At 38.2% G+C, this 72089-nt stretch overlaps 5 protein-coding genes across 8 annotated transcripts; 1 reads left to right on the top strand and 4 right to left on the bottom strand.

The window, feature by feature from the left end:
• Positions 1-4658: 4658 nt before the first annotated feature.
• On the bottom strand, positions 4659-13709 carry LOC106092452 (mitochondrial thiamine pyrophosphate carrier). The gene is made up of 3 exons (XM_013259322.2): positions 13072-13709; positions 7432-8633; positions 4659-5232 (listed from the first exon to the last, which is right to left on the bottom strand). The coding sequence occupies exons 2-3, from the start codon at positions 8127-8129 to the stop codon at positions 4911-4913; spliced, it is 1020 nt and encodes a 339-aa protein (XP_013114776.1). The 5' UTR covers positions 8130-8633; positions 13072-13709; the 3' UTR covers positions 4659-4910.
• Positions 13710-15438: 1729 nt separating this feature from the next.
• LOC106092453 (arrestin domain-containing protein 3) lies at positions 15439-33260 on the bottom strand. Its single transcript, XM_013259323.2, has 4 exons — positions 32722-33260; positions 19835-20202; positions 16964-17486; positions 15439-16000 (listed from the first exon to the last, which is right to left on the bottom strand). The coding sequence occupies exons 1-4, from the start codon at positions 32837-32839 to the stop codon at positions 15615-15617; spliced, it is 1395 nt and encodes a 464-aa protein (XP_013114777.2). The 5' UTR covers positions 32840-33260; the 3' UTR covers positions 15439-15614.
• Positions 33261-35967: 2707 nt separating this feature from the next.
• LOC106095333 (arrestin domain-containing protein 3) lies at positions 35968-67923 on the top strand. 2 transcript variants are annotated; one of them, XR_009396965.1, is made up of 4 exons: positions 35968-36526; positions 65160-66551; positions 66627-67240; positions 67307-67923. XR_009396965.1 is itself a non-coding variant. In XM_059362077.1 (3 exons), the coding sequence occupies exons 1-3, from the start codon at positions 36412-36414 to the stop codon at positions 66683-66685; spliced, it is 1566 nt and encodes a 521-aa protein (XP_059218060.1). In that variant the 5' UTR covers positions 35968-36411; the 3' UTR covers positions 66686-67923. The 2 variants fall into 2 exon arrangements, 1 of the variants encoding a protein (XP_059218060.1); XM_059362077.1 differs by having other exon boundaries at positions 66627-67923.
• On the bottom strand, positions 43808-52811 carry LOC106092447 (GTP:AMP phosphotransferase AK3, mitochondrial). Its single transcript, XM_059362078.1, has 2 exons — positions 52494-52811; positions 43808-44727 (listed from the first exon to the last, which is right to left on the bottom strand). Exon 2 carries the CDS (start codon positions 44617-44619, stop codon positions 43951-43953), a length of 669 nt encoding a protein of 222 aa, XP_059218061.1. The 5' UTR covers positions 44620-44727; positions 52494-52811; the 3' UTR covers positions 43808-43950.
• LOC106095334 (tetratricopeptide repeat protein 14 homolog) lies at positions 58379-61079 on the bottom strand. 3 transcript variants are annotated; one of them, XM_059362075.1, is made up of 7 exons: positions 60997-61079; positions 60410-60716; positions 59920-60131; positions 59539-59750; positions 59246-59455; positions 58758-59179; positions 58379-58706 (listed from the first exon to the last, which is right to left on the bottom strand). In XM_059362075.1, the coding sequence occupies exons 2-7, from the start codon at positions 60693-60695 to the stop codon at positions 58474-58476; spliced, it is 1575 nt and encodes a 524-aa protein (XP_059218058.1). In that variant the 5' UTR covers positions 60696-60716; positions 60997-61079; the 3' UTR covers positions 58379-58473. The 3 variants fall into 3 exon arrangements, with proteins under 3 accessions (XP_059218058.1, XP_059218057.1, XP_059218059.1); XM_059362074.1 differs by having other exon boundaries at positions 60410-61036; XM_059362076.1 differs by having other exon boundaries at positions 58444-58632; positions 60410-61036.
• Positions 67924-72089: the final 4166 nt, after the last annotated feature.

The raw sequence follows: 72089 nt of genomic DNA, 5'->3' as shown, positions 1-72089 counted from the left end.
TTGCTTTGTTTCTTTGCAACCGAAAGTTGGAATAAAGGAAAAACGAAATATCGTTAATAATTCAAATATGTTGCGTCTTTAAATTTTGTCACTCGTCATCCCGTATTGCCCTCTGACGCCAGCTCTTGTTCTTTCATACGCTCTTTGCTAACGCCAGCTCTTGTTCTTTCTTACGCTCTTTGGGTGGATGTTGGCGGTAATGAGCTTTATAATCAAACGCAAAGTGTTTATTAGATATTGTGATGAAATTCATGAAAAAAGCTTTCGCTCCAAATACTGCACAGTGATTTCGAACACCGAAAATCCTGACAAGAGAAAGAGATATTTATGAACGGAAGGAGATATTTTAAAAATGTCTTTTTCACTGCACGGTATGCACGTCAAACGAAATTTTCTTTGCTAAAAGAAATGCATAGATAAATAATATATGTTGGGTTGCCCAAAAAGTAATTGCGGATTTTTTAAAAGAAAGTAAATGCATTTTAAATAAAACTTAGAATGAACTTTAATCAAATATACTTTTTTTACACTTCTTTTCTAAAGCAAGCTAAAAGTAACAGCTGATAACTGACAGAAGAAAGAATGCAATTACAGAGTCACAAGCTGTGAAAAAATTTGTCAACGCCGACTATATGAAAAATCCGCAATTACTTTTTGGGCAACCCAATATAAATAAAGAATTGGAACTTCGCACATAGACTGGTTGGTGGCGTTTGTGAATATATTGGGTTGCCCAAAAAGTAATTGCGGATTTTTTAAAAGAAAATAAATGCATTTTTAATAAAACTTAGAATGAACTTTAATCAAATATACTTTTTTTACACTTTTTTCTAAAGCAAGCTAAAAGTTGCAGCTGATAACTGACAGAAGAAAGAATGCAATTACAGAGTCACAAGCTGTGAAAAAATTTGTCAACACCGACTATATGAAAAATCCGCAATTACTTTTTGGGCAACCCAATAGATCAATATAAAAAATATCAATATAAAAATATGTCCTTTTTTAGCCAAAAATGATTAAAAATCGGGAAACATTTTTAATCAATGTTTGTCACCATCTTGTAGAGTACGCAACTGTTTTCCACTGAAGACATAAATGTCTCGGCAGGAACTGAAAATTTTGCTAGAGCTTTAGTTCTAGGGTGAATGTAGAGTTGTGCTAGATTCTAGTTGGCCTAGGGCGATGAAAGTTGTTGTAACAGTTTGGTGTGTCTTCATGCTTCAATTAGCTTATTGGTTTCTGTTGCATATTTAAATTCAAGAATTTTGCAACTTTGATGGAGTGGTGACGTGATGAAACAGGTGGCGTATGTCCGTGAAACAAGCGGGACACTCATTACTCTAGTTTCCTGGGGGAGTTTTTGACGATATGCTATATGCATCGCTATTGACTCCCCTCCTTCCTTGTGGATGGGTTGGACGTTGTTTTCCTGAGGTAGCCCGATCTTCTGTATAAACGGTTTTGATGAGGGCACTGAGCCTAGAGTCTGCATGGATTTCCTTGGAATCAGAGAATTGTTAAAGATTCTGGACTGGTGCAGCATCTTTCAGGCGGAGGTCATTGCGACATCGTCTCGAGTGCGATCAGGATCGGAAGATGCAACTCGATCAGACAAACGTGGACAGCTAGGCGGTGCTGAGTATGTGTCGTCAAGCTTTTTGAAGTCGAGAACTTGAGAAGAGCTTCTTGACCTCACATGACACGCCGCAGCTGGTCACTTCCTCACCCTTCACGCAGAGTAAAGCGACAACCAACCAATCGAGGTTCTTAGCCGTAAGACCTCCAACCTAACTTAACCTAGCCTTGCGGGGTAGGTGAACATCTTTAGGTGCTATAGACGGGGATTGATCTCCATAAAAGACATTCACTCGGTAGATGTGCACCGCTGCCGCTTCGTATCCTCGTGAATGACATTTAGATCCGCCTGATAATCTGCTTAAGCTCCATTTTGCAGCGCTGAGCCTTTCGCTCTAGATCATGAATTTCCAAACCCATTAGATGCTGTCAAGAAAACATATAATAATGTAGTAACCTTTTCTTCTGATGCAGTCTGTCACCCTGAGTACAGAGTTCGTAGAGCAGCATTCTGGAAGGTCTTGATCATATTCCACTGCGTGTCACTTCCATACTTGCCGGCCAATTGCATTATATTTAGCCAGCAAGGCCGGCAAGACACTTAATGGTGCACTTCTGACTATCACAAATTGAAGTAGCATGATCATAAAGGCAGAAAGCTGTTACTTTAAGTATTTTGATATACTTGGTCATGGAAATCGTTACGCCATCGACTCACTCTGTTCTATAGTAAAAAATGTGGCTGGAGATTTGGCATTAGAATAAGCAACAAAATTGTTATGGTAGAGACAAAATTGTTATGAACACCACACAGGTTGGAACTTTGAGTTCTATGTGGTTTTCATAGTCATCATGCAGACTTACGCAGACTATTTAGTCCACTGTGATCCACAGTAGCGACAGACCAGGCATCGTTACCAACTCGGCTAACGTTACAATACAGAATGGTCTCTTTAGAGACCATACAGAATAACTCCGCGGATAATCAGGGGTATCAAGTAGAGAATCTCAATGAGTAGAGAATTTCAAGCAGGTTAAGTTCGAAGATTGGCTTTATCGGACTATATCTTGATATAGCCCCCATAGAGACCGAACCGCCTATTTAGGGTCTTAGGCCCATAAAAGCCACATTTATTATCCGATTTTGCTGGGACAGTGAGTTGTGTTAGGCCCTTCGACATCATTCCTCAATTTGGCCCAGATCGGTCCAGATTTGGATATAGCTGTCATATAGACCGATCCGCCGATTTAGGGTCTTGGCCCCATAAAAGCCACATTTATTATCCGATGTTGCTGCAATTTGAGACAGTGAGTTGTGTTAGGCCACTCGACATCCTCATTCAATTTGGCCCAGATCGGTCCAGACTTGGATATAGCTGCCATATAGACCGATCAGCCGATGTGGCTTTTTAGGGTCTTGACCCCATAAAAGCCGCATTTTTAATCCGATTTTGCTGAAATTGGAAACAGTGAGTTGTGTAAGGCCAGTCGACATATTCTTTCAATTTGGACCAGACCGGTCCAGATTTGGATATAGCTGCCATCTCTCGATTAAAGGTTTTGGACCTAAAAAAGGCGCATTTATTGTCCGATGTCGCTGAAATTTGGGACAGTGAGTTGTGTTAGGACCTTCGACATTCTTCTTCAATTTCGCTCAGATCGGTCCAGATTTGGATATAGCTGCAATATAGACCGATCTCTCGATTTAAGATTTTGAGGCCATTAAAGGCGCATTTATTGACCGATTTCGCCAAAATTTGGGACAGTGAGTTGTGTTAGGCTCTTCGAAATTTTTCTGAAACTTGGCCTAAATCGGTCCTGATTTGAATACAGCTGCCATAAAGACCGATATCTCGATTTAAAGTCTGGACCCCATAAAAGGCGCATTTATAATCCGATTTCACTGAAATTTGACACAGTGACTTATGTTAGACTTTTCGACATCCGTGTGGTATATGGTTCAGATCGGTTTATTTTTAGATATAGCTACTAAAAAGACCAATATTTTGTTATACACAACTGAACAATTAAAAATTAAATTAAAATTTTGTTTTTTTTTTGCCATCATAGACACATATTTGCTTGTGGGGCAGTGATCTATGGCCTGCTCCCTTTAGAGATCAAGGTCGTTCCGGTGCTTGAGGTTTGAGGCCCTCACGTTGCTTTTGTTGAAGTGAAAGAGTAACCACAGATTACCAATACGTGTGCTTAAATTACAGTGATTCATAAGTTCTATTTCTCATATTCGTTGACCACTCTATTGAATTCCAGATTCGGTTTCCCGATTTTGGATTGTAGCGATGAATACCATCGAGTTTGTGTGCGAGCTGTCATGAAAACCTATCTGGGGTCTTGACTTCTTAAGTGTCTAGAGGGCGCAATTCCTATCCGATTTGTCTGAAATTTTGCACAACGTGTTTTGATATGACTTCCAACAACTGTTCTAAGTATACCTTAAATCGGTCCATAACTTGATATAGATGATTTTGAATCTTGACTTCTTGAGCCACTAGAGGGCGCACATCTTATCCGATTTGGCTGAAATTTTGCATGAGGAGTTTTCTTATGACTTCTAACAACTGTGTCAAATATGTTTCAAATCGATCCATAACCTGATATATCTGCTATATAAACCGATCTGGATTCTTGACTTCTTGAGCCTCCAGAGGGCGTAATTATTGTTCGATTTGGCTTAAATTTTGTACAACGGCTTCTTCCATGACCTTCAACATACTTGTCGAATATGGTCCGAATCGGTCTATAGCCTGATACAGCTCCCATATAAACCGATATCTCTATTTTACTTCTTCAGCCACTAAAGGGCGCATTTCTTACTCGAATTGGCTGAAATTTTACCTAAATTTTTTTTGCCTAAAAAGAGATATCGGGAAAAGAACTCGACAAATGCGATCTATGGTGGAGGGTATATAAGATTCGGCCGGGCCGAACTTAGCACGATTTTACTTGTTACTTGTTCATTAGCAAAAAAAAATACTTTTTCGCTCATATATATCTCAGTGAGGGATAATAATTTTTATTTTTTGTTGTTCTTTTTGCAAAAAGTTTTTATATATATAAAGGTATATTAAGGAAAAATTGTATTTAAAAAAATATCAACCATTGATTCTTTGAGTTTCTTTTTAAAGAAAGGAAGTGCACTGTGTGTGGGAGTGAATATTTAGGTTTAACTTAAGCAAACTTAACTTAAAAGAAAAATAAAGAGTTGTATATAACATAAATATACACTAAAACAAATTAACTAATCGAAAATATCTAATATAACCATGCTATCAATTACAAACAATAACTTGTATATTAATTCTCTAAATGTATCGTTATGTTGTTGTTGCATCGGATGTCCAGCGTATTTGCTTTAGCTTATCGTAAATACTAAAATATAGAGCTGTCGTTAAACTGGATTTCAAGAGAGTAGGAGCAACACCTTTGTACAGCCCACGAACACCTTCCTGCTTGATGGTCTCAACCAGACAACTGTAGACACCAGTGCAGCGTATGTTTTGACCAAAAGTCTGACGATTCGATTCAAATCCTTGTATTTGCAAACGTTTTTTTATGAGGTCAAAAGGATAAACAATCGTTTTGGACAGCATACCAGATGAGGCACCCATTAAAAGCAGTGTCCAGGTGGGTAGTTTGCTGGAAAAAACGGAAATTTGAATGAAATGAAATGTAAGGAAGTTCAGAAACTTTTGTCAGAAAGTCAAGTTTCGACATAAGATCATTAAAAATTCAATTTGGACACAAGTGTTGATAAATTCAAATTTAAAATTTACAATTTTGGGAAAATTCTATCAACGTGTTTCTCAGTAGGGCGTTGGTTGGTAAATAAAATCTTATATATAAGGGAAGGGGGCAGAACCCCCCTTTTACCACAAAAACACCAACACAACGGAAAGTAGCAACATAGGGACAATATGGGATTCGAGTGAAAGGTATATATGAGTAGAATATGATATCAAATTAATATCCCAAAAATACTCCCTCCCTTATAAATTCCGAAAGGTATTCGGGAATAGAGTACAAATATGGTATCTAAGTTTGGGACCAAGGTCCGCCCGATCCCCAAAAAACCTCCTAGGCGCATCGAGACAATATGGGATATAAATTCAGGTTGAGGAGAAGGCTCACAGATATTGTGCACTATGTAGACTAAATCCGAGGATAGTTCACTGACTCTACAGACCGGTGATTGGAGTGGGCAAATTTGTTTGGAATTTAAAGGATCTGGCTCAAAAAAATCCGGCGACCATGCTGATGATGAATCGAAATCCTCGCTTTAACACCATACCAACTCACGCATTCTATGATTGTCTTGATCTCCGCCTGATAGACTTTGTTAAGGTCAGGAAATCGGAAACATATCTCAGTCCCAGTGTTTTTGATGTAGGCCCCAAGCCCACTCTGTGCTCTAGCTTTAATGCATCTGGGTAGCACGAACTTGTGCCGTTGGCAGCATTACCTCACACTCGACCTCAAATGTAGTCTCAGGTATTCGATTCAAAACCTGTTCCACATAGCCACAGTATTCAGTGGTCTAGTAGGCGTGATCATCTTCGTCCCGTCGGAATTTGTGGCTGGAACAATGTAACTTAGGCACCGGTTTAGGCAAGCTGTTGTCTACTTTTAAGTCACCCTCGAACCGCTGTAGACGGTATGACAGGACCTCAGTCACTTTTGGCGAAGTAACCGGGACTGATGCGCCAGGTTATTCAACCGAGAGTGACAGGGCAAGGAGGAGAGCCATTCGCCGTATTCGTGGTCTCCAAGCCGATGGACAGCCATCACAATTTGTCGTGAGCGAAGTTACGAATGTCATCCGTAGTATATACCGATCTCCCTTCTCTCACCAGTAGCAAAGGCGCTTGAGGCATTAATCTTTCCGAGCCTCGTAGGAGAATTTCCATTCGCCTAGCATCAACATGGATTTCGAAGACTGCATAACGCAACAACAGCTTTGCATACCATCACCGCACACATTTGCCGTGGCTTCAATCAGCCCAGGCCATGTGATAGGACGGTCCACGTAGGTCCACAATATGTGTCTTTCTTTTATTTCTTTTCTTTTTGTTGTAAATTTGATTTTTTTAATTTTTCGGTAGAGCTGCTTGCTTTGAAGAAAAATAAAATAATTAAAGACACCTATAAGCTTGACATTTGCTGTAAAATTTTGAGAGAAATTAAATTCCTCTATTATTTCTATGCTCTTAAGCTGAGTATTCTGTTCATCTTTTCAGGCGGAATGCTGTCAAACTCCATATAAAAAAAACGTCGGCGAAACGTTGCCTAAAAATAGGCGGAAAAGTAGTACTCTGCTTATAGCGAGGAAAATGGCAAAAACGACTATAGTGGCAACACTTTTGTTTTATTGGTTTCAGTGGTTCTTTTTTCTTTATTTATGTGAGAAAAAGTATATGAAATAGAGAGAACAATAAGTACAGATAAAGAAATGTGTTTTGAAATGGAAGCAAAAAAAACATTGGATTGCTGTCAAATTTCGCTCGCGAAACAATTGAAAATTTCAGCGGCTACTCCGAAAGCAGAATAGAATACCAACCCTTAGGCAATTACTACCCATGGTGGTGGGCACTCAAGATTCGGCTAGGTTGAAATCAGCCCGTTTTTCCTTGTTTTATTTGCAAATCTTATTCTGTGCATGCTTTGCCTAACTACGAGATCTTTGCAGTCTTTGTGCAACAGGTATCGTTTCACCACTTTTTCTCTCTTAACTTTCATTTCAGGATTAGTACATTTCCCCCAATACATAATCCAATTATTAATAATGAGTATGAAAATAATTGCAAAAATCATTGTGTTATAACACAAGCCGCTACTTACCTTCTCTCTTCCACATGAAAAGCTTTGCATGCCGATTGTGAAAACAATCGATAAAACATAAAATTTGAACCCATCAATGGGGTAATCTGTAGCAAGGCCGATGAGAGCCCTCTATACATGCCACGAGGTCCTTCGTTGCGTATAATCGATGAGACTGCACGTGTCGCATTTCGATATCCTTTGCTGGTGTCTTGTGCTATCAGACGTGTGCGTATAACATCGAGGGGAGTGGAGACAATAACGGCTGCACTTCCAGCTACAGCACCGCAAATGAAATTTGATAGATTTGGCTTATCCTTGAGGTAGGTGGTTTGCTTGGCGAATAGACTCAGCTGTTCGTAGGTCCAAAATTGAGAGATGCCATACATGACACTGAGCACTTGTGCCGGATTGTGACCCTTCCAAAAGGCCAGTAGACCCTCCTCCTTAAATATGGTCTTAACCGCCTGGGTAATGGAAATGTATTTGGACTTTTTTAAGCCACTTTTACCAATTGGTTCCACTTGTAGCTGAAAGCGTATCTTCAATACATCCAATGGCTGGCATGTGGATCTGGTAATGGCTGCAGCCAAACCGCCAGATATAATTTGATGTAATTGTTCGCGTTTACTGTGGGTACGTTTCTTGGCAGTGGGTTTTGTCTGCTCCACTGCCACTGCAGCTGCTGCTGATGAATTGCTGCCGACTTGTGGTGTCATCTTTTTGTTTTTTTTTTGTTGGTTGTTAGGTACAATACGAAAAAGATATCAATTTGTTTGCCAATAATAATATATGAGGAACATTGAGAAAGCTTTATTTAGCCTGTTTGTTGCTTGATGTTGTGGTCTGTTTTAAACGGAGTCAAGCGAGCGAGCGTTCGTTTAAAAGTTTGTGCGCTTTGTGCGAGCATTAACTCGCAACTGAAAACCAACCGAGTTTCACTTTTTTTCGTTTTCGTGTTTTTGGCCCTCTACTCTAAATCATGAATGAATGTTTTTGTTGTCCAACTATTATTTGCTTGATGCCGCCGTTATTGTTGTTGTTAAAAGCGTCATTTGCTGCTGTTGGTTTTGTTGTTGCGCTAAGGTATTTTTGGATGTAGTAGCTATGGTGAAGTAATAGCCCCAACGAACCAGTGCTAGAGGTTGTCTACGCAGATCATCCGAGTCGGCCACAAAGCGTAAATGACTTCTTAGAAAATGTTTGCACGCGCACTCTGCACTCTGAAATAAAGGCAAAAAAAAAATTAAACAAACATCAATGCCATAGACTGCTGTGTGCTCGTATTGTAAAATAAACAATGGCTAACAAGTGGGAAAAAATAAAAGCTCAACAAAATGTAGACAACTTATCTTTTGTATGGATCGATATTCGGAACATAACCCAAAGTCTAGATATGAGATATGTTGACCTTAACTCTGGATGAAAAGACCGAATGCATGGATGCAAAGGTGAATCTTCAAATTGGCAGGGATGGATTGAAAAAGTTATAGTACATAGATTTGACTAGGAAAACCTACTACCATTTTGGAACAGTCCCAATTCGAGACAATGTGGCCACAGTAAACCGGAACAATTATGTTATATCTGGTGATTCTGTATCACATATTAACAGATTCACATATCTATCTTATTATACCCTCCACTATAGGATGGGGGTATACTAATTTCGTCATTCTGTTTGTAACACCTCGAAATATGTGTCTGAGACCCCATAAAGTATATATATTCCCTGTTCGTCCGTCCGTCTGTCTGTCGAAAGCACAAATACTCTTATTAGTGTAGATCGGTTGGGATTATAAATGGGCCAAATAGGTCCATGTTTTGATATAGCTACCATATAAACCGAACTTGGGTCTTGATTTCCTAAGCCTCTAGGGAACACAATTCTCGTCCGATATGACTAAAATTTTGCACGAAGTGTTTTATTATAACTTCCAACTACTGTGCTAAGCATGGTTCAAATCGGTTCATAATCGGGTATCGGCTGTCATATAAACCGAACTTGGATCTTGACTTCTTGAGCCAATAGAGCGCGCAATTCTCATCCGATTTGGCTGAAATTTTGCATGAGGTGTATTTTTATGACTTTGCCAAAATTCTATGTACTGTGTTGTTGTTGTGGGCAACTTGCTTGTAGAAAGGGATTAGTGATTCTTAACCAGACTGGGAAGGCTGGATCGTTCCGATACATAAAACCTATGTCTTATTGTATTCGTGTTCCACAGTTGAAAAAAATATTGCTTCATGGTTACCTTCTTGTGGGTGTTTTTAACTTTGCAGTGAAGTGAAAAGTGTAAAAAGGAAATACTGCGATTAGCATCCTTCCCAGAGACGGGTCAATAATCGCTACCACCTTTCCACGGGCAAGTGTGACTATAACAACCAATTTTATCTTAATAAATTTAACTAAATATCCAAGGTTTTTCTTTTATGAAACTTTTCTTCGATGTTATGTAAGTTTTTCATAAGTTTTGAAAAATGTTCTTTAACTATATGTTGAAATTTCATAAATGTTGTAACATGTTTCATTGAATTGAGATTTATGAAACGTGTTTCATAAATGTTATGAAAAATTTCATTGAGACTTAATTAAATTTTTTTCTCAGAAATGTTGTGACAAAATCGTTAAATCCAGGATTTACTGAATAAGGTTAAGACAAGCGATCAGCCGACACACAATCTTTTTTAGTTTTTGGCAGTACTTGGCATTGAGGATGTCAACTTGTTATCTTTTTACATTCATTCTTTGTTTACGATTTCTCCTATTTGATGACATTTTCAATCGGCAGATTTAACATCCTTAATGATGTTCATGGGGTCTATCCACTGTATTTTTTGCAAGCGACCTAGCCTTCTATTAGTGAATCCTGCATTAAATCATGTCACCAAATGGCAAGCACCGACCATCTACACGAGGAGGCTAAAGGTACTATCACACTATATGTGCTTGTGTTATAACATGTCACTTTTGCAAATTGCAATTCATCATGTATATCAGAATTGTCAATTTACATACGATTCTTTATTTTTGCTATTACACTTGTATGTTATTTTCGTATGACATAACCTAAAAATGTGAGCAAAAGCTTATTTGTTATGCGTTGTTAAAACAATTTAATTAATGGAGTTGCTTTTATCCGACTGACAGCAAAAACAGCCAATTTCTTTATTTTTTTGTCAGAAGAAATAAAGCACCGTTCCAATCGAAAAAATAACTTTGTGCTATTTTGAAATGCGATTGTGTTATGCTAGTTTCATTTGTAACACATTATGTGCGCAATTTGAATAAAAGCAATATTTGACATGTCATAAGACAAGAACATATATAGGATGATAACGCGTTAAGATTTATAGGGTTAAGGAGCACTGCGAATTTCTATCAACCAGTTTTTGCTTGGCTGCCACCGACAGAATCACCAGAATAAAATTATCTGGATGTTCAACAGAATCCGCCAACAAGTAACATTTCCGCTCACAACTGCCTCATACAAGGCGAATTTGCAGGATATACACCAAGATGCATTTACTAGTGCTGACCGAATATAGTCCTTGGTGGGCGCCCACAATCAGTAGAACCAGAACTATTCTGGCTCAACCGTGATCCAAATGGTGCAACTGACTGAACTCGTATCGCTCAAGTTTGGACGATACTATCCCCAAATTCTACCCTGAATGCAGTTCTGGACCAGAGAACTGCATAAGACCCCATATTTGGCACTCAATAAACACTGATGAAAAACACTCAACAGACACTTGCTTTGTTTCGCATGCCACTTAAGAATTAAATTATAACTTAATTTTTAAGTTAAAACTTAAAAAGATTTGTGGTGGCTTGCGAAACAAACATACAGGGTGGCTGATGAAAGCCGCTACCAAAAAAAAATGTAATAACTTTTTTTCTATTTAATAATAATAATTTAATAATTAATTTAATTAATTAATTAATTAATTTAATTAATAATAATTTAATAATTAATTTAATAATTTAATTTAACATGAATAAAAGAAAAATGTATTCCATACACCGAAAAAAAAATGTAGCAATATTCATCATTGTAGCAATATTCATCAGCCACCCTCAACCACTCAATAGTGTCTATTGAGTGCCAAATGTTGGGTCTTATGCAGCTCTCCCTGTTCTGAACCTCATGAGGCCAATCATCTACTTAAATGCTCGGCGAAACCTTCAAATCTGACTGCAGAGGCACTATGGACCGCTACATTTGACGCGGCCAATTTTTAAGCTCGATCTGGGGACCATTGCAGGTCAGAATGATATCAGAGAGAGAGAGAGAGAGAGAATAAAAAGATCAATAAGGCAGAAGAAAAGTGAAAACGTGAAAAGCAACGTTGAGCTATAACAACAACAACAACATATTTCAATGTGAGGCTCTACAAATAGCTTCCTAAAAGCTTTGCTGAACATATGCAACTATGTTATTGACATTAGAAATCACAGGAGAAACGTTTGTTGATCATTTCCATAATTAATTATTTACAAGCATTCAGTAATTTCGAAAAGTTAAAGATCTGTTTTATATTAGGTTTTCACAGAGAAATAAACTGAAAACATAAGGACTAATGTCAAATTAAAACAAGTTATGGTCCGATTCGGAGTCGTATCAATTTTTCAGAGATACCAACCTCAGACATGGCTTGATGGAAAACCTCTGAACGTATAGGGCTGTCGAAGGCGCCTTTGTGATCGAAGTAACGATGGTAAGGGTCGATCTGTTGTTTTTTGGGTCTTTTCCAAGTTATGGCGTAGTGTGAATATCTGCTTTAAAGTGGATTTTTTATTTACTTATTTCTGAAAATTCCCTCGAACTTTCAGCAAATATTTTGGACAAGAGCAGCCAAATGGTATAGGCTTCCGTGAACATTATAATACAGGTTTCCGGTTATTAAACATGTTAATAGACCTTGGGGAATATTTTAAGGAGATTCACAAACAAACGTGCTGCTTTCATTGACCCAAATATTTAAAATGGGAGTACTTAAGAAGCTAAGACGCAAATATTTTGCTCACAAGCCCCTAAATCAAATTGAAGTGAACATTTCTTTGATGTGAATCATGTAGCTATTCAATCAAAACGTTTCTCTTTCATAATGCTACACAACAGATGGATAAATTAGCCGCAGACATCAATAAATTTTGATTGGTATGCTCTTGAGAGAAGCAGCAAAGAAGACATGTTGTCTGGTTTGCAGATCTTTCAACAGGTGTTAAATATTTAAATAACTATTTTGACATTCACACCTTTTGCATAAATCTAGCGATGTGAAGAGTCAAGAGCCACAAGTGGCGATAAAAAGCAGCAAAAAACAAAAATTAAAGAAAAAACACAAGGTAGGCATGCGCACAAGATTAGACATACGCACGTAAGTGTTTTAAGCGGAACGAGAGATCAAATCCATTGATCTTGGGATGGGTAATTGTAAACACAACAATACTGAGACTAAAAATGTCTAAAAATAATTGCTGAGATTGCAAAATCCCTCAAGTCTAATAAAGACCATGGCCAGCAACCCATGAAGTAATCATAAGTTGGTGGTTACGCTAGGGCAAGAAGGAAGGGTTGTTGTACAATACGTGAACGTAAGCAAACAAACAAACATACACATTTATTGGCTTCGATAACCTGCGATTTGACTTACCCACAGTATGGCATAAACACTGCAATTATTCAATATGCATAAAAGAAAGTTTTTGCTTTATGCTGCAATTGTTGTTGTTGTGTGTGTCTCATAAATTTCCAATTGCTGCTTGTGGCTGGCTGTTGTTGTGGTGTACTTCTCGTTGCTGGAACTCTATACAATTATTATTATTTACGTTTAACCAAAATCAATGAATGCACTGATAAAAGTTGGCTGCATGAACTCTTAGCTGTCTACGCTACAGAAAAATATCAACAAAAAAACAATTCACTACATAATACGCAAATGTTCACATATTCCGATCTCATAGCCTGTTACATCTTAAAACCACCTGTACACTAAGGCGCGCGTACATCTTCATTTTGGAGGAAAGCTATATGCTGCCCTCCTCGGTTTAAATTGATTTGTTGCGTGGTATCTTCTGTTTTCAGTAGCTTTTTCTCACTTTCTTTTCTCTTTGTTTATCTTGAGTATGGATGGCCTAGCTTGAGTAAAAACAATGTGTAAAGCGCTTTCGTGAGTAAGGCTTTAATACCCAACCGCTACGGAACAGGTTCTCAAAGATCTCTTCCAAAAATTGACCACACAAGGCACAAGGTTACGTCAAAAGTGGAAAACAACAATGCCACCGCACAGGGTAAACAAAAACACATGTTTAATGGCCATTCACAATAGTGTTAATGAAAATACCAGCTACAGCCAGATGTCTATCTCTCTATAGAGTTGTATTTTTTAAAGTAGCCTAAAGGTGTGTTTAGACTTACAGATAAGTTTTATGATTTACATAATGATATTTAACAACCATTTGTTAACAATTTGCTGTTTTTTATTTTTTTTTTATTTATCCAGAGCAATATAAATGGGCTGTATATGATTCCATTGCAATTTGTACTGGATGGTTTTATACCATGAGATAACTGTCGAAAGCACATGATTTGCAATGCAAACAATAAAATAAATCTAAGCAATTGTTGTTTTCGTTAAGCTACTGATAATTAGAACATTTTTATTGGCTTAATCATCTGTTTTCCTTTTATAAAAACAGCTGACGAGAGCCTTTAATCCGGTTTCAGTGAATAGTGTAAACGGGGTTTATGTAAAATATTTCAAATTAACTATATGGTTGTTAAAAGCAACGCAGATTTGAGGAGGAGGATTATTCCTTGGCCAAGAATGATCTTAAGTCGATCGTTGTTCCAGTCGCCGATTTTTGGAGTAGATTTTGATGTAGAAAAATTTTCACGAGCCTGGAATTCAGGATAAATTTCTATATGGGAGTGCAAATGCAATTTTGCCAATGAACATTTATTTATGTTGTTATTTAAATATATATACACATACTTTACATATTAACTCAATAATCTAGAACGATTATTTGCAATAATTCAATTGGCTTCCCAGCTATTAATATGCAAAATATCCAAGCAAATGAATGGGAATAGGGAATGATTAGAATGGGAAAAAGATCAGTAACTCTGCTGGTAATGAATTCAGACATTAAGATAAGCCGTTAAGGGCAAAAATAAAACGCAAAAATGTTTCCAGTGCAAGTCTGCTTGTTTGTCATGAAGTGGTAACGTCATTTGCCAACCTGTCAAAACAATACGAGGAAAAAAAGTGCAAATATTTTTAAAATTTGTAACTTAAATGGGCAAAACATGTGTGGGCATAGCAGTCAAATAAAAGTTATAAAGATTTGTGCACGCAGTTGTATAAATTATTGGTTCTATTTTATTTTATTTAACCATTCACAATATAGAATTTCTGCAGGATAAACTATTTCGTGAAAAACATATCATGGCAATCCTGACAACAGATGTTCTGCATAAGCCTGCACTAGTAATTTATTCAGAACATCTTTGCCCTGGATAGATGTCCTTTTCCTACAAATTTCATTGCATTACACTATATAGTACTAAAATAAACACAGCTATAATGGGACTCGATTTTTAACAATCTTGTAGAAAAAATTGTATTACGTAGATCAACATAACGGCGAAAAGGAGTTGTCCATTAAGGAACAAGGGGAACTTCTCACATCCAATGATTTGCTTTCCGATTCTACTTTAAGCTCAATAATAATGGGCATTCTTTTTATACCTGCGCCCGAACGCGGCTGCTGTGCGACACCTCTTGGTGTCGCATAGTATAAGGAGGGGATAACTACCGCTGAGTTTTTTTTTTACCTTCTCGCAAGGATTCGAATTTGTGCATTCAGCGTCATAGGCGGACATGCTAACCTCTGCGCTACGGTGATCTACAATAGGAATGGCTAGAAATAGTTCTAGGTTAATCCCGGTTTCCAGACTGTAGTGCGGTTTGCACATACCCGTTTCACATAGAGCTTTATGCAAAATATATTTTTGTTGGGTTTAAATGGTCCATTTATTTCCTTGTACTTTATAAAAATAAAAAAAAATTAAAACATATTAATACATCATACATAGGTGTACATATAATATTCTATACAATAAAATGCAAGAATTGTGTATATAGTTTTAAAGAATTTAAATAAAATCAAATGGGAAGACTTGGTTCCACATTCATTTCCAGCCAATATTTGATGCTGGATCATTTTCAGTAGGTTCGTAATCGGGTGGTATACTAAAACCTAAAACTTCTACAGAAGGTTGATGAGTTGGAGCAGTTTTTTTGTTGCTAGATTGTGTAACCGCTGTTGGTGCAGATGGAGGGGCTGATGGTGGTGCCGAAGGCGTTATTGCAGCCCTAGGAGGATTTGGTGTAACGGCCATTGGCTGTGGTGTGGGATAAAGATTGTTAGTTGTTGGTGGTGGTGCTGGAGGACCATTTGAGGCTGTTGTGCCATTTAATGCTGCATCGCCATCATTCAAAAATACCGGATATCTTGGCTTAAAGGTATTGCTTTCGAATTGTTCTGAACGTACATCTTCTTCAAACATGGGTGGAGCTGAAATCATAAGAATTTGTTTCAAATATGAATATCAGAATGTATTGATTTCATTTAATGCTATTAACGGCCCTGTTTTTAATCTTAGCTAATAGATATTCTTGGAGACTTCATATCGTTGCGAGGAGATTTCAATATATTCTGTACAATGTTATATAATACAGCAGAAGTTTTTTGAAAAATGTAATGGAAATGGATAGGTATTCGTTGGAGGCCTAAGCAAGGTACTTTAACAAAACATAATTTTTTAAAAACATAAAATCAGCAATTACGATGATTTGGCGAACAAATCAATGGTGATTTGGCACCAATTTCTACTTGTCGTGTGATGTTTTTCACAAATTAGTGTGGCCAACTAAAACAATACATCTATTGTGAATGGCACAATTATGTTAATGCCGTTCGTAATGCCGTTAGGTAAGGTTAGGTTGGAGGGCACACAACATCGCTCGCACACCTTTGGTCCATTGTGTTTTCCTTGGATGATGATAGAAGAGAAATAGAAGGCAAAGAAAAGCAGATAGAGAGATACACCATAATAAAGTGTAAAATACTAGAAATGATAGGAAAAGGTGACCACCGTTCAAGATAGATAAGTATTAAACCAGGCAGAGCAGAATGAGCTCGTTGAGCTTTGTTTTTGAGCGTCGCTTTGCAAAAATGCAACTCAATATAAATCCCACAAAAGCAACGCAGAGAAGATAAAAAATATTAAAATTTTGACGTTTGCGAGCGAGCGTCGTTCTGTGCTGTCAAACGTAAGTAGTGTTTTTGATCGTGAAGTGTTAAAATTTTTTAACTTTTGCGAGTTGATTTTATGAGAATTGTTTGCAGAGTTGCATACATATCTTAATGCGACGGTTCTCAATGCCTTAAACGTTTTACTGAATAGCTGTCATTCTCATACAATTTTCAAAAAAAAAAATGTCAAAGTAAAACCATTTTAATATCTACTTTACTTACGCAATGGTTTGAAGGCCGGTCCCCTGCTTGGTTGAGATGTTATTGGCTCCGGGTCGGTGGTACTAGCATATATGGGCACAGTTCCAATAGTCATAGGGAATTCAATAATTAAATCTCCATGAATACGTGAAACTTTCGCTATGAATTTCAACGTATAACTAACTTTAATAATACTGCAGCTTTCCAAGGACGTTGGTGTAGTGGAGGGAATTCGAAGATACTCATTAAATTCGGCTTTATTTAATTTCACCACTTCGCCACAATGATTATCGGCTACTTTAATTTCAGTCTCCTTTATTTTGGTTTCCGGTGAACGACTGGTGTAGATCACCTTCTTCATTAAACGCACCTTGACGTCATAACAATGAACATCGGATTGGTTATCGAGCACAATGTGGAAACGTATTTTTTGCCCAGGAGCAAAGGCGCCAAAAGAAGTTTTAGCTGTCATTACCATGGGTCCCTTATTACCACAGCAAAAACTCCAACAGAATGTCTTTTCTTCGATTTTATGCAAAGGTTTCTGAAAGCAGACAAGAAAATTAACAAAGAGTATTTACTTAGTTGTCTTTAAAGAAAATCAGACTGGTCCATTGAATCAGGTTATTTTGACATAAGTATTTAGCAGTATTTGTAGTTTTTACCATATAAAAATAAATCCCATTTTGCAGGATTTATTTTTAAATTCCAAATAAAACCGATATTTCAGGGCTGAATAATCGATAAAAGTACCAAAATATGCAACTGTTTTTTAGAATTGTGTATGGATGTGTGTGATATGTACATTCATGTATACGCATGTACGCTTGTTTATGTCACTTAAATCCCCAAAAACGTAGTGTAAACGGAAAGGATTTGTTTTTGGATTTAGTTAAATCCGAGCTATGCAGAAGGGCCGAAAGGGTCTTGCATATGGCATATAACTGGGCTAGACGCAGAGGTTTCAATGTTAACCCAGAGAAGACTTAAATATGCCTGTTCACGAGGAAGACGAAGGTGGGCCAATGTAACGCACCACGTTTCCTCAATCAGACGATTTCGATATCTGACAAGGTCAAATACTTAGGTGTGATCTTGGACAGGAAACTGAATTGGAAGTATCACATTCAGGAGCGTACTCAGAAGGCTCACAGATGTTGGGCACTATGTAGACGGGCCGTAGGCTCAAAATGGGGCCTGAATCCGAGGATAGTTCACTGGCTCTACAGGAGCGTGATTAGACCAATACTTACTTACGCCTCAGTAGTTTGGTGGACTGCTATGGAGAACAAGTGCAACATAAGGACCATACAACAGGTTCAGAGAACATGTTGTCTTGGCATAGGCGGAGCTATGAGGACCAAGCCCACTACGGCACTGGAGACTATTCTAGATATCCGACCCATTGACATACAGATTAAGTGTGAAGCAGCCACTGCGGCTATGACACTTAAGGTGATGGGAGAATGGATTGAGGATGGGAGCAGCTCATACCATCGCGTTATAATCGAGGTGACGATAGGAAACCTGGAAGGAAGGGAAGAGGTTTCCGATCGAATACCTGAGATGAACCTTGAAGTCGAGTGCGAGGCACGGCTGCCATCGGCACAGTCTTGGATTGACGGAACACTTGTATTGTCATCTGGAAGATCATGTTACACGGATGGATCAAAGCTGCCTGACCATAATACGGTCCTGCAGGCGGAGATCCGGGCGATCACGGAATGCAAGAAGTGGTGTGGTGCTAACGCGAGGACATCAAGTGTGAACATCTTTACCGACAGTAAAATTGTCATAAGGGCAATAACAACCAGGACGGTAAGGTCACGAACAGTCTAGCAGTGTAAGAAGGAAATTGACGCCTTCTCTGAGGATGGCAAAATCCGCATCGTTTGGGTGCCGGGCCATAACGGAGTAAGAATTTCCTTTGTCATTGCCCGGCTTTCGCGTCCAACAGATACCGGTACTTAGGTGGAGACGCAATATCAGACATGAACCAACTTAGGGGAGTGGTATTGAAAACAATTAAGGATTTTGTAAGTAGCACGGAATTCCTAACATAAAATTTTCTTTGAGGTTACTTTATTGTTTTTAGAGCGCACAACAAGCCGATTACTGGCTTAGGTGTATGTCCATAGTGGCATGGGGCGGATTAATATCTGCACTCTATTTTCAACCTAATCATCTTGACTAGATGGAGTGTTCTACGAATTATTGGTTGTTGCACAAACGAGACAACCTTATTTTGAGCCATGTCATTTATAAAGGGTGATTTTTTTGAGGTTAGGATTTTCATGCATTAGTATTTGACAGATCACGTGGGATTTCAGACATGGTGTCAAAGAGAAAGATGCTCAGTATGCTTTGACATTTCATCATGAATAGACTTACTAACGAGCAACGCTTGCAAATCATTGAATTTTATTACCAAAATCAGTGTTCGGTTCGAAATGTGTTCATTCACCGTAACGTTGCGTCCAACAGCATCTTTGAAAAAATACGGTCCAATGATTCCACCAGCGTACAAACCACACCAAACAGTGCATTTTTCGGGATGCATGGGCAGTTCTTGAACGGCTTCTGGTTGCTCTTCACTCCAAATGCGGCAATTTTGCTTATTTACGTAGCCATTCAACCAGAAATGAGCCTCATCGCTAAACGGTGAATGAACACATTTCGAACCGAACACTGATTTTGGTAATAAAATTCAATGATTTGCAAGCGTTGCTCGTTAGTAAGTCTATTCATGATGAAATGTCAAAGCATACTGAGCATCTTTCTCTTTGACACCATGTCTGAAATCCCACGTGATCTGTCAAATACTAATGCATGAAAATCCTAACCTCAAAAAAATCACCCTTTAGTTGCCAACACACTTGAAACATTACTTACCCCATGTGCTGGATTCAAATTCAAATCGAATGGTGATACAACTGAATAAGGCTGCTTAAATATATTGTTGTATCGCATCACACGATCAATGACGAGAGTCACCTCATGCTGTATCTGTCCCCAGGCTCCATTGAATGATGTGGGTGCATTTGGTGGTACAGTGCCTTGAAAGGGAAATACATATTTACCAGCTGGCAACTCTAATTGAGAACCTGCACTTTGTCCGTAGACATATTTATCAGTGCTGTAGTATATTTCAGAAGCGGAATATGTTTCGATAGCCTTTTCTTTATTTCCCTGAGCATCCTGCTTGGTAGTGTCTTCAGTCCAGCGTACCTCAGCGAAACCACTAATAGTAATGGAAATGGCTGTAAAAAGAAATTGTGAATAAGCATTAAACCATAGAGTTATTAAATTATTACAATGCGAAAAATTTATAGCATAGATAGGTACCATACACATCCGCACATTAATTCCTATACCCGCGGGCATAGGAAAAACATTCAAAAGCACACGTACGGTGTAAATTAATTAGTGTGGCTTCGTTCGGCTGATTTTGTTGATGTGTGATGATACTCACACAAACACAGTTTGGTCTTTTCAATATTGGTAGTGTGCCCATTTCTGATTTATTGTACGATTCAATAATAAGGTTGTCTCACTCGAACAGTATTAAAATGTCTATGTTTAAGTTCTATTTGTTTTCTCCCTTGGCTGAATTATTTAAAGGTTTCATTTGTAGAACAACATAACAAATATATGGTGAAATCGCCATCTTGTCATCAAGCTGATTTACATAGTTCACGTTTTTGCCAACACAAACAAAGAAATTTGTGTACGTGTACTTCGGCTGTTAAAAGCTATATAATTCAGCATTGGGTTCTCCCACACTCTCTAAAATTTTGTGTGTGTGTTGGCAATTAGTTGATTGTTGTAAATCACCTCCATGACAAGATGGCGGATTCTACGGACTGTTACCATATGATTTTTAAGTTGTCATACAAATGAGACAATCATTGTTAAGAATGTTCGCGTTCTCAAAATTCGGTGGAAATTTTTACTGGAAGGCATTCGCAGCAGAAGAGAGTTTTGAGTAATTAAGAGCTTGCAGGATTTTTGAGAGTTTAGTAATTAAGAGCTTACAGGATTTTTTTTTGCCCGCAGCAAATTGCAGCATCGAGTACATGTTTTTTTGAAAACTCTCTGATTTATTAAAATAAATAGCAAAAGAGAGTAAAGACTGTTCTTATTTATTGTGACTTGAATTTATAGCCTAAAACAGCGTGATTTTCATATAAGTCCTGTTTTATTTTTTTTTTTTAATTGTTTGGACATGACAGTGCATGCTTATGTGGTATATTTGTCTTCTGGATTGGCAAAGTACGTTGTTCACCAGAAGTATGCCCAACTAAAAAAATAATTATGTCTATTGTGAATGGCAAAGTTGGGTTGCCCAAAAAGTAATGGCGGATTTTTCATATAGTCGGCGTTGACAAATTTTTTCACAGCTTGTGACTCTGTAATTGCATTCTTTCTTCTGTCAGTTATCAGCTGTTACTTTTAGCTTGCTTTAGACAAAAAGTGTAAAAAAAGTATATTTGATTAAAGTTCATTCTCAGGATTCACCAATATTCAGTGAATCCTGGTTCATTCTAAGTTTTATTAAAAATGCATTTACTTTCTTTTAAAAAATCCGCAATTACTTTTTGGGCAACCCAATAGATAGGTGGAGTAATTTTAGAAATTCTGCACCTTTTACATACGGCTTAATTCTTTCATGTTTCAAGCCCCTAAGATGGTTCAAGGGAGGCCACCGTAGCGTAGAGGATTGCATGTGCGCCTTTGACGATGAACGCTTGGATTCGAATGCTGGTGAAAACATCAGCGGTGGTTTTCCCCTCTAACGCTTGCAAGATTTGTGTGGTACATTGCCATGCAAAAAGTTTTCCTCAGAGAGGTGTCGCACTATGGCACGTCGGCTATAAAAAGGAGGCCCTTATCATTGAGCTTGAACTTGAATCGGACAGCACTGCTTGATATGTGAGACAGGGATGGCGGTAGAATGATCGCAATGCTAGATACGCAACATATTAAGGTTCCCTTCTGGTGGGCACACTGAGTAGGGTTTTAGACTACTTGGTACCGAGACCGATTTGAAAAGAAATTCAGGGACTACTATGTTGGAATAGAATGATACGTCTTTATAGATGACTCCAAGCAGGGACTGGATTGGATCTATTCGTGTATGTTCTTTAAGCACAGTGAAGTCGAAGTGTGTGGTGGACCATGTGGAATCCCTGAATAGACTCTCCACATAGTGCTAACATGGATTAGCGGATACGATGGCGCCGTATTGGCGCTCTTTTTGTAATTACTTTTTATGTACATATACGAGTATTTTCACATATTTCTTTCTTTTTCATTTCTTTTTAACCACAGGACAGAATGGCCACCGAGTGATCTCATCTTTTCATGACGGGCATAACATAAGTTGTAACAAATTGCACAGAGAATCATAGAAAAGAAGAATATCAGTTTTCTAAATATAAATTTTTGGTTTTGAAATTTGTACAAACTTAAATTTTTATCAGATGACACGAAAACGGAACGTAATATTTTGTTTTTACTGAATTCTACATTTCGGTTATGATCGACAGACGTTCGGTAATCATTTGTTGTGTATTCATAAGCCAAAACAAAACATCTGACACGTTTTTCTCCATTTACAGTATGTTTACGAGAGCATAACCAGGCCTTTAGCCTTTAAACAGCATTTTAATATTTCACACATTTTTCATTTACAATTTTTTTTATATGGAGTTTGACAATAGTTCACGTAGAAAGCCGAATAAAGTACCAAATCTAAGGTTGTGCCAAGTAATAAGCCGAATTTTTGTCAGTATTTCCTGTTGAAACGTAAACAACTGAGTACAATTTTTTCTCGCGAAGTGCACTATGTGTCAACGAGTTTTGGTGGGCAGAGTGATACCGCTACTGAAGCCTAAAAAGGACCCGAGTTTGGGGGAGTCCTACACACGCCTGAGCCATTACTCCTCCCGAGCCTCGTAGGAGAATTTCCATTCGCCGAGCATCAACATGGAAGACTGCATAGCACAACCACAGCTTTGCATGCCATCACCCCACAGATTTACCGTGTCTCCATTCCACCCAGGCCATGTAATAGGATGGTCCTCGTGGCACTGAACCTATCGAAGGTATTCGACACGATCAGACATGCCAAATTATTTGAGGACATCGCCAACACGTCCCTCCAGCCAGGCCTGAAACGCTGGGTCGCGAATTATCTGTGTGGTCGCCAGTTATTTGTAGAATTTAGTGATACGAAGTCGAAGCACAGTAGAGTGAAACAGGGTTTCCCCCAAGGTGGGGTGATATCTCCAGCACTGTTTAACCTCTACTTATCCTCCATTCCACCGCCTCCAGATGGCATAGAGATCGTATAATATGCGGACGATTGTACGATCATGGCATCAGGCCCCCCACCCATTGTTAACATCTGCGATAGGTTGAACGTCTACCTCAACGAACTTGTCTCATATTTCGCTGCAAGAAATCTGAAGATATATGGAACCAAATCTTCAGCCACATTGTTCAGTACAAATACGCGTGAGGTGAATACTGAGCTGACTGTAATGGTTAATGGAGAAATGATTCCGACCATCAAGTGTTCCAAAATACTTGGCGTCACATTTGACAGCTCTAACACATTCTCCCCACATTCAACAGCAATTTGCGATTAAGTCAAAAGTAGAAACAAGGTGCTCAAATCACTTGCTGGAAGCACTTGGGGGGCAGACAAAGAAACCTTGTTGACCACGTACAAAACAATTGGCCGGTCTGTGGTAAGATATGCGGGGCCAGTGTGGTCTCGTCAACTTTGTGACACGGAGTGGGATAGTATTCAGATCTGTCAGAATGCCGCCCTCCGAACTGCGTAGGGCTGTCTCCTCAGTTCTCATGTGGACCACCTCCATCAGGAGACAAAGATCCTACCAATGCGAAGACATAACTACGTGCTGTCTTATCAATACCTTTTGGGCTGTTATCGCAGATACCATCAAAATCATCATCTTGTGGATATATATCCACCGCCCAGAAGCCTTAAGATAGATACTCATGATCTAGAGCGTGAGGTTTAGCTCTTCAAGAGAGAACTTCTAGATCAAGCGGCATATCAAGCAGGTTTAGACAACATTCATGCAGATGTGGTAAATGGCTACCTCCCATTGCACCTGAAGAAATTGACCTCCCCCGGCAAACCACAGTAGCACTGGCTCAATTACGTTCTGGCAGATGCAGCCTCCTTACCACCTATAGAGCAAGGATTGATGCCGACATGCAAGATGTATGTCCCTATTGTAACCAGGAACCGCACTGTACACGGCACCTGTTTAACTGCCCAGCCAGACCCACTCGACTCAGACAGATCCCTGTGGACGCACCCTATCTTAGTCGCAGAGTTCCTGGGTCTTTACACTCAACAGAATCAAGCAGACGAAATATAGAACACAATAATCTGCTACAACAACAATGAGTTTAGGTTGTGTATGTATTATAGTAAAGAACTTTAACACACACAAACAACGAAAAATGGCGCGAACTAGTAACATACACAAAATCAAGGTTGCACTAATCACTGATTTTGACAGATAGTGCACTCAATATTTTGTTGTTGGGCAATTGTCACTACCTGTAATTTAATAAATCTTGGTACCTGTCCTATTCTCTTCCCTAATCTCTTGGTATATGATATAGAAATTTGCCTTTTCTCTCGATAGGCCAATACTGATCATTAAGTGAACTCGCTTCGTTGAAGCGCTATAATGTACTGTATAGCAAATATTTATTAAATATTATATGAATAACAAATTACATTTGATATGCTCTAATGTACTTCAAGAAGATCCCACTATAGTTTGACGTGAACTACATTGACAATAAGTCTTAATTCGCTGATAATTGCTATACTATTTTTCTTCTTTGGATTTCTAAATGTTTAAAGAAGCAATCCAACGACTATTCTCCACGACAATTGATATGAGCTGTTGGAATTTTATTTGAAAAGAATGTATCATAGTTATGTTTATCTTCCCATTTGGGGTGGTGCCATTAATGTGGATCATGCAATGACCTCCAATTATCTAATTTAATATAAGCTCTGTCTTAGGGGGCCACTGAGCCAAAAACCTTAGAAGGCATTAAGAGGCATTCGTCATTAAAGTAATTGAAATTAAAAAAAAGCTTTTGGAGAATTGCTACACATCACCCAAGTCCAAGTGATGCAATATTATATAAATAGAATCTAGTGTTTTAAATAAAAAACGGCAACTTGAACTCCAGAGTAATATATTATGTATGAAAACATTGTTGTCACATATACACACACAGTTGCAATTTTGCTGTATTCCTATCCAGAGTTTGGCACTTTTATTGGTAATTATAAAACCAACAAATGGTTATGAAGAATAATTTGAATTAAATTACAAAAACAAAAGTGTGGACAGATTTTTTTCCAACTATCAATGATAAACAGGTTTATGGATATGGTCCAATTCACTTGAAAAACTTTATATATGTATGTATTACATTATAAAAAACGTTCGCGGTTTCTGGAACTGAATTTTACACCTATGTGAATTATGGTCAACTGACCGCAATTACGTTATGGTATGATAAGTTAAGTTAAAATTTATTGGGCTCGTATGAAGTGTGAAAATGGATTCGGTAACTCTCATTGACATGAGTTATGGTTTAAGGACCTATATCCTATGTGATACATGCTGCAGAAAATCAAATTATGCATGCAAGTGCAAGCTGTTATCCTATCCAAACAAACTACGTGTAATCTTAAGCTCTTTAGACCTAAGTTCCGTAAATAAAAATTCCTTTTTATTTCATTTGTCCCAACGTTTCGTCAATTTTTGTTGACATCTTCAGGGGATACGTCTATTTAATTAAAACATTAAATTTATTACAAATCTTCATGAAAATATAATCAACTTACAATAAATAAGGATATATTCACATGAATTTTTTCGTCAAAAGCACATTCATTAACAACACGACATTATATATTGGAGACAACTTACATTTTAATATCACAGATCTTTATATTGCAATACGGTAACTTATACTTATATTGTTTGTGTCCTCTTTCAAGTTCATCGTCCTATCTATTTTTTGTTGTATTTTTAAGCTTTCTAAAGTGTATCTCTTTCTCTCCTTGTTTTCTTTATCCAATATTTTGACATTTTCTAAGTCTGCCCAATGTCCACTTTTCAAAATATGTTGCGCCAAAGCTGTTTTCTGTGTTCCTTCTTCAATGTCAGCGCTGTGTCCTCCCATTCTTGTTTGCAGCGTTCGTTTTGTTGTTTCTTCACATACTAAGTCACAGCTTTGTTCGTCAGTTCCCTTACATTCTATTTCGTAAACAACATTGCCTTGTTGTTGTTTGTCGATTGGAGTTTTGATGTTGGAGAATATTTTGTTGTTTGTTTGATTCGCTCTGTATGCATATTTTATGTTGTTTGTTTTGTTCATTATTTGAAGCTACAATATCGTTTGGTTTCTTCATTCGTTGTAGGGTTGCCATAAGTGCTGTTCAGTTTGCGTTTTATTTCGTCGAAAAGTTTATTAATTAATTTGGGTGGAAAACTATTGGTTTTTAATATTTCGGTTATTGCGTTGAAAATCTTGATGTACTTATAAGGTGAGGTCATGCGAACAGCTAAGGACAATTGTTTGTATTTTTCTTTCTAAAATTTTAAAAAATGTTGTATTTTATCCGATATTCCACTCATAAGCAAGTGTTATAACGATGGGGATACAAACATAAAACAAATTGGAAGAAGATAAGTTGTTAAACAAAGTTTATTTCTAAAACCACTTTGACCGTACAATAGCTGTGTTCGGGAACTCAATAATTTGTGCAAATTTGCACAAATTTTTGCTGGAAGTCGCTCGAGTACTTTATTTGCCAGCAGAAGAGAACGCGAGAGAGAGTATATTTTGACCGTTCAAACATAGAAAACCTGCAAATTTCTACTAGGACTTCTTTGCCAGCAGAAATTTGCAACTTTGAACATGTTTTGTAAAGGTCAACTGTTTTATGAAAAGCAGCAGTTTTATGAAAATACAAAAGCTAACACCGAAATGGATCAAAAAGGCAGAGGTAAGTAAAAAATAAAAATATTGTTTATTGGTATCTATTAAATTTTGTTCGCCAAATGAAGTTGTAATTTTACCAAAAGTGACGAAGATAATGCGAAAATATTCCGTACAAGTGTAACTGAGTTCTATGAGCAAAAAAATAGCGACATGTCACTGCATCAGGATAAATATCGCACAACTTTATTTGCAAATTTAATTTGGGCCAATAAATGTAACTTAAGAAGATAAACCGAGAAGAGATGGGTGCTCTTTTTTATTTGTCTCAGTAAACTTACGACCGATCCATGGTACAATTAAGAGGAAGCTACATTAGCACAACAACAAAAATCTAACCCCAAAGAAACTACCTTGAGGCGCAAATGCCGTAAATTCAAATGTCAATGTGGTTTTAGAAACAAATTTTGTTTTTCAACTTATCTTCTTCAAATGTGTTTTATATTTGTATATCATTATTAAATACTGTTTTGTTGCTTATATATAGAATATCGCATCAAAGAGAACATCTTTTTAAGATTTAAAAAAAATCACAGCTGTGTAACAAGCATTTGACATTTACTGCAAAATCAGAACTAAAATAAAAAAAAATTTACTCAGCGGCTCGCATGACCTCACCTTATAGGTGAATCCTGCGACCGATCTACTTATGAATCAAAGATGTCTTCCACTGAGGATCCGTTCTGGTCAGGATTCACTGAAAAAGGTTGCGTAAAGCGATCAGCCGACATAAAATTTCTGGAGTTTTTGACAGTACTCGGCATGGGGGATGTCAACTTTATCTTCGTTTCCATTACTACATTTATTCTTTGTTTACATTTTTATTATTATTTAAACTTGACTTTTATTTGAAATTTTTATGGTTTGTTTGTGCAGCCGATTGGAAAAAGGCTTGCATAAACAACCGCATTGTAGTCGTGTTTGTCTATTTGTTTTAACTAGGAAAGGGGAAGGGAATGCTTGCAAATATAGAAACTAAATGTAGGAATCATTAGTGTCAATAAACACAATAAATTGATTATATTAAACAAAAATCAAACAAGAAATGGAAACGCAAGGAAATCGATTAAGCCGCTGATAAAAGATTAGTCGAGTCAAATATGGAAGCTATCTGATAAAAAAAAAATTACTATGGAACCGTTATCATAGCCAACCTACTAGAGACTATGGTTTGCAGTGACTTTAAAAATTTGAAAGAGTGGTGTTTCGAGAGTATCCACAATATCATTTCCAACTTCATAAAATCAAATTTGGATTTTATGTTTAAACGTCCCGGTGGCTGGGATGATTTGTAGTTTTGACGAACACAAAAAAAATGTCACTATTATCTAACCTAGCTTTAAAAAATCTAGTTTCCACTATGTGGCTTGAAAGAATATAATAAAAATATATTATTGACGTAAATCTACTCTTTTATAAAAACCAAACGTTTCCTAATGCTAAATTAAATGTTATACTTGAAATCATAATTTCCTTTTTGTATCATTAGTTCCTCGTCGAGGGCGTAAAGTTTTGCCAATGGTGACCATTGTCTTCTTGTTTGAAAAAGGTGCATACTTGACAGGTAATCTAACTTAAAATTTATTGTACTGGAAAGAAAGATTAAGGTTCCTCTACCCCTTTACAGATGCAAGAGCGCAATCCGCAATTGACAATTCTTTTTGGGCTTTCATCCTTAGTTTGCTTCCGGGGTTTCTTTTATATATCCAGATCTAGGAACTCCTCAACTCAGGTGGGTGCATTCAGAGTGAGTTGGAAACAAGTTGGGTACGATTTATTGGTTGTTGTTTTTGATATACCAGTGTATTGTATTCTATCTTTCGTATGTTTGGTTATACTGCATATCCAGATCCAACAACTCTGCGACTAAGCTGGGTCCAGAGGTGTCTGATTCGAGTAGGTCTGGCTAATTAGTTCAACAGGTGACGTGTGTCGTGTGGTCCCAGGTCACAATCGGCAAACACATCCCGCATGTGGACATCAATCCTATTACTAGAGGAGTTGAGGCGGCTGCGGCTGCATCTGCCGGAACACAATTGATCGAAGGAATACACCTAGTCGCTTGATATCTTGCAGAAACGATACTTATTAGTGTAGGTCGGTTGGGAACGTAAATGGGTCATATCGGTCCATGTTTTGATATAGCAGCCATGTAAACCGACTTATGACTTCCAACAACTTTCCTAAATATGGCCTAAATCGGTTTATAACTTGATATAGCTGCCATATAAATCGATCTCGGGTCTTGACTTTAGCTTCTTGAGTTTTTATCCTAATTGGATGAATTTTTGAAGTCTTTTGTTTCGACTATACAAAGTATGCTCCAAATCGGTTCATGCCTAATATAGATCCCATGTAGACCGATCTCCCCAATATACTTCTTCATCCTATAGAGGGCGCAATCCTTATCCAATTTGGGTGAATTTTCATACAATGACTTCTCTTATGACCTTCAACATTCGTCCCAAATACAGTGTTAATCGGTCTATAACCTGATATAGCTCCCATATAAACCGATATACCGATATTATTCCTTGAGCCGCTTTAGAGCGTAGCGATTTGGCTGAAATTTTGAAAAATTAATTCTACTATGGTCTCTAACATCCAATCCAAGCATGGTCCGAACCGGCCTAAACCTGATATAGCTCCAATAGCAATTTTTATCCATTATCCTTTGTTTGTCTATGAAGAGATACCGGGCAAAGAACTTGACAAATCCGATTCATGTGGAGGGTATATAAGATTCGGCCTGGCCGAACGTAGGACGCTTTTGCTTGTTTTTCTCTGAAAAAATGCTGAATATTGCCCATCCATGAATTGTTTTTCGTTTTTAGTTCAAACATTTTTAAAATACGTCTTGGAATATTTAATTTTTGTGTATTTTACTAATTCAAATTGAATTTGAATGTGAACAAACGTACATTACAAACGTGTAAGAAAAAAGAAAACAATACCTGTGTCTTCAAAGTACGTTTGAAAATGGTGCATACGAACCACGGTACATAAGGGTACATTTATAAGAATTCTTAATCGCTGATTCTGTCTTGTTTTCATATTTGTTTACCTGGAATAGTTGCTTGCCGCTTGGAAAGTTAACCGTTTTTTCGGGGTCCAAGTGACTAGCAACAATCAGAAAAAGATCAGCCTATTTTGAAAACTTAGACCCCCCTCTAAGTGACTACAAGTGAAAAGAGAACATTAACAAACATACAAACAATATATGATCATTGAACATTTATTGAGAAACGATCAGTGAAACATAAGCTAACAAAATTTAATTTCCAGACGTGTGACACAAAGGTACAACACAATGACTTATCAAGAAATAAATTCAACACAACATATATATTAAACAATCAAAGTGCGGGACACCAACAACAAACACAAGTGCGGGTCACTATCCATACCAACAACAAGTTCAAATATTGCACAATTTTCCTAGACTCAAAAGTTCAATTGTAAATTTATCTACTTATGCCTAATATTCAATTGTCCGACTTAAAACTAAACATAAATTTAGCTATCTAAACCTAAATATAAAATTTGCAATTTAGCCTAAAAACGAATTGTTTTACTTAATCCTAACTAAAATCAAATACTTAAATCTATTTCAATCGCTACTTATACCTAATGAATTTTGAATAACATTGAATGATCAAAAAACACAATTAACAACAACAACAACATTGACTTTTAAACAAAATTTCTCCTCCTTTTATTTTGAAAGGCAACACCCTCAGTTTGACCCCAAATACCTGTGTTTTATTTTGTTACTATTGTATATATTGCAGTACAATGAAATTTGTATGAGAATGACCTCTATCCAGGACAACGAAGTTCTGGATAAATGACCAGTGCAGACTTATGTAGATCATATGTTGTCATGATTGCCATGATATGTTTTGACAAATTATTGTGGCCACTTGCAGAGATATCTCTATTGTGAATGGTTAAATAATATTAAAACCAATTATTTATACAATTGTGTGCACAAATCTTTATAAATTTTATTTGACTGTTATGCCCACATAAGTTTTGCAAATTTTGGTTATAAATTTTACAATAATTTTAATTTTTTCCTCGTATTCTTTTGACAGATTGGCAGTTGGCTTCATGGCAAACCAACTGACTTGCACTGAAAATTTTTTTTGCGTTTTATTTTTGCCTTTCACGGTTTATGTGTCCAGTACTAAAATAAACACAGCAAATAGCAAGCGTAATTAAAAAAATGTCGGCTGATCACTTGGTTTACCTTTTTAGGTGAATCCTGGCATCCAGCCATGGCGAATCCACCTTGAACCCCGATATGATATGAATGATAAGAAGGTTCCTTATCATTGATTGAAATAGAAGCTCGCTAAAATCGAAAGTTTTGCATATTTATTCCAGAAACTATTTTTCAAATCAAATATTTGGTACGCATCACACGATGTGTGCCAATTTGAGAGTTGCCACATTCGAAAATGCAAATGAGAACACACATCGTCTAATACCACCATAAGACTGTGATGTTATTCAAAAAAGAAAAATAGACGAAAAAGTAGTAGTCTGCTTATAGTGAGGAAACTTACAAAAAAAATTATAGTGGCAACGCTTGAACTCATTATAAAACCGTTGTCGGCTTATGTTGGTTTTATTGGTTTCAATGCTGTTTTTATTAAACAACTCAGTGACTATTCCGAAAGCAGAAGAAAATTCCTTAATTCCGACCCTTAAGCTGAGTTCTCTCTTCAGCTTTTCAAACGGAATGCTGTCAAACACCATATAAAAAAAAAAACGTCGGCGAAACGTTGGCTACGGCAGTATACGGAAAAGTAGTACTATGCTTGTAGTGAGAAATGTAATACAAAAAAAAGTGGCAACACTTAAAAATATTGCAGATAAAAAAACGTGTTTTGGTATGGAAACAAAAACATTTGATTGCTGTTAAATTCCGCTTGCAGAGCAATTAGAAATTTCAGCGACTATTTCGAAAGCCGAATAGAATACCAACCCTATGTTCAACAAAATAAGTGTGGCCAACTGTAGAAATACATCTATTGTGAATGACAGGATATATTTCATTCAGGGTGAATTGATTCATCGGGATATTTTCATTTACTTTTTTTAATTTTTCAATCTTATCAACACTAAGAAAATATATTTTGTAAGGTTGCTATTTTGCTACACTGATATGTCCATTTTGGATTGAAATGTTGCATTAAAATGATGTGTTTGCCTAGGCTTTTTTTAGATTCACCATCTAACCATGATTTTTCATACCACACCTCGATTTGAGCAATACCATAGAATATCAATGAGCCAGGCAGGCAGGCAGACAAAAAAGCAAAACAATAGCAAACACGCGAATGGCAAATGGATGAAGTTCGGTTCTGAAATATTTGTATGTGTGTGTGCGTACATGTGGGGTACTTTGTCTAATATCCGCCGCTGACGTCATTCATCTCACAACAAAAATGCGTATTAAGGCAAAGTCTTACTTGGGATGTGGGGAGGTAGGCTAACAAACAAATAAAAGGAAGTGTATTTTGCGTAATAACGTTGTAATAATTGCAATGAAACATTTAAGATCTACCCTGCAAGGACTCTTAAACACAAAACAATTTTTGAGCACTTTTAACTGTTGCTTTAATTATTGCAAGGGCCTCCTGGAGGGTTGCAGACAATTAAAAATAGTGTCACATAAATGAAGAGCTACTTACAGCGTATTGTCTTGGGACGTGTAGTTACCAACTCGGCGGTACCGGAAACGATTTGACCGGCATAATAAACACCAAAGGGGTTATTATCAAATGTTATGGTGCATTTAGAACTAGGCATTGTTTTATTTGGCCAGTTTTGCTATTAATGTAGATGCTCAGATAAAACTATTAAAACAATTGTATGTAAATGCAATTTTTTTTTTTGATCAGCGAACGAGACTCATGATGATTGTATCGATACTAAACAACAATTGCAAATGATTTCCCACGCTGTATCGAGGTCGTTGGCACTTTTTTGTTCCTTGCTTGTTACAACTTTTGCCGATATAGTATTAGTAGAGAAAAATTAGTAACGCACTGTATGTTCTTAGTTTAGTTCTTTAGATCATTGCTTTATTTTTTTTTTTCTTTTTTATTGGGCCCGCCCCAACAACAACAAAACAACTAGTTCTCGAATGGTTTGCGCACACTACCATTCACCATTAACTCCACGAACAAACTGATGTGTTGAACTTGAAATAGAAAACTACTTTGTGGCTTCTGGCGAATCATCCATATAAACTCGCACTCATATATCCCCCAACACACATTAAGCAGAACAACAACGAAATTCCTGTCTTGGATACCGGCCGCATTTTTTTATAAACCAGAGTAGATGGGAGAATTATACAGTAAGCAGTCTATACAGCGGTCACATAGATATTTGTAGTTATATGTGTGACTATGCTTAATTTGTTAAGAAAGATGTAAGAGGGAGACCTTTTTCCTTACCTCTCTCTCTCTCTCCTAGAAGTGAAAACTGCCATAGGTAAAATAGTGTTAATAAGAACTTTTATACTTTTTTAATGGCGGCATTTAACTTAAAGGCTGGTACTATGTTTTATTTTGGGAAAATTCTCCGAAAATCGTTCTTTTGGTGGTTTGACAAATGTGAGTGTGTGGACCGTTCTCAAATACATATATGTGTTGTAATTTCAACCAAAACTCACCCCTTCGAAACTAATAAATAATAAAATAGAAAACTATTGAAAAAGCAAACGAATGCAGCTTTATTTGTAAAAATAATTAGATTTTGTAGTATTTTCATTGGTAAAGGTTAAATAAACACAACTTTCCAAAAGCCTTCGCCAGCATCTTACACTTGTAACCATGGCGAAACAATTAAAGGTGGACTCGCTTGTACAACAACTACAAATCATATGGTACAATCCGCCATGACATAATGACAAGCATTAAATAATTTTATGTGCGTATGTGTGAGTAGAAAGAAAGTGCGAAAAAGCAAATAAAAACAAAGATAATGCTAACAAAAATCTGTCATCTTAATACCGTCAAACCCGGCTTTCTGTTACTAATTTTTCTTTCTGTTCGCGTGAGACCACCTTTTTAAATCCGCCTTGGTGCCCCACGAAGAGCAAATTATAGCAATATGTGCAAGAACAATTTCAATATGACTGCCTTATTGTATGTGTGACCCTGTCTTCTGTTCCATCCAGAGCTGGTTCTGGCTGTGGGCAAGAACCTCTAGAAGAAAACAGCCAGCGCCCGCCAGCACATTTTGTCCCCTTTTTCCGACGAGACAGTTCGGACCCTCTTAGTTCTACGACAATTTATTGCAAAATCAAAACAAAAATTAAAATATTTTACTCAGGTGTTCGCATGACTTCACCTTATAAGTGTATCCTAAATAACAAAAATATATCCAAACATCACCGGCGGGTATTTTCCCTAACTTTAAGTGTCATTTTATGGCAAAGCATTTGAAAAAGTTTTGATTAAGATTTGTGCACATCATTTTATAAATAATTGGTTCTAAATTTACTCTGCCAGGCACAACAGACGCATTCTTTATCATGGCCAGGCCTTCGACTTTTTTATAAACTCCAATTAGGAATGTTCCACTGTTTTGTGTTTGCTTTATTTTAAAGTGCATATACATTCAATTATTTTATCTGTGTGGTTGTAATTTGCCGACCATTCATGCAATTACTTCATAGTTAATCTATTTAACTATAAAGGAATAAAAAATTGAAAATTTGTCAAAATTCTACCTACAAATGTGACTGGTTTGGATTGGATGGATTGAGCATTCGAAAAGCACAACAAATGTTTATTCCATCATGGCTTTCTGAATAATGTGACCATAAGTGTGTTCGCGTACTCAAAAAATTTTAGTTGGCAGTAGTTTGCTTACTTTATTTGCCAGCAGAAGCGAGCTTAAGGTAGCACATAAGTTTAGGAGTTTGGCAACGAAAGGCAAAAAGACTGGGTAAAACTCAAGCAAGTTTTAATTGGAATGCACCGTTGGAGTGCACACATAAGATATTGGTTACCAAAGTGTTCAAGGCGGATTTAGAAAGGTGGTCTCACACGAACAGCTGTTAGCAGCCGGCCAGGTTTGACGGTATTAAGATGTCAGCTTTATTTTTACATTATCTTTGTTGTTATCATCTTTCTTGCATATTTTCCGCTCATGCACACACACGTATACATACACGCACACAAAATGATTGCGTGTGTTGGCAAAACGACGATCAGTTTGATGCATGCTGATAGGCATGCTGCTTGTATCTAAGCATTCTGCAGGGTGTCCTACTCTATACTACCCTTGCCTTCTGCTTGTCTATAGAAGTATATGCAAGTAGTCCTGGTAGTCCGCCTCTGTTTGCAGTCCTACTGATTTTAATTCCATGCGTTAAGTGCTTTAGCCATAAATTCCGCTTATTTTTGTGACTACGCTATTTAACTCTATATTTAGTTCCATGATATTAGACTCACTAGGGTCGGAACAACGATTCCCACCACGCTCATCTGAGAGTCCCGCAGTTTACGCCGCGAAATCAGAACTCAAGAGAGGCATTCGACTGGCTGGTAGTTTTTCGGTCTTGTAGTTTTCTTTGCGGGTAGTTCACTTAAGCGCTGATGGGTGTATTTCCTGAACACCTGAATATTGTGTAGTGTATTGTTAATACACTACAACCGCCAATTGCCTCAAAAATAGTTTGATGCAGATGAAAGCTTACAAACACAATTTAGTATGTGTTTTCAAATATGATAGTGTGCCATCGCTGTTTTATAAGTAATTCTGCTTTTTGACCTCTTTCCATAAATAGACTGCTATTATGTTGTACAACAATGTATCCAATGAGCTTTTTCCGCAATGCGTGTTTTCCCTTGGCGTATAGTTGACATCACTCTTGCACTCTCGCCATTCAATGCTCTGCTCTTGTCATTCTTTGTCCGCTCTACTCTTGTCATTCGGAAAATCGCATAGAACATACAAAACCATTGACAAACTAAGTAGGAATATAGTAGTAGCAAATATTTTTGTATAAAACCATGAGCAATAAATAAATTAAAGACCGCGATAATTATTTAACGATAAATAATAACGAAATACTCGAAGAACCCCTCAATGGAACAAGTGGAAAAGTGAACGTATCTCCTCCTCCTACTCCTCGAAAATCAAAAGAATCTTTTGCACCCAATTCGAATAGGAGGAAGTTATTTTTGGAAAATTTTGTGTGAGATTTGAGATTATTGAAATTCAAAGTTTTTGTATGAGGAAAAGTGGAAAGTGTGGTGTGTGCGAAGAGGTGATGTCTTAGCGAAATATTTGTTTTATTTCAAAACAACAACAACAAATTAAGTGGGCAAACAAAAGCAGTGATCAAAAAGTGAACATAAATTATGGAAAACGAGCGTTTACGTATAACTCTGGATAAACCCGATAAACTTTATATAGCTGGCCAAACAATTAAAGGAGAAATTTGGTTAAATCTAACCAAACGCACTAAAATCAGAGGTAAGTTCTGTCAGAATTTTTTTCGTTTTGGCAAATTAACATCGAATGCACATCCCAATACTAATTTGGTTAGGCAAAACGTTTGTCGGTGTGATTGAATCATCCATCCATTCATTCATCACATCTTCTTTGTATGTAACGCTGTTGTTGCTTTTCTTCTGGGCTTCGGACATTCGACTTGATGTCGAAGTTTGTTTACTCGACTTCATTCCTTTTTCTTTTAATGACATTTCTGCCAACAAACAAAGAAGTGGTAGTGAAATTACTTTTTATTACTATGAATGTGTGCGGCTTGTGTGTAAAATTTTTATTCCTTTAATTTTTTTTGTTTGATTTCTGAATTGCCTTTGTTGTCCCATTCATTTCTTCTGAAAATAAAAGAAACAACTACTAAACCATTCCACTTAGATTGTTTTTGTTATTTTTGTTTTATTTTGCAATGTCTTGTAATTGTTTTCCCTCTTTCCAATAAGAGAACCTCTTGTGGCAGCGCTATTTTATAGGGTTGCCATCATATGTAATTTTGCCAAAAATGGGAAAGGGAAATAATTGAAAAAACCCCTTGTTGTAGCAATGTGTTATGCATAGAGACGGGTCAATCCGGTATGAACAACCGGCTGCCATGACTCCCTTGACAAACAAGAAAGGAAAAAAGCAAAAGTCGAGCGTATGCAAATTTATACAAGGTAAAGTCACTAGCCCAACACGGTCCGGTACGTGATAGTTGTGAGCACCACACAGTGTGAAACATTGAGGTCCAATCTGTGTGGTGTTCATTGCTGTCATGAGAAGCTTAGCTGCGAGCTACCGGGTGCGTCCTCAAGTTGCGGACAGTGGAATACTCCATACGGAGTAGCTGCAATGGCAGTCGCGGTCAATCAGCGGTATCGAGCGGAGAGATTTATGATTATAAACGTGTAAATTATATATTAAAACAATTAAAATGTGAAAAAAGAAACAAAATGTAAAAAAAATTTTAAACCCAAACAAAACTTTTGACGTTCCATTGGATACAAATTTGTAACTGGGAAATTCCATCAGTTGGGCTTGTAAAATTTGTCTGGCTTAGGGTTAGTATTCTATTCTGATTTCGGAATAGTCGCGGAATTTTTAATTGTTCAGTGAGTGGAATTTGAAAGCAAGCTAATGTTTTTATTTCCATACCAAAATGTGTTTCTTTATCTGCACCTATTGTTCTCTATATTTTATATTTTTTTTCTCAAAAAAAAAAAAAAGACTTGAAGTAGCGTAATAGTAGGCTTATTTGACAAGTTTCCTTTATAGTACTGTGAAAAAAACCTACTATAAAACTTTTTGAGTTTTGTAAATAACGGTGTTAGTCTAGAAGTGAATATTGGGCGGTATGATATCGATCAAATATAAACCGCTTTCGAAGTAATGTGACAGATATGTTTAGTTGGGAAAAATAATCTATAACAAATATCGCTCAAGTCCATATATATTAGAGCTTTTACTCACAAAATTTAATATGTTTATTTGACATTTTTGGAAATGAATCTATTTCAAATCTATTGGGTTGCCCAAAAAGTAATTGCGGTTTTTTTTTTAAAGAAAGTAAATGCATTTTTAATAAAACTTAGAATGAACTTTAATCAAATATACTTTTTTTACACTTTTTTTCTAAAGCAAGCTAAATGTAAATTTTGTGAATACCGAAATATATGAATACTGAAATAGATCTGCCAAAATATCGATATTCGCTCCATTTGATAGCTCCAAATTTTTTTCTTAACCATTGATACAATCAACGGTATCGACAAATTGTTGATTAATTGAAAATTCCAAAATTTTCAACCATTTTTTAATTGGATCAATTAAAAAATTAATTGAAAATTTCAAAAATTTCAATTATTATTGTAAATATTTGAAAAAATTCAATTATTTTTGTAAATGGATCAATAAAAAAATTAAATGAAAATTTAAGAATTTTCAATTATTTTTTTAATTAATAAACAATGATTGATATTATCATTTTTGTGATTGAAGCAGATCCTATTAAAAAATTAGTTGGATCAATTAATATGGTGATTGAAACTGATTTTTATTTTTTCTGTGCACTAATGGCAGCGTCATCGGTATTGGCTACAATCATTTATGACTAAGAGCCACAGTAAAAGAAATGAAACATTTTACAATCATCAAGCACTCTGTTAGTAGTAATCCTCCTTCTTTTTTCTTTTCTTAACTTTACCATTCTATTGGTGAAAATTGAGCATGCCTTTCCCATTATGTTTCACAAGATTGAGTAAACTACTTGAAAATGTAGTAAAACATAGTATTGGCAACCCCAACAACGTATCTTCTCTGTTTTCTTATTTTTAACCCCATCTGCCACAGAGAGAGAGAAAGAGAAGAGAAACAGTGTTGTCAACATACATACACAGCATCAAAACGTATTAATTTTTAAAAATCATTGTGAAGTAAATTATTTAACTAAAACGATTTGCCACTATGGGTTTTCATTTTAAAATACATCAATATATACAATATTTTGTACTAATTATGGCTTTATTAAAAGTCTATCCTTTTAGTTTGTTAGTTTTTTTTGTTAAAAAACAATTACTAAAAACTGTTGAAATATTATTTTAAATCATTAATTGTATCGCCAGTTGACAGCACTTAAGAGGAGTGGTTTTGCTCACGTTCCGATAAAAATCAAATTTCGTGTATGAGGCGCGCTACACCTTAAATCACAAATAACGAACTATTCGTATGACATGCAAAGTTCAAAATTATTAATCATATTAATTATAAGGTTAAATTATTGCGAATAGATAGATATTTGCGTATGAACAACATACGTTCGTACATATATAAATACAAAAGTAATCTATCTTTATAGTATGCCTCATTTATGCTAATTTGTGGCAATAGAATTATATTTGGGTCCGATGGCCAAAGCCTGGAATGAAGTAATTTGAAGTAAAAAAAAGCGCACATTTGGTCAATTTTACATCATGGTTGGTATTTAGTTCAATTTTCACAGTGAAAAGCAAAGTAGACACAAATAAAAAACAGGTTATTAATAATGAGAGATTCCATTGCAAGATATTGTCCGGCTTTATTATTAATATTTTAAAATCTTTTGATAATTTTTTTGGGCCACAAATGGACTGGCCAAACAAATGCATAGTATTTTGTCACCATGTGTTTGGTACCAAAAATTTCGCTTGAAATGCATGCTAGGCCTTACGCGAAAAGCATAAACCTAAATGAAAAGTACACCCATAGGGACAATATGGGACTCAAATGAAGGGTATATTGGAGGTCTAAGTGGACCCTTCCTGCCCCACAAAACATTCCAAAACACATCCCAAACTGACCATGTAGAACTATCGGGACCCCTTTCCCCAAAAAATTTCCGAAATAAAACGATAGGAGCGAGAATAAAATACAATTTTTATACCCTCCACCATAGGATGGCGGTATACTAATTTCGTCATTCTGTTTGTAACACCTCGAAATATGCGTCTAAGACCCCATTAAGTAAAGGGTGATTTTTTTGAGGTTAGGATTTTCATGCATTAGTATTTGAGAGATCACGTGGGATTTCAGACATGGTGTCAAAGAGAAAGATGCTCAGTATGCTTTGACATTTCATCATGAATAGACTTACTAACGAGCAACGCTTGCAAATCATTGAATTTTATTACCAAAATCAGTGTTCGGTTCGAAATGTGTTCATTCACCGTAACGTTGCGTCCAACAGCATCTTTGAAAAAATACGGTCCAATGATTCCACCAGCGTACAAACCACACCAAACAGTGCATTTTTCGGGATGCATGGGCAGTTCTTGAACGGCTTCTGGTTGCTCTTCACTCCAAATGCGGCAATTTTGCTTATTTACGTAGCCATTCAACCAGAAATGAGCCTCATCGCTGAACAAAATTTGTCAAAATTTGAACACATTTCGAACCGAACACTGATTTTGGTAATAAAATTCAATGATTTGCAAGCGTTGCTCGTTAGTAAGTCTATTCATGATGAAATGTCAAAGCATACTGAGCATCTTTCTCTTTGACACCATGTCTGAAATCCCACGTGATCTGTCAAATACTAATGCATGAAAATCCTAACCTCAAAAAAATCACCCTTTATATATATTCTTGATCGTCATGTACTTTCACATACTTTTTATTAGTGTAGGTCGGTTGGGATTGTAAATGGGCCAAATCGGTTCATGTTTTGATATAGCTGCCATATAAATCGATCTCGCGTCTTGACTTCTTGAGTCTCTAGAGGGCGCAATTTTCGTCCGATTTGGCTGAATCGGAGTATGCGGTGTTTTGTGGTCGGCTTGTAAGGGCTCAAGAAATTAAACCGGGAGATCGGTTTATAAGGGAGCTATATCAGGTTATAGACCGATTAGGGCCGTACTTTGCATAAATGTTTGAAGTTGTAAGGGAACACAGCATGCACAATCTTAGCCAAATCGGACAGAAAATGCGGCTTGTAAGCCTTCAAGAAGTCAAATCGGGAGATCGTATTATATGGGGGCTATATCAGGTTATTGACCGATTTAAACCGTACTAGGCAGAGTTGTTGGAAGTCATGACCGAATACTGCATGCAAAATTTCAGACAAATCGGGCAAAAACTTCGTCTTTTAAGGGTTTAAGAAGTCAAATCGGTAGATCGGTTTATATGGGAGTTATATCAGGTTATGGTCCGATTTGGACCGTACGTGGCACAGTTGTTGGAATTCATAACAGAATACCGCATGCAAAATTTCAGCCAAATCGGACGAAAATATCGGCTTTCAGGGGCTTAAGAATTCAAATCGGGAGATCGGTTTATGTGGGAGCTGTACCAGGTTATAGACCGATTTGGACCGTACAAGGCACAATTATTGAAAGAACACTATATAAGGCTTCAAGAAGTCAAATCGGGAGATCGGTTTATATGGGAGCTATATCAGGTTATAAACCGATTCGGACCGTACTTGGCACGCTTGTTGGAAGTCATAACAGAACACTTTCTACAAAATTTCAGCCAAATCGGACAAAAATTGCGTCTTTAAGGCGCTCAAGAATTCAAATCGGGAGATCGGTTTAAATCTAAATCTGCACCGTTATGGCCCATTTGAAATCCCCCTAAATCAATATTAAGAATCTGAAAAATTTCAAACGGCTAGTTTTACGCGTTCGACCGCTATCGTGATTTCGATCACGATCGATTCAGAGCGTCGAGACGTTGAAAAATATATATACTTTATGGGTTCTTAGAGGAATATTTCAAGGTGTTACACACGGAATGACTAGATTAGTATACCCCTATCCTATGGTGGTGGGTATAAAAATATAGACCATTTGTTTGAAAAATTCTAAGAGACAAGAGTCAGTATAGAAAGGTTAAATCATTATGCGGTCGAACATCCCCCTCACGCTAATTTTCAGAAACGTCAGATCTTGGAAATGGGTGATGCGATTTAAGCGAAATTTTGTTTGCCCTCTTGTAGTAACTTAAAAACAAAAATTTGGAATCTAAATTTAATGTGGGGTGCCTAGGAGGGGCCGCACCTCTCCCAAAACCCACCAAATATATATATAAACCAATCACGACAAATAAAAGGTATTTAAGAGTAGAAATCGTATCTGATATCCAATTGTCGGACCAAGTGTTTGGGGGACCACCCCAACCCCTAAAAACACCCCTAAATCCGACATATTTACCAAACATGACAATATGGGATTCAAATGAAAGGTATTTGCGAGTAGAATACGAATCTTATATCCAAATGTGGGATCAAGTGTTTGGGGGTCCATCCCCTCCCCAAAACTTCCACCAATCAGTACTTATTTACTGACCATGGCAATATGGGGCTCAAATAAAAGGTATTTGAGTGTAGAATACGAATCTGATATCGAAATGTGGGACCAAGTGTTTGGGGGTCCATCCCCTCCCCAAAACATCCACCAATCAGTACTTATTTACTGACCATGGCAATATGGGGCTCAAATGAAAGGTATTTGCGAGTAGAATACGAATCTGATATCTAAATGCGGGACCAAAGAAAATAATTTTACGACCCTAGAAATATGGGGCTCAAATGAAAGGACTTTGGAAGTAAAGCACAAATCTGATATCAATATTCGGTAAAAAGTGTCTATGGGCCCACTACACCCCCATAACACCACCCAAATACGACGTATTTGCTGACCATGGCAATATGGAGCTCAAATAAGAGGTATTTTAGAGTAGAACAGGAATCTGATATATATATTTCTAGGGCCAAGTCAATGAGTGGCCGCCCCATCACCCAAAACACCACACAAACCGGTCATGTTTGCCAACTATGGAAATATGAAAGGTATTTGAAAGTAGACCACGAATCCGATATCAACTTTCGGGACAAGTTGTAACGGGAAGGTCTCAACCACATAGCAACCTCCAAATAGGACGTATTTGCTCACTCTGACAATTTGGGTCTTAAAGAGAGCGGAGCACGGCATTGGTAGTTTTTAGGGTCCATACCTCAAACCGGATATATATGCTGACTTTAGAAAACGAATTTGATATTCAATTTTGAGCCCAATGGCAATATGAGGTTCAAAAAAGCGATATTTGAGAGTAAAGCACTAGTCTGATATATTTTCAGGACTAAGTGTTTTTGGGGGCCACCCCACTCACCAAAACACCCCTAAATCCCACAATAAATGTTATTTGAGAGAAGAGCACGATGCTGATATTTTTTCAGGTCCAAGTGTTTCGGGGACCACCGCACCCCCGAAAACACCCCTAAATCGAACACCATGAGAATATCGGGCTGAAATAAAGTTTCTTAGCAATTGAGTGAATTGAATTCGAAGACCAATTAAGATCATATGGGATTCAGATAAAGGCACTTATATTGTTATACTGTTATTCAAGCGATATACATATACTTATTTTGTAGCATGGTATTTCGCCAAACGCTCTTTAATTGCCGAAAATAAATATTCAACGGATAATTTTGTTTCATATAAAGTAAAAGAAGGCGCAGCGGAGCGGGCCCGATTCAGCAACTTTGCTATAAAAATTCAATTCTCTCGACATTTGTTATGAAAAAATTGTTTTTTGACCACCTATTTACTTTGTCAAATCGAGATACTGATATCATTTGCCAACTTATTAGCTATTGTGGTATTTAAAGATAATCTTATCAGCGATTTCACTTTCAGTTGTGGGAATTTATTCCACCTGTGTTTACCTACGGTTCACAGTTTGGTTTTTATGCAGATTAGTTAGCGAATGCAATAGAATCACTTGTTTCACTTCTAATTTCCTTCAAATATTTAATTTATTGCAATTTCCAAGAATTTTTTTAAAAAAGTTTATTGTGCTTGTGTCAGTGTTGATTTTAGAATAAAATTAATTAATACATTCTATTGGTAGTAGTAAAATTAAGGAATATAAAAATCAAATTAAACTCTATTCGCCATCAAGGCTTTTGTTCGTTCTAGCAGAAATTTCTCTACTTTGGGCCAAATTTCTGCTGTGGTTTTTCCTTTGAAATTTGTTACCAAATTGTGTTCATAATAATAATCCAAAACAGGTTTCATCATATCTTCATAGATTTTTAAGCGCTCAGCTACTATTTCCGGTTTGTCATCGTCTCTTTGTACCAAATCTTCGCCGGTGATGTCATCTTTGCCGGCAATCTTGGGTTCATTGAAGCCTATGTTATAGACCCGGCCGGAGGGTAAATGTATCCAACGTCCTTTGACACGATCAATTATTACTTCATGTGGTACCTCAAGATTGATGACTGCATCCAATGATTCAATGGTTGCCAGTCGTTCGGCTTGCACTCTAGTTCGAGGGAAACCATCCAACATCCAGGATTTATTGGCAGATTCTTGCAAACGACTTGTAACAAATTTGATTATCAAATCATCTGGTACCAGTTTGCCTTGATCAATGTACACCTTTGCCTGTTTGCCCAAGGCGGTATTATTTTTCACATTCAGACGTAGTATGTCGCCCGGTGATATATGATCGAAACCAAATTTATCAACTATACGTTTAGATATGGTGCCCTTGCCCGAGGCAGGGGCCCCTAGTATGACAGCACGAAATAGTTTTGTTATCATTTTTTCTTGCTTTTAGCTTAGGGGGAAGTCCTTAACTTGGGATGTGCGGACAAACGTCTGCCGCGGCCGCTACTTCTATGTTGTTTTGCCTATGTGAGTGAGGCCAGACTGAAATTGTAAAAGAACAAATTTATGTTGATAAGAGAATTATGAGCAGAAAAAACAGTCTTAATGTAGATAAGGTTTGTATTTTAATGAATTTTGCATGATTGTTTTATTATCGGCTGAGCTTTGCAGCACAGTCATTCACCTTTTATTACGTACAAATCTTTTTTTTGACGGTTTTAAAAAGTGAAATTGTATCAATACATCTAACGTTTTTGATAAACTTAAGCAAAAAAAGAAAGATTCTTTATTATCATAAAAATAATGGCAAATGACACTGGGGATGGTAGAAATGTTAATCTACGCTATGACTTCGAATCTGAGTTGTTAAACTGGTAGGACCTTATTTTACTAACTTCCCAGCCCTGACTATAAGGAGGCTTTAAAAGTGGAGACATATGATGGCTAAGGTTTATTTTTTTTTATTTAAGTTCAAATTATGTTGAATCGACTTTCGACTAATGACTTTCCACCAACATGGACGTTCAGAATTTGTAAAAGGAATATACAGTAGGTATGTCAAGAATTACTTGACATAACAACAAAACAAATGAAAACACTTTTTTACTTTTTTTCTTAAGAAAACATAATGTTTTAATAGCAAATAAACTAAAATTTGATTAAAAATAGTTGTATACATGGTTTACAAATATGTTACACAGAAAAAGCTCCATCTTGTGTAATGCGGACACAATTCATAACAAACATGGTTTACAAATATGTTACACAGAAAAAGCTCCATCTTGTGTAATGTGGACACAATTCATAACAAATAACTGTGGTTGTTTATTTTTATACCCTTCACCACTACTGTGGTACTGGGTATTATAACTTAGTGAATTTGTTTGTAACACCCAAAAGGAAGGAAGATAGACCTATTGATAAGTATACCGATCGACTCAGAATCACTTTCTGATACGATTTAGCAATGTCCGTCTGTCTGTCTGTCCATCTTAATTTGTGTAAAAAGTACAGGTCTCAGTTTTCATCCGATCGTTTTCAAATTTGGTACAGACATGTTTTTCGGTCTAGAGATGAAGCATTTAGAAATTGGAAAAAATCGGTTCAGATTTGGATATAGCTCCCATATATATGTTCGTCCGATTTGCAGTAATAATGCAATAAAATGATCATTTGCTAACCCATTTTCTCGAAATTTGGCAGGAAGGTTTTTCTTATGAATTTAGAATTTAGATTTAGATAGAGCTGTCATATATGTATATCGCCAGATTTTCACCCCTAGAGCCACTGCAAGCGCATTGTTTGACCAATCTTCCCAAAACTTCGTACAACGATTTTCTCGATGACTTCCACAATGTCTGTAAAGTTTTTTCGAAATCGCTTCAGGTTTAGATATAGCCCCCATATATATGTTCGTCCGATTTGCAGTAATATTGCAATAAAATGATCTTTTATAAACGATTCTCTCGATATTTGTAAATTTGCTCATGAACAATGAGCAAATTTACAAGTTGGAGCTGATATTTGTGGCGTAGTCCGTGAGGGCTGCCGTGCCCTGTTTGTGTTTATCGTCCTAAGTCGCGTTCGTCTCCTACTAAATACTTCTCAGGAAAAAGTGGCCAACCCTTCAACAGACGTCTCGTCTCCAAGGGCCTATTTATATCGCACACCACCTCGCTAATCCCCATCGTGCCTGAATCTCTAACGTCTGCATACGAACTAGATCCTCTGATGCAGAAAAGCATTAAGAGAAGCCATGTGCCGCCAGTATGAAACTAAGACTAAGGCGGTTCCTTACGAACGTCGCGTCACGAATAAATCCGTTAGTCACCCGACCATTGTTAGTCCATTTGTGGTTCCATTTATCATTAAGACTCTTCAAAAGAAGCGTCTTGAGCCGCCTAAAATCCCCATCTGCCAGGTCAGAAGCAGTTGGCCATATATCACGCACTAATGGAATTCCCATTCTCACAATGTACACAACAGCCATGTAACTCACGAATAAATAAAGCGGGGGCACGCCAAGCAATACCAGTAGTTCATCTGTCGAAACTGTCCTATACACAGGCAAGCGAGCATCTTTTTTCGACGAAGGTCAGTCACAGCAATATTGTCACGGTTTTGTTCTCCGCGACGCCAACATCAACATGACGACTTCAATGCCCAAGGCCTGTTAACCACGAGTTTCCAGCGCAAGTCTGGAATCTCTTTCAGCCAGACATTCATAAGTTATCGGCATATGCACTGATTCTAAGGACTCAGCGAGGCGTCTCAACAGAGGTTCCATTATAAGGTTCCATATACATATATGGAGCACAGATGGAGCCCCGAGGGCAACTGCTCTCAATATCCTTCGAAACCATGCAAACTCTTCTATTGGGTTGCCCAAAAAGTAATCGCGGATTTTTCATATAGTCGGCGTTGACAAATTTTTTCACAGCTTGTGACTCTGCAATTGCATTCTTTCTTCTGTTAGTTATTAGCTGTTACTTTTAGCTTAGTTTTATTAAAAATGCATTTAATTTCTTTTAAAAAATCCGCAATTACTTTTTGGGCAACCCAATATAACAGAAACAACTATGCCAGAGAGGAAGTTCCAAGCAATCTTATTCACCTAATCTCGTGAGTACACTACGCTATGAAAGCTAATCAAATACGCCATTGAAATCGACAAATATGCTAAGAACATATTTGGCGTTCGATTCGCTCACACAGTTCTGCGCATGAATCCAGGCATTCACACTGCTCTTTTCCTTCCGAAAGCCGAACTATTACAGAGAAATACCCTACGCGTAGTCCTCCCTATATCTTCTCACCACTGTCCTCCCCACCACTTTTGCAAGCACGGGATTAAGACTGATGTCCAAATACGATTTTGGATTGCTCCTCAATCGTTCGGGCTATTTCAAAAGGTCTGCGACTCGGGCACATTTCCACGCACGAGGGAAATAACCTACTTCGACACATTGGTGGGTATCGAACCTGTAACTTCTGAACTGGTAATTCGAACTAAATACCAACTCATCTGTAGAGGTTAGTCACCTCATTTGCCGAGGATCGCCATAATTTGTATCCGGAGTGAATATCTTTCCTTTGAAGTCATCGATCACCCTGGTAAAATTCTGGACATGAATGGCAGTGGCTTGGAAATAGTGTCTACATGTGTTAGTGAGCCCACCACTGATCCAGAGCGTAGATCGCACTAAAAGCCTGTTGCTGGATAAGGTGTATTTCATAGTCCCATGGGGCGGTTTATTATCAGCACCCTCTTCTTCAACCTAATCTAAAAACCACGAACAAGGTCCTTAAAATACTAGACGATTTATCAACAGGAGGCAAATTACGCTGTTTTAACTTGTGCGATAGGAGTGGGTAAGACGAAATGCGAACCTGAAGACCTGTGATCATTTAAAGCTATGGACCCATTTCAGTATAAACTATTTTGAGTGTTTCTGCTGAAATGGGAAAGGAGGCATCTCCTCAATTTCAAACTCACAGAGGTACTTCACAATAAACAAGCTAATTTTTAACCATTCGTAGGGGGATCTTTAATTAAGGGCGTTTTTCGAAGATTAGAAATACGTTCCCCAGAGATTCAAAGGCGAGCTGACAGTCTGAGAATATATATGCATATGTCCACCTTCGTTAGGGCATTTATATATTGGCCATTTCATCAATTCTCCCATTATAAGGATCTCTGCTTGATACACACTTCCGTGATTAGGTAACCTTCTTTATATGCCTTACCCCTTTAGAGTATACCCACCAGCCCACATCTTCATCTATTTGCACTCACACATCATCTGAACAACTAAACAATTTACTCTCTTTTTTTGGAAATTCATACTTTCCAGCTCCGGCTGCCTGCAAATGATGCTTTTGTAACCATATATCACAATTAGTAATGATATATATACATATATTCACAAGTAATTTGCGCCAATTAGATTCTAATTTTATTAGCCCACTTGACTAAATCTAATTTGAATGAAAATCCCAGTCCACACATGACATTCATGCGCTAACAAGTGGGTAAATATATTTTTTAATTTCAATTATCTGTTAGTTGCGATTGAATTTAGATTTTTTTGTTCACATTATTATTAGCCGAAAAGTAAAGAAGTGTAACTTGGAACAGGTGTTTGTATTTATATCATATCCAGCAACCTTACAATCCTAATATCCAATACTCTAATCCACCGTTTGAGGAATTGGAAAGTCATCCATCACATTTTTTTTTAAATAAAGATGCCATATATCACTCAATTTGACGCTAGCTGTATCCATCAATTGCCCTGCATGAGCCCGTCGTGCCGTTGATCCCATATAAAGTTAGGGGCGTCTTGCTTCTCCTGCATTTTTCGCAATGCAAATTTGCCCAGCTGCAGTGCTATGGCCAGCTGACATCTGCTGGCCTTCAGTTTTGTCTTTTCTTCGCTGCCGCCACCGCCCAAGTATTTTATCTGTTCCTCTTAATAGAGATGTACATGTCGAAAAATTTTGCAAAAGTGTAGAAGTCTTCGGCGTAGTAAAGAGTACCTCGAAGAGGGTCTGTGCCGAAATAGGCGCTTATGCCTTGCGCTTTTCCAAGGTAGATTCTATACAGTGACAATGGTCGGGTGAGTTAAGAATTTATTCGTGACGGGCCGTTCGTACGAAACCGCCCTTTAATCCATTTTTGTATCAGAGGAACTTGTCCGCGACTGATCTGTGCGACCACTCTCCTGTTGCAATCTGCCAACTGACAGTTCTATCGCAAAGTTTGACATTGAACGTTTTGACATACGAGCGTTATTTGTGTTGTTTACAGCAACTTAAAAGATTCATCTCGTCCAAGCTCCATCAAGGTCCAGTGTTTATCAATGGTATGCTGAATTCAACCGAGGTCGTAGTTCACTCAAACACAAATTTGAAGGTCGTCCAAAATCAGTTTTTGTTCCAAAAACCATTGATTTTGTGCGCCAACTAATATTGTAAGATCGTCATCATGAGTGGAACTAGCATACATTCAATATTGCATAAACATTTGACCATCAAAAAAATTTGTTCGCTTTGAATCCCACACAATTTGTCAATCGCTCAAAAAAACTCGTGTCGTTGGGTCGAAAGAAATGCTCCAAAAAATACGAACGCGGTGCTTCGAAACACGTCTATGACATCGTAACAGATAATGAATCATGGATTTATGAGTATGACCCCGAAAGTAAACAGCAGTCGACTGTATGTGTGCTTTTAAAGATGAGCTAAATCCAACAAAAGTTACTCGCGCACGAAGCACTTTCAAGCAAATGATCGCCTTTTTTCGGAAAAACTGGACATATCGCAATCGTACCACTAGAACAACGCAGAACAGTCAATTCTGAGCGGTACACAATGATTTTTTTTGCCATTTGTCTTCCAAGAAATCAGGAAAACCAACCGCCGAAGACGGATCACTCTTCACCGCGACAATGTAAGCTCTCACACCTCTGCTCAAACAAATGCATTTTTGAGTACTCAAAACATCAATTTGATGAGTCATCCGCGGTACAGTCCTGACTTGGCACCGAATGACTTCTTTTTATTCCCGTACTTAAAAAATAAAATGAGAGGTCAACGTTTTTTAATGTTTGGTTTTATTCTCTAATTCCGAAATATAAAAGGCAACCCTTGTAATTTCGGTAAAGGCAATGATCTTGCAAACACTTCATAACTATCCCTTATATCCGATAATATGTTATTTGCAGGTCATTTCTACTCTCTTCTTCTTTCGAGTATGGTTTTCTTCAGTACCTTTCGGCATGTCGTTGACTTTCGTAATCAGGGGTGTATGAGAGCGGTAGATCAATTTGTCATATAAGCCCCAGAGCAGTGATGTTTTGTGCCCCAGACTGACGCAAGTGTGTACCCGTGTACCGATTTCGGCTTTTGCTCATAAGTTTGGGGGCCTACTCCTGAAGATATTCCTCTTTCATCTCCCTCAAGGTATATTGGATCCTTAGTTGTCCAGCCGTAATACGGCTACCTAGGTCTTCTCGATTCTGATTCTGCTTTGGGAGCTGAGCCATAAGCCATTTAAGTTACCTAAAAAAGTAAGAGCTGATTGTCACCTTCGGTTCGAACATCCGAATTTGAATATCCAAAGGACTAACATCCTCTATTCTTTGCCTAATCGCGGGATAATCAATAATTTAGTCTTTAGCCCCCGACACCTGGCCTATAGTTGTGTACGTTTTTTTCGCCACTGCCCATGTGAATGATCTGTTCGTCTTCATAGGTCGATTTTTCGAGAGAATTGTTTACACGGATTTTATTCCCTCCTCTATGTAACGGCGAATTCTCTTTATCGATTTCATCGTCTTTTTCGGGTTTCGCTCATAAGCTTAGTACGTCTATCACCTGAACGATAAAATTAATTGAATGAAATGTTCCCCATACTGACGCAACTTTTTTCCCCGGTTTTTATCCCCTTCTCTATGTAGCGGTGAAATCTCTTCAGTTGTGGGGTACCGAGTTCGGTTTTCGCTCAGGGCCTTGGGGCGCCTGTCTCCTGAACGATAAACTGGATTCACCCCAGAGCATAACTTCGAGATAGTCAAGATATTACTCTTCCATCTCCCTCAAGATATACAGGATCCTTAGTTTCCCCTGCCGTAATACGGCTACCTAGATTTTCTTGATAAAACCCATTCTGCTTTGGGATCTGCTTAAGAAGCCTTCTAAATTACCTCAAAAAGTAAGAACAAGCCATCGCTTGTTGGGTGTGGTTCGATGCGAACATCCGTATCCAAAGGACTAACACCCTTTTTCGCTTGCCTATCCTGGCTAGCATCTCCATATCAGTTTTTTTACTTTTTCCCCATTCCTGACTGATGTAACCGAAAGGATAACAACCTAGCGGGGAGACTTTCTTGACTTTACGATCTGGCTGCTGAGATTCGAAAATGGATGGTAATCACTATCCTAGGTTTGAACAATAATGGTTTATAAAATTGTCCATTTGGGCATTAGCGGCCTTATAATTAACAACCCAGCTAATTCCCCTAATGACTCAATAAATGACACATTTCTTTCGCGTGTATTAAAGAAATTCCTTTTCCCCCCCATGGTTGATTGCACTGCTTTACCTCAACTTCCTCAATAAGATACTTATAAGTTCTTATTACAATTGTTGTTGGCGAAATTCCTTTTAGTTGATGAGACTATTGCCCAAAACATTTAAAGAGAAAGCAATTGGGGTTTAAGCCAAAAAAAAACGTCATACCACTCTATTCTATTTCATGGGCGGGAAATTTCTATATATACAAACGGAAAGTAGTTGCATTTTTTTCTAGTATTTACACATATTGCGGCGAATGTAAACAATGACACTTTAATAGATTATAAATAATAACAACAACAAAATAACTAAAAAAAATCATCAGTCTCGTTACACAGACACTTTTTGCTCCCACTACTGTTAGAGTAAACTACTCTACTCTGCCTTATACAATAAAGCTGTTCTTGGCTTCGTTTGTTGTTATTGTTGACAAAAGTCCAAAGTCCAATCTGAAATAAAACACATTTGAATTCCATGAACGACGGACATCCATCCGGGTACACAAAAGAAATTTGTGCATAAATTGTACATATAGCCACAATTGATTCTAAATTGAACTTTAACCAATCGAATAAATTGTAAATTGATGATGAATAATGACAGTTTTTTTTTCGCATTAAACAATAGAAAGAAGAAACAACAAGCTGTTTTTTAGCCAAACACTTTCATTATTATATTCGGGCTGGGCTATAAAAGGGGTTTTCTTTCGTTACCATTGTTGTTTCCTTACCTGTCGAAAGTTAAATTTGCTGCTACCACTTATTTTCCGGTTTCGACCTATATAATGTTGTTTTTTGGGGGATGTTTTGTTTTGTTTTTTCTTTTGCTGGGGAGTTGCACGCAAGTCTATATTTATATTGTTCCTACAGACAACATACATATGTACATTCATATATTTTTAATCGAATAGCAGAAAGCACAACAGCAGCACCCCCTTTGGGCCACTATGAGAAGGAAAAAATGAAACTAAACTACTACGTCTAAAGTCAAAACCACACTGTTTGAGATTTTAGTTTTTATCCGTCAGATTGTTTGCTTCTTTATGGTTTTCGCTTGTAGACTGAAATTCTTGTTTATATGTGAGAGAGCGAGCTGTTTTGAGAATGTCAAAGTTAATCTCTTTATTTCCTCTCAATTTTGCGAAAAGCGAAAAGAGAGCCGTGGTAAGGCAAAGTGGTAAAATGAATTTTGGTTTACTAATCAGAGATATGAAAAATGAATTTTCATAAAAATGGCTTTAAACAAAATTTGTGTTTTACTATAAAGAGAAATGTTATAATTAAAAGTAGGTAAATACATTAAAATCTGATTTTTTAACCTGCGTGACAAAGCCTGCCTGCTCTGCTGCCCTCTCTCTTTAACCATAGTTGCAACAACATTTTTTCTTTGCAAATTTGTATGCAACGCCTTTAATAGCATAAATGTGCAAGGAGTTAAATTTTTGAGGTCAGTGTCTGCTTAGGACACATAACGCCTTGCAAGAACAACAAAAGATAAGTAAAAAAATTTTGTGTTCTACCTGCATTGTTAATTCGCTGGCTTAGATTCTGTTAAATATTCGTATCTAGGACTATGCAATTTGGATGGGATGTTTTCAGAGTTGACTGGCTGTAAGACGAGAAATATTGTCTGGAAAGATACAAGTAAAGTGTATCATGTGGTTACTGATTACAAGCAGTATACACATGTAACATGTTGCCATCAATCCCAGGTTAATAGGAATAGAGGCGACTAAATTAAAAAAAACGTTTTCAATTAAAAAATGTTTTTATCATTCATTATACCCCACACCACCACTGTGGTACACGGTGTATTCTAACTTTGTGCATTTGTGTGCAACGCTAAGAAGGGGAAGAGCTAGATCCATCGATAAATATACTAATGGATTAAGCTATGTCCGTATGTCTGTCCATGTATTCTTGTGATCAAGGTACAGGTCGCATTTATTGTCCGATTGTCACAAAATTTAGCACATGGGACTTCTTTGGCCCAAGAACGAACCCTATTGATTTTGACTTTAATCCTTTTAAGGCAGGTGAAGCTGCAATTTCGGTCCGATCTTTACCAAATTTAGCATGAGGTGTTATATTGGGTTGGCCAAAAAGTAATTGCGGATTTTTCATATAGTCGGCGTTGACAATTTTTTTCACAGCTTGTGACTCTGTAATTGCATTCTTTCTTCTGTCAGTTATCAGCTGTTACTTTTAGCTTGCTTTAGAAAAAAAGTGTAAAAAAAGTATATTTGATTAAAGTTCATTCTAAGTTTTATTAAAAATGCATTTACTTTCTTTTAAAAAAAACCGCAATTACTTTTTGGGCAACCCAATATTTGACATCATCAATACGTGTTGCAAAATTTCAATAAAATCGTTTCAGATTTAGATATAGCTCCTATATATATCTATCTTTCATCCGATATGGCTTTTAAAGGCTGTAGTAGCCACAATTTGGTCCGATTTTCATAAAATTTTATTTAACGTCCCAATACTTGTGCAAACTTTCATTAAAATCGGTTGAGACTTAGCTCCCATATATATCTTTCATCCGATATGGCCTTTTAAGGCTGTAGTAGCCAAAATTTTAATCCTATCTTTACAAAATTTAGCATGAGATGTTTTATTTGACGTCCCAATCAGTGTTGCCGTTTTCGGTAGGTTCCTACCAAAATTGGTAGGTTTTTTATTCTCTTGGTAGGTTGGTAGGCTGACCTCAATTTTACTTCGTTTCGTTTCTGCGTATTTGCTAAGAGTGCAGAACTAAGCCAAGGATAGTGAGGGGCCATGGTGGTTACAAAGGGTTTTATTGCTTCAAATTTCAAGAAAAAGGGCGAAGGTTCTGATATTGACCGTAACTGCTGGTACGAATGTTAAGGGATAAATTCTGAATAATAAATGCGTCTTTTGTGAGTTCAATGCCTTCAATGGGAATGTGGAAGCTGCATACAAATATGGTCAAATGTGGTCTATATAATTCAGTGTTGTTCAGAAAATCCTTAATCGTTTTTCATTCTATGTCCGTAGTCTGGTTCAAGTTTGATATCGAAAGCCAGGCATTGACTATGTTGTTGTTGTAACCACATTTTCATGTGGAGGTGGCAAACCTCGTCAAGCTCCTGTAGGTGAGCAAGCTCGTTCCGGTCCAAGGACCTATCGCCGCGGGAAATCGATGGCCATTAGATAGTTTAAGGCGCCAATAACTCGCCTTGTCATATTGAGCATCAAAGGCACTCTGTATTTGTGCAAGAGCCGGTGCCGCCCTGGCTCTCTGAGACTCTTCGCTCGACACCGCTGAGTGTTCGATACTGCCGTTGCAGCTACTCCGTATGGAGCATTCCACTATCCGCAACCTGTGGACGCGCCCGGTAGCTCGCAGCTAAGCTTCTCGTGACAGCAAAAAAACACCACACAGATCGGACTTCAAAGTTCCAGCTTGTGTGGTGCACTTAGCTATCCCGTGCCGATAATATTTCTCTGTCTCATAGTCTTCCACGCATGCCCTAAACACGCTGTCACTTGCCGATGACGGATTGTGTCATCTTCAGATAAGGCGTTAATAACTCCTCCTTACACTACATGACGGTTCGTGACCTTACCTTCCTTGTTGTTATAGCCCTGATGGCCAGTTTACTTCCGTCTTCAGAAGTAAAATCAGTGTATTGTGTATATGGGAACTTAAACAGGTTGCGGACCGTTTTGGACAATAGTTAGCAAGGCAATAGGTCATATTGGAACTATTCCTGCATAATTTTAGCTAAATCCGGTAGGAATTGCAACCTCTGACAGCACAATCGGAAGATGGCTTTATTTGGCAGTTTCCTCCGGTTCTGAACATTATCGTAACACACTAAGCATGGTTATTGAATTTCATAAGGGAAGCCAACATGGAAAAATTCAGCAGAATTGTTTAGGAAATGCCACGCCTAAATGCCCAAAAAGCCAACTCGGAAGATTGGGTTAAATAGCATTGAACCGCTTTAGACCATGCTGAGCATGGATAGTAGAGCTTATAATAGAGCTTAAAGAAGTCAAACCTGAGGCTGGCTTATATGGGAACTTTCTCCGTTTGTGGACCTTTTCGGACCATACTTGGCATAGATATTGAGGTAACAATCACAAATGGAGCCAAATTGAATAGGAAATGCGCACAATCATATTTCCTAAAAGGGAACTAAGAAACCGCACATATAATTGTTCAACCAAATCGGGTAGGAAATGTGCTGCTACAGTGTTCAAGGATACAATTCTGAAGATACGCTTATAAAGGAGTTACATCAGGCTATGGACATATATGGACGCAACATTCCAAATTTCAGACAAATTGGGTAAGAATTGTTAGGAGCTTCAGGGACAAAGAAGTGAAATCAGAAAATTGGTTTGTGTGGGAGCAAAAGGAGAGGGCGTGTCATTTTCAGTGTGAGTAGCCGAAACACACAAAAAAAAAATGGAAATTTGAAAATTCCATCGAGTTTTGACCTACGTAGAAACTATGAAAATTTGATTATCGAAGAAAATTTTTTCAATACTTGAAAAATTTTCCTCAATATTGGTTTCTTAAAAAAAAATATTCAAAATTAGATTTTTGCAGGCATTTTTCTCAAAATTTAATTTGTAGAAAAAATTTGCTCTTAATTGGATTCGGAATGCGCCATACGGAGTAGCTGCAATCGCAGTCGTGGACAATCAGTGGTATCGGGCGGAAAGTCACATTGAGAGGTCGGGCCGCACCAACTCTTGCACAAATACTGAGTGCCTATGATGCTCGATACAACAAGGCGGGTTATTGGCGCCTTTTAATAACCAATGACCATCCTGTTCCCGCGGCGATCGGTCCTTTGGACTGGAACGAGCTTGCTTACCTACAAAAGCTTGACGAGGATGTAGACAGTACATGAAGTACGCATAAATATTTGAAAAAGTCATTCAAAGTACTTGACAAACGCGATCCATGTTGGACGGTATAGAAGATTCGGCCCTGCCGAATTTGTTTTTCAGTCCATACTTTCCTGTTATGTTTGCAAATTGCGAAAACTGAATTGGTTTTTATTCTGTTTTATTGTAATTTTATACGTTTTTTTTTGTCTTGGAGTAGTTTATCTTAAATTTTACATTTTAAATGCAAAACTTTCATTTTAGTACGAATGAGTTTTAAAACTAGAAAATATGTATGCATTTAATAAAATGTTTACCACTTGTTCGGTTTCTTAAGTATATCCTTATCATTATCAATGATACTTTGCTTGCGTTCTTTCTGGGCTTTGCTTATAATCTCATCGATCTCCTCTATGGTGGGGTCATCGGTGGCATTTTCATTGTATTTATCATGTTGCCAACGGCCATCGGAGGACGAAGGTTTTGGACTTTCAGGTGATGCATTAGAATTGGGATTTTTCCACACCCGATTGCCAAATTTCGATGAATGATAAATACCACGATATCCTCCGCGTCCTCGACCACGAAATTTACCTCTAAACCAATGTGGGGGCGAACGCCGATACCTACGTGGTGATGATGTGGAACGAGATCGAGAACGGGAACGGGAACTATGGTGACGACTTGAGGGTGAACGCCTTCTGCGTCCTCTCGAGTGCCTGGAAAGAGAACGAGAACTTCGTCTGCGCCTGGCATATGAACCTGAGCGCGATGAAGAACGCGAAAGGGAACATCTTCGGCGTCTACTACTATAACGATCACGCGAATAACTGCGAGAACGAGAATGCCAACGACGACTACTACGACTTCGTCGTCGCGAGCGTGATCTGGAACGTGATTTTGACACTGATCTTAAGTCACTTCTGCGACGTGGTGAAGGCGTTTTAGAATTTGGACTACCTGTTAACACAGGCGTCGATAGACGCACTAAGCCAAATTTGTCTACCTTAACGGGCTTTTTAATTTGAAATGAAAACTTTTGAACATTTTTTGAACTATTTCCTGTGGACGCATTCATATTCGAACTCCTGGCCGTTTGTGTGGGAAATTTGCCAAGACCTATTGTGTGGTATCCCAAGCCAGTAGTAGTAGTCGTAGTACGCGACTTTTCCGCTCGTATAGAGGGTGCTGGAGGTGGAGATTCTGACCTTTCTTTCTTCTTAGAACCGAAATATACAGACGTTGATGTATGTGGTGGTTGGTCCAAAATCTCTTGACGTTTTCTCAAAAGTTCTATAGACTTTTCATAAAGTTTTAAATTTTCATTTAATGCTATTTCCCTGGATGTTATATTGGCATCCATTTCGGCTAGTCTGCAAATATATTGTTATTAAGTTTAGTGGTTTTTGGTTTGCTTGTGTTGAAGACTTTGAAGAACAACAGCTTACTTGGGATTCGGAGGATTTAATGTTTGTTTGGAGTCAGCTTTGGAAGCTTTCTTAGACTTTTTGGATTTTTTGGTTTTTTTCTTATCTTTCTTATGTTTTGAGGCATCCTGTAATAGCTTACGAACTCTAGTTTCGGTGTCATCTTCATCGAGCTACAATTACATTTTGTAAGTTACCACATGAATGTAGTCGTTTCTATGGAAAAAGTATCATAATGCTACTTACCTTGAATTCATTGGGAAAAACCTGGGCTTGTGCAGCCTTTGCCGTTGCAGGTTGTTGTTCACACATGTAAAAAGGGCGATGGAAGTGCTGGGTGTTAGCCTCTAATTCCTGAGCATGTAAAGCCAATTTCTTGCTCAGTGGTGATAATGAGGCTTCCTTTTTCTGGCTATTACCACCAGTTACTTCTTCTAGGTAGCAATACAAGTAAAATGACAAGGTATGAAAATTTAAATGTGATATGTAAACTCATTCTTACCATCCGAATCCGAATCAGAATCCGAAGATGAATCTTCCGAATGGGAGCCATTGCTGGCCGAGGAATTTTTATCTGAAATGTTAAACTATTATTTCTTTGCTGCACTTTTCTTCTCTGCATCTTACTGAGGATTTTTTTCATACACACTAAAAAAGAAATAAGGAGCAAATTATCTCAGCCATTACAGTTGTATTTACCTCCTAGGGAATCCATATGCCCTGGTATCATAGGATTCTGTAGGGCGTCCACAGATGCTCCCGTTCTATGTTGTATGGCCTCCAAAAGCATGCCAGCCTGGTCATGATTGGGTATAATGTTTAAACAATCACGATATGCCTTGGCGGCTTCCTGTATGCGATTGTCCTCCTCATAACTACGACCTAAAGCTACCAAAGTTTCACCCATGTACTTGCGAGCATTTACATGTAAGGAGTTTAACTTGAGGGCTTTTTCAAAATCCTCCACAGCCTTAAGGAAAGAACCTTTATTGGCATACAAGGCTCCACGAGCCACCAGACCCTCAACATTGCGGGGGTCTATATTTAAAGCCTTATTCAAACATTGGAACGCCTCAACGTGTTGACCCACCTTAAAGTATTCTATGCCCTCGGCCACAGACCTATGTGAGGGTAAACATTTTTTATATTTTTTGCCTGTGAATCCTTTGCCTTACCACTTGACTTACCTAAAAGCCCATTTACTTGCTTGTACTTGTCTCAACTCTTTTGCATATTCCTTGTGGGCAAAACCACTTTTCAAATTATGCATAAGTGTGAAATTATCATTAACATCAAGACCCACAGAGGCATATAATATGTCATAGTTGGGATTTTCCAATTCTTTGGCCTCGTGTAAATGTTGCTCAAAGGGCTTTGAAGGATTTGCAGTCATTTTACTAAATGAAATAGAAAACCCGTAGAAGGGGAGTTGAAGAAAGTAGAGTGTTTAGTTTACAATGCATATAGAAAAGCCACTTACCCATATAACGCTGGCAATTCTTCAGGTGTTATTTTACCCAGTTTTCTGTTTTTATTTTTCTCAGCCTTAGCCTCCAAACTTAGGGTCATGCGATCAGCATCAATGGATAAATCAACAACCTCACAGCGTACAAAGTCATTGGCCACAATATATGTGGTTACACCATTTTTCTCCACTATGGGCGGACCAACTAAATGTTCCGGTATAGTAGCCTAAAAAGAAAGTAAATGGCATAACTTTATATGTGATAAGTGAGTAGGGGAGCAGACCTGTGTTTGAGTAACTAATGGACATTAGTTACCAGATTTAAATGAAATTCTTAAATCATAACGTTTTTTTTTACTTTCTGACAATCCCTACCAGTTTCAATTGCTCTCATACCTTGATTTTAAAATTTTGCAGAAGTTTGCAATTTTTTCCATCGGTGCATAGTGGCCTGACTAGTGGTGTTAGGCAATTACTTTTGCCTCTTAGCACACAGGCGTATATGATATCTCCTGGCTTTATGGATTCCAAGATGCGCCTTACTACCTTTTCCTGGTGTTTGGTGAGAAATGTCTCATAGGGGGGAATTTCGGCCACAATGGAGGCATCTAAAAATTAAAAAGCAAAGGCTGAGTGAGTGTAGCAGCACAACAAGACAACATAGCTGTTAAAAAGCCAGAGCTTACCATTATCGAAAAAAGAGATATGTAGTAAAGAAATTACATAAAATAAAGTTCTATCACAAAAGGCGACAATTGGAAATTATACAAAATTTTTCCATAACAAATTTCACTCATTCATCCCTTGAGCCAGCCACTCCACATTTAAAACTAAACAACTATTTTTTTCTCACAACATCCAGTCTGCTTGGCACTTTTACACTTACTTTTATCTTCGCTAAACTGGTCGAGATTGAGCGGCTTGGCAGGCATAGCACTTAGCTCCTTATCATAAAGATCACTGGCTTTGCGTGCCAAAAACTGATGCAATTTCAGACGCTTGGCTCTATCCTGAAAAGTGAAAAATTTTTGCCTTTCCATGTAAATGCTATAGTTGCCATCTTCTGGTACACCGGCAACTTGCAAATCGCCAACGCCTCTCTCATCGTCCCATATCTTTTGCATTGGCTTCCCATGGAAGCACAAGGCCTTTTTAATCAATTCGCCATCCATGCTGGTCGAAGGCTAATGCAACTGAAATGATGAGGATATGAATGGTTTAAAATATACATATTTCGCTTTATTTTATCCCATATATGCTAGCTCCAACGGCATATAGTGATGTGTATGTATAACCGCATAAATACATTGGGAACAGCAACCATAGTCCATAGCAAGCTACAATATTGCCTCATAAATTGATTCCTCTGTATGTAATTTTATTTGTTTTAGCTTTTTAACATTCTTTAGTATCTTTTGCTTCTTTCCAAGTAAAAAAATTAGTAATATTATCTGCAATTTTTTGGCCACTTACCCTATTTCTTGCGATGTGTATTTCTTTTTCTTTCCCTTTTTAATTTACAAAAAGAGCTCATAGTCACGCCTTTTTATTTGCTGACGCCGCTATTTTGAGAACGTGTAAGCGGGCGACGGTACATGATTGGCACACAATTGCAACGCCAAGCGGACAGCGATGTTTAGACGAAAGTGAATGTATTAGATAAGGAAAACAAGAGCATGTTGTTGTTGTAGCCATATTCGGATGTGGAGATAGCGCCCCTCGTCCAGCTCCATTGGTGGGCCATGTTGTACCAGAGAATACCCACTGGTGATCGTAAAATTTTAGAACCCCCAAGCTGGCCAAAATGAGTATCAAATGAAAGGTATTAATGAGTACTTTCCGATGGATTGATATAATCGGGAAAGACCATATTAAAAAAAAAATATTCTGAAAATTGAAAAATCAAAAAACGAAGTTAAAAAATCTTTATATACAATATTCAATATGTGTTTGTTTGTATGTATGTTTGTTTGTTCCGTATAGACTCAAAAACGGCTGAATCGATTAGCTTGAAATTTTCACAGATTATATACGTTGGTCTGGAAGGAAACATAGACTATATAATTTGTTGATATCGGGAGGGGGCGGTCCCTCTCCCTTACCCCAAAAGAACTATCCAAAAATAAAAGTGGACCGATCGGGACAATATGGGATTCAATTGAAAGGTTTTGAAGAGCAAAGTACGAATTTCATAATAAAAGTTGGGTCCAAGTACCTGGCGGCCGCCCCAGCCCCAAAACCCCTTAAAATAGGTTTATTTGAAAATCATGACATTATGGGACTCAAATGAAAGGTATTAGGGAGCAAATTACGAATATGGTCAGGAAGTAGGAATAGACTTTATAATTTTTTCATAACGGAAGAGGGCGGACCCTCCACCGTTACCCCAAAAACACCACCCAAAGTCAAAAATGGACTGATAAGGACAATATGGGTATCAAATGAAAAGTATGCGGGAGTAGATAACAAATCTGGTATACAAATTCATGTCGAAGTATAGGGGGTCACCCCACCCCCACAAAAACGCCCAAAATGGGCACAATAGCCAATCACGGATATATGGGACTCGGTTTGTTTGTTCCGTATAGACTCAAAAACGGCAGAACCGATTTTTTTCGAAATTTTCGCATATTGTGTAGGTTGCTCTGGAAGGAAACATAGGCTATATAATTTTTCGGTATCGGAATGGGGAAAGACCCTCCCCGTTAAGCCAAAAACACAACTCAAAAACAAAAGTGGACCGATATCAAATGAAAGGTATTGGAGAGTGGAATACGAATATGGTATTCAAATTTAAGTCTAAGTACTCATCGGGCTAAGTACCCAACCCCAAAACTCCCCCAAACAGACGTATTGGACGTTAATTTCAATATGAGGCTCAAATGAAAGGTATTAGGCAGTAGATTACAAATAAGGCATAAAACATTAGGTCCAAGTAATGGGAGGTCGCCCACCCGCAAATGGGCATATTAGCTGACCACGGCTATATGGGACTCAAATGATAGGTATAAGGGAGTAGATGACGAATACGACATTAAAATTTGCGTTCAAGTCTAGGTGACGCATTTCCTCCTCAAGATACGTCAAATCCAATTTTGGAGCCAAGTGTTTTGGGGTACGTCCTAAAGCACCCCCTAAACTGAACTTGAATTTCGTTGGGAATAAAGAACGATTTTGATATCTATTTTCAGTGCAAAGTGCTGGTGTCCGCTCCAGCCTCAAAACACCCTCCAAACTGTTCACACATTTACCGGCCATGTCAAAATGGGACTCAAATTAAGGGGGTTTGAAAATGCAGCACGAATCTCTGAGGTGCCATCCCTCCCCAAATGAGAACATTACCCTAAGGAAGAACATTACCACCATGAACCGAGAAGGGGGAAATTCTCACACATCAATGAGCGCTTTCCGATTCAAGTTTAAACTCAATGATAAGGGACCTTTATTCATAGCCGAGTCCGAACGGAGTCCCGCAGTGCGACACCTCTTTGGGGAAAATTTTTTAAATGACCATGCATGGCATTGTACCTCGCAAATGGCGCCAGCATTAGAAGGAAATAACCACCGCTGAAAAAGTATCTGATGTTCCTGCCTATCATCATCTACATCAGCATGACTACATCAAAATGGCATAGTACCTTAAAAATGTTGACAGCATTAGGAGGGAAAAAACCACCACTGAAAATGTTTTCTGATGTTCTCGCCAGGAATCGAAACCAGGCGTTCAGAGTCATAGGTGGTCATGTTAACCTCTGCTAACCTCTGCTACGGTGGCCTCCACATTCAGGTGAGGATCTTGAGGGCACAGTAATTCCAACTCACTACTCTGCAATTTCGACGCCAATAAATCATGTGAATCGGAAATCCTCTCCTGATACATGTTATGTCGAGTCCTGTATCTCTAAGTGCTAACGAGCGATCAAAAGCGGTAGGCTCTGTACTCGCAAGGTTAAGAAAGCGAGAGACGTATATTAAAGGTCTTGCTCTTACCTCCCTCTTTATCAACAATCAGACACAGTGAAGGGGACTTCAACGTCTCAACCTGAAAAAAGTACCTGCCACTTTTCGGTGACCGTTTATTTCGCGGTAGGCTGCTTCTCTAACCAGACTTCATTGTTGCAGACACCTGCATATAGAAATATATCGCTGAGAAGACTCAGCCCGTGGCAAAAAGAGACATTATAAAATTCCTGGTGGAGTTGTTTCGTTTGCTCGGCAGAAAACATGTGAACGGAAAGTTGCAGGTTGCAAAATTCCCTTTGGAAATAGGATTACGAAAAGAAACCCAACTTATATGCCTGCCAGGATGGGCATCTGGCTGAACCGAGACGTCAAGATCTTTCGAACCAGGGAAGTTCTTTCTTTTTGAATGGTTGGACGTAGTTTTTCTGGAAATGGATCTCTGGACTGGGGGTACTTCGACCTTCGTGAGATCTTCTTTGTACACGGATAGGTCGGGGCACCATGGCAAGAGTCTTTTTTTTTGTTGCAGTATGTTATACACTGAGGCTGCAACCCTTGCAGATGAAAGACTCCATCGGGCCAATCCGGTATGTACAACCGGCTGCCATGGGTTTGGTGGCAAGAGTTTTCATTGGGTTCCTTGGAATCTGGGGATACAGGCTTCTGGTCAGGAGTTGCAACTTTCAGGCAGAGATCATCCAGGTCCTGAAGGCACTGATGCAAAAGCAGCGGCTTGATTAGAGTGTTACGATAAACATACATGGAAAGTCAGGCGGCGCTGGAGGCTCTAATGTCGGGCCTCGTGGTTAGAAGAAGCATGAATTTTTATTGAACCATAAAAAGGCTGTCAGTCTCTTCTGGGTCTTGAGCTATCAGGGAGTAGCAGGGTATTAACCTCCTGGCGAGCTGGGTAGGAATCTATCGCGGAAAAGCGTGGATCGTGTTTCGGGATTAGTCAGCCCGTGTCTGTGCGAGCTTGTTGATAGCGGGGACGCTTTAAACGATTACCGCGCCAATGAGGAGTTGACTGCAGCTGTGGGTCACGTTGTGTCCAAGAAAAGGCATGGCTTATTCTGGGGTGGGGAAGCATTACTTCGGGCTTATAGGAGTCCCGGCACAGGATAGCTGTGAGCACCACACAGGCTGGAACTTTGAGGTCCGATCTGTGCAGTGTTCATCGCTGTCACTAGAAGCTGAGCTACCGGACGCGTGCCCATGATGTGGACTCTTGGGCAAATACTGAGTGCATATGATGCTCGATACGACAAGGCGAGTTATTGGCGCATTTAAATAACCAATTATCATCATGTTCCTGCGGCGATCAGTCGTATAAACCAGAGCGAGCTTGCTGGCCTATAAGAGCTTGACGAGGATCGCCACCTCCACATGCAATCATAGGAGTCCTGCAACGTCAGAGTTTGACTCCCGGAGGGTGCGCGATGACAAGAAGTTGTTGGCGACAGTTGAGTTCCTTTTGTGCCTATGCCCCGCAATTGCGAGGATAAGACACAAAATTATGGGTGAAACACTTAGTCCCTTTGGCATATTTTTATGCAGTTCTCCGATTTGATTACAGTGTTTAAGAGAAAATCATTTCAAGTTATTTCCAGCAGATTTTCTTGTTTTTCCACTTATTTTCACAAAGTTTTTCTGTTTTTCTTATTTACTTACAGCTGTCAAAGTTCAAATAACCGGCAAAGGCAAATGCAAATGGATGGAAATACTGCGTAAAAACTCCAATTCCAATAATGAAAGCACACGCAGCCTATTCTATTCCAGCAAAGAGATCTATGCCCACAATGAGATACCACTGTCGGTATTCGAGCCACGAGGCATCGAACTGAGTGCCGGTGAACACACATTTGACTTTTCAATGCCGCTGGAATGGAATCTGCCATCAAGTTTTAAAGGTAGTCATGGTTCGATTAAGTATAAGCTGCGCATACTCATACAGAGGCCATGGTCCTTCGATGAACGCCACTCAATACCCATAACGGTAATGAAGAATATGCCTTTACCTCCAATGTATCGCTTGAACCCCACTCCCCTAGAGAAACAAATAACCAAAACCATTAGCCTATTCGGTTCGCGTCCCATTAGTATGTTGGCACTGCTGCCCGAAGATTTTGCCGTCCGTGGAGAGCCATTGAGGATTTGTGTTACGGTCACCAATAATAGTGGCACGAATGTGGAAAAACTACGTTTTTGTGTACTCCAATATATCTGCTACTATAGCCACTTGCCGCTGAGGGTACAAAAAGTGGAAATTGTACCGTTGACAAACAAGGAAACCGGTTCGGTGCACAAAAAGAGTGAAAGGTCATTTGCCCATGAACTCTTGATACCCGATACGGCTCAACCCTCGGATGATGAGTTGTCGGGCGTCATCAACATTTCGTATGAGTTGAGGGTGGAGGCCGTTTTGAGGGGCTTCTTTAAGAATCTTGTCTTGAATATGCCTTTCAAAATGTATACCAATGAGACTGAAGCATCGGTGCGTCAACCTACACGTCCTTCCATGCCTCCCGATGGTGGAGATATGGGCGTAGGCAATCCTTTTGAAACTTCCTCGGGGTCTGGTATGTATCCGCCTTTGGAAAGCTCCATTGGTTCGCCCTCGCATTCATCACAATATAGCAGTGAGTCGAGTTCACTGCATTCCACCACCTCTGATTCGTCGGCAGCTACTTTGAGTCCAGCGGTGGGGGGTACCGCACTCTCCTATACCTCCGGTTCTTCATCACAATTCAATAGTCCTCTAAATCGTGCTAGTTTACGTAGTAATTCTAATGTACCATATATGCCTTATTCAAGTAGTCCGCTGATGATAAGTTCATATCCACCACCAGCGGCCCATATGCCACCCTATCCGCCCTTATCGGATTCGCCGCAGTATTCGTTAATGCCACAGCCACCACAATCACAGCAGGGTACCACACCAACAGCCACCCCTCCCAGGGCACATTTGACCTCGGCCCAAATCAGCAGTATCAGTGGGCATTATGCTTCGGTAACATCATCCACCTACATGGCCATTAGACCACCACCCGGCGCACATGAATTGCGTAAGTAAAGAGAGAAATAATTAAATGAAGGAAATGTTTACTAATTTTTGTTGTCATTTTGTGTTTTTTTTCTAGCTCCTTCTTATGAAGAACTTTTTGGTAGTGCCACTGCTCCACCGGAAACTCCAAAATGAAGCACTTAAGGCGGCTTCGACCACAGACAACCTAAAGCATTTGATAAAGTGACATGACATTTATAGGAATATATATAACATATAGCAAAACCAAACAATTTGGAAACAAGTTACTAGACCCATCCCACCACAACCCTCTACCCCCCATGCAGGTTGACATAAAAAGGGATTTATTATAACTATGATGAAAATAGTGATGGAAAAGTTATTATTGTAGCAAATTTGAAAACAAAAATGAAATCCCATACATACACCCATACACCAAACCTACATATTTAATGTAAAAGCTTCAAAGCCAATTAAGCTTTAAGCTTAAGCAGCAAATTCAATGTTCATTAAGAAGAAGAAGAAAGGAAAACAAAAAGTTAATTAGCTATGCTTAAAAAATACCCCTGGTCAAAGCCCATTGGAAGTATGGACACTTGAAGAAGAGAAAAGTTGGCACAACAAAGCTTTGAGGGAAATACACATATGCCTATAAGGCTTCAATAACTCAGCAGATGTCTAAAAACAACATTTCTTGTTTGTCCATGACTGAACGTACATAGCGACCAGGTTGGTGGCAAACATACTTTCGATTTTCTCTAATAAAAGCACAGTAATGATAAAAATTCTCAACAGATGGCGCTCAAAAAATAAACTGCTTTCCACTATGGTACAGTCCTCATACACAAGTATAAGCCACTTTTTGCCAATTAATTTCACAGTTATTTGCCATTTCGGATTCTCGGTATGTGAAAACCCCCACACGAAGTTAATATTGGTCTACGTTTTACTTATGTATCTACTAACTTAAGGATCTATTACACGGTATGTAGGTGTCTTATAAGATGTCAAATTTAGCTCATGTAGAGTTGTACATGTCGTGTGATACAAATGAAACAAGAAATGCGCCAGGTTGTTCAACCTACAATTTATTGTGCATCTCCAAGGAGGAGAGCCAGTCGTCATATCGATGTACAGTCATCACAATTTACCGTGGGCGATGTTACGAATGTCATCCGTGGCGCCAAATCATCCAAGGCATTGGGCCCCGAAGGAATCTCTACACTGATGCTGAAGAATCTGTATTTACCTGGAGTTGAGTACCTTACCACTGTCCTCAACCTGTCTCTGAACACTCTTATAGTTCCCGATGTCTGGAAAATGGTCCTCGGGTCCTACTGATGCCTGGAGAGGACACGAGTTTGGGGGAGTCGTACAGGCCGGTCTATCTTCCCTCACCAGTAGCCACAACGCTTGAGGCATTACTCCTCCCGAGTCTCGTAGGATAATTTCCATTCACCGACCATAAATATGTATTCCGAAGACTGCATAGCACAACAACAGCTTTGCATGCCATCACCGCACATATTTGCCGTGGCTTTAATCAGTCCAGTCCATGTGATTGGACGGTGCTCGTGACACTATCGAAGGTATTCGATACGGTCAGAGAGTATGGACAAAGTGGCTGGAGGGAATCTGGGCACAGATAGTATTCATTCATAATTCTTTGTCTTCTACTCATCAGACACAAAAGTTGCTTGACCGTCCTCCTTGTCATTGCCTACCCTGCTGAAGTCCCTGTGCCTATTGCAATGTTAAAGACCTGACGTTGCAATGATCAATCAGTCGGGAAACTTTGCAGCAGTGGCGCAGAGGTTAGCATGTCCGCCTATGACGCCGTCCGCCTGGGTTCGTATCCTGGTGAGAACATCCGAAAAAAAAGTTCTGCGATGGTTATCCCCTCCTAATGCTGCCGACATTTGTGAGGCACTGTGCCATTTGAAAATGGTATGGCAGCCATGAAAAAACTTTTCGGCCATAAAAATGAGGTCCCTTATCATTGAACTTAAACTAGAAGCGAGGCTCAATTGAAGTTTGTCTCCTGTTCCTTAAAGGTATGTTTGTGGAGAAATTTCCATTTGTTTCGCGAAATATTGCTCGTCATGGCGCGCCCTGCAGAATTTCGCCTCTCCCTTTGTCCATCGCGACGCCAAAGACCTGAAGCTAAAGAGACCATGTAGGACTCTTGTCAGCAGTTCGAGGTCATGCTTCCTAAACCCCAGGTTAAGCGATGTCAATATTTTCGTTGTTTTTGTAACCACATTTGGCGATTTTCGCCAAGCAAGCTCGTTGTGATTGCCGCGGGAACGTTATGAACATTGGTTATTTAAAGGCGCCAATTACTCGCCTTGTCATATCGAATATCATAGGCACTCAGTTTTTAAGCAGGAACCTGTATCGGCCGGCCCTTCACTGAGACTCTCCACTCAATACTGCGTCTCTCTAGAAAAACCGCAGAAAAACCACTTGCCTGGAATGTGATTCCTCATGCTATGTACGCCGCCAGGCAGCATCTCCCTCCAATCCCAGTAAAACAGAAGAGTGTGCAAAGTTTGAGGAGCCTAACTCTCTCAGTTTAAGTGTAATCTTTGTTGCCACACACCCAACACACATGACAGCCGGTTGTACGTACGGGATTGATCTGATGCATTTCTTCATCACCGTCGCATCAGCGTACAACACACCGCTACAACAACAACAACAACAGGTGTAAAGATCTAAGATCGTGTATGGCATTTAAGGCACATTTTAAGGGGCACTTCTTGCCCCTGAGATCAGCACCGCTGAGGTAACCTGTACGTTCTCAATGTAACTATGGTGGGCACAGTTGCCCAGAGCCCGTTGTTACACCAGACGGATGTCTGGAAGGTGAAATTCGACCGAATATTCAGTGTACCCTCCAAACTTTTTCCTATAGAGTTGCAACCATTTCAAGAATCACGCTGCAGCCACACCCAATCCTTGAAAGCGTCCACAGAAACACCCAGCTTCCGGCTTATGGTGAAACGTGCCACGCCCCAGACAGTAAAGAGTAAAGAGGCCACTCAGAACGATGAGGACATTATCCGCCCAGGCAACGATTTTCACCCTCTCCCTCTCGAAAGTTTGAAGAATATCATTGATAACCAGATGCCACCTAAGAGGCAGGATTCACTAATAGAAGGTTAGGTCACATGTAAAAACATAAAGTGGATAGGCCCCATAAACATCATTAAGGATGTCAAATCTGACGATTGAAAATGTCATCATATAGGAGAAAACGTAAACAAAGAATGAATGTAAAAAGAGAACAAGTTGACATCCTCAATGCCAAGTACTGTCAAATATTAAAAAAAAGTATATCGGCTGATCGCTTGGCTTAACCTTATTCAGTGAATCCTGCCTAAGAGGGAAATAAAATTCTCCTTGCGGAGTTTTTCTAGTCTTGAATCTTTCTAATCGAGCCCTACGCCTGTGATGCCTTGATAATCCATTCAACAAAACAGGGGGCCCTCATGTTCCCTAGAGCGCCATGTACCGACTCTAACTTTACGTTATAGAAAAGTTCTTTCTATGTCTAAGAAGGCCGCTAAAGTTAAGTGGCGTTACTAGAGAGAATCTCTGGACCAAGCGGAATATCAAGCGGGTCTGGACAACATACATGCAGACACTGTAACAGATGCGGTGAATAGCTACCGGGTGAATTTTGTCATGCAGAACGACCGCCACCCATTGCATGTGAAGAAATTGACCTCCCTCAGAAAACCAGAGTCGTTCTGACTCAATTACAATCCGGTAGATGCAGCCGCCTCAACTCCTACAGAGCAAGGATTAAGGCCAACGTGTAGGATATGTGTCCTGATTGTAACCTGGGACCACACGACATAGATTTACTGTTTAACTGCCCAGCCAGACCCACTCGTCTCAAGACCTAGAACCCTCTGGATGCACCCCATCTTAGTCGCAGATTTGTGCCTAGTGCTGAATTTCCTACAGACGAAGCAGACGAAAGATAGTACACAACACACTGCTAAAACATCAACAACAACACTTTCAGTTCAGTTTCCTTTCTAAGATCGCTATCAACTATTTCACTTTGTCAGATATCGAAAGCTTTCTGTTGAGGAAAATTGTTGCTTCGAATAGACCCATCCTTATCTTCCTCGTAAACAGGTAAACGGATTTCAATCTACTCTGATGTAGTAAGTGTAGCATTAACTTCAGTGTAATAGTTTTGTTGTCCTGAGTGCTTTGATGCATAGACTGGCCATCTTTTTAAGCCTGCTGAGTATTGAACAGTAACGCAAATGGATTTTTGGAGTCTCATCCACCAGACCACAACACCATACATCAAGGTCGTTTCAACTGCAGCCAGTGTATGGCTCGCGCTACAATTCTTCAACGTTTGCCAAAAGCCCTCTTGTGTACAAACAAAGTTTGCACCTTTATGCCTAACCTAACCTAGTTGTTCAAACTTCCAATGGTCTTTGGCTATGCTATGAAAAAAAATTATAAATATTAGATAAAATTTTTTGCTTTAAATTAAATAAAAAAATTGAAATTTATATAAATGAGGAATGAAATGAAAGTGGATTATAGTAAAAACAGAAGAAAAAGAAAAAATACAATTATTGAAGCTATAAACTTAAGTTTCCTTTTATTTAATGAACGAAATTCGATTATTTTAAATCCCAACTAAACTATTATTGCAATTATTCTCATATTATAGAAATTCAAAAACGATATAACAAAAATTAGCCATTTTCGACTTCTACTATCTACTAACTGCCATTTGAAACAACCTACCTAAAACCCTTAAATAATTTGATAAACTTGGTTCCTCATTATTTTGTTATGCCATTAAAACCACAAAGTCGACGCATATTTTCACTTGATTTTTGAAACAAGTACTTCTCGCATACAAGCTAACATAGCAATAAGAAACTAAGATGGGCCACTTTCTTAATCTGCGGTACAAATTTAAGGTGTCTAAAAGCGAACTAAGTCTTGGTAGCTTACTGAGACCATCTTACAGTAGAGTAGTAAGTTTATGTAAACCTTTAACGTTTTATTGAGAAACTGGCCCTGATAGTTTTGTTCACCTTGCAGACAGACTCATACCCATAGTCGATCGATTCAAGTTTCTTTAATGAAAACAATCAATTCGCCACAAATGTATTGCCACAAAGTCACAAAAATGTACTAAAAATTAGTTCTTAAAACATATGTCTAGTTAAGTGTTACTTTTAAACCCAAACCATGCTAAACATCAAAATCATTCTTTTGTTATGCCATTAAAACAACAAAGTCGACGCACATTTCCGCTTGATTTTTGAAACAAGTACTTCTCGCATACAAGATAACATAGCAATAAAAAACTAGGATGGGCCACTTTCTTTATTTGCGGTTCAAATTTAAGTTGTCTAAAAGCGAACTCAGTCTTGGTGGCTTAGTGCGGCTACCTTAGAGTAGAGTAGTTGGTTTATGTAAAGCTTAGTTTTAACCTTTTATTGAGAAACTGGCCCTAATGGTTTTGTTCACCCTGCAGACAGACTCAATACCCATAGTCGCTCGATTCAGGTTTCTTTAACGAAAACAA

The sequence above is a fragment of the Stomoxys calcitrans genome, chromosome 2 (assembly GCF_963082655.1).
Source record: "Stomoxys calcitrans chromosome 2, idStoCalc2.1, whole genome shotgun sequence".
Taxonomy (NCBI): domain Eukaryota; kingdom Metazoa; phylum Arthropoda; class Insecta; order Diptera; family Muscidae; genus Stomoxys; species Stomoxys calcitrans.
The sequence above is the reverse complement of the archived record's forward strand: the minus strand, read 5'-3'. Positions and strand labels throughout refer to the sequence as shown.

Coding starts and splice junctions, on each gene's coding strand:
- LOC106092453 (XM_013259323.2), bottom strand. CDS start 32,839: ATGCCTAGTTCTAAATGCACCATAACATTTGATAATAACCCCTTTGGT. Junction 20,203..32,721: donor ACGTCCCAAGACAATACGCT/GTAAGTAGCTCT, acceptor TTCTTTTTACAG/CCATTTCCATTACTATTAGT. Junction 16,001..16,963: donor ACCGGCCTTCAAACCATTGC/GTAAGTAAAGTA, acceptor TTATGATTTCAG/CTCCACCCATGTTTGAAGAA.
- LOC106095333 (XM_059362077.1), top strand. CDS start 36,412: ATGGAAAACGAGCGTTTACGTATAACTCTGGATAAACCCGATAAACTT. Junction 36,527..65,159: donor CAAACGCACTAAAATCAGAG/GTAAGTTCTGTC, acceptor ATTTACTTACAG/CTGTCAAAGTTCAAATAACC. Junction 66,552..66,626: donor ACCCGGCGCACATGAATTGC/GTAAGTAAAGAG, acceptor TTTTTTTTCTAG/CTCCTTCTTATGAAGAACTT.
- LOC106092452 (XM_013259322.2), bottom strand. CDS start 8,129: ATGACACCACAAGTCGGCAGCAATTCATCAGCAGCAGCTGCAGTGGCA. Junction 5,233..7,431: donor TTTCATGTGGAAGAGAGAAG/GTAAGTAGCGGC, acceptor CGTTTTTTCCAG/CAAACTACCCACCTGGACAC.
- LOC106095334 (XM_059362075.1), bottom strand. CDS start 60,695: ATGGATGGCGAATTGATTAAAAAGGCCTTGTGCTTCCATGGGAAGCCA. Junction 59,751..59,919: donor TGCAAAATTTTAAAATCAAG/GTATGAGAGCAA, acceptor CTTTCTTTTTAG/GCTACTATACCGGAACATTT. Junction 59,456..59,538: donor GAATTGCCAGCGTTATATGG/GTAAGTGGCTTT, acceptor TATTTCATTTAG/TAAAATGACTGCAAATCCTT.
- LOC106092447 (XM_059362078.1), bottom strand. CDS start 44,619: ATGATAACAAAACTATTTCGTGCTGTCATACTAGGGGCCCCTGCCTCG.